The sequence below is a fragment of the Homo sapiens genome, chromosome Y (genome assembly GCF_000001405.40).
Source record: "Homo sapiens chromosome Y, GRCh38.p14 Primary Assembly".
Lineage (NCBI taxonomy): Eukaryota > Metazoa > Chordata > Mammalia > Primates > Hominidae > Homo > Homo sapiens.
The window spans coordinates 25,460,969-25,533,057 of NC_000024.10; the positions used below are offsets into that span (position 1 = coordinate 25,460,969).

At 45.0% G+C, this 72,089-nt stretch overlaps 7 pseudogenes across 1 annotated transcript; 5 read left to right on the plus strand and 2 right to left on the minus strand.

The window, feature by feature from the left end:
• Positions 3,101-3,706, plus strand: CHRFAM7AP1 (CHRFAM7A pseudogene 1; annotated as a pseudogene).
• CSPG4P4Y (CSPG4 pseudogene 4 Y-linked) lies at positions 17,296-22,663 on the plus strand (annotated as a pseudogene).
• CSPG4P1Y (CSPG4 pseudogene 1 Y-linked) lies at positions 21,940-25,737 on the plus strand (annotated as a pseudogene). The gene is made up of 2 exons (NR_001554.2): positions 21,940-22,662; positions 25,666-25,737. The product of NR_001554.2 is annotated as a CSPG4 pseudogene 1 Y-linked (transcript).
• Positions 25,560-26,259, plus strand: DNM1P48 (dynamin 1 pseudogene 48; annotated as a pseudogene).
• Positions 26,539-31,495, plus strand: DNM1P26 (dynamin 1 pseudogene 26; annotated as a pseudogene).
• On the minus strand, positions 31,706-34,631 carry GOLGA6L14P (golgin A6 family like 14, pseudogene; annotated as a pseudogene).
• On the minus strand, positions 36,508-39,265 carry GOLGA6L16P (golgin A6 family like 16, pseudogene; annotated as a pseudogene).

The window sequence follows — 72,089 nt, forward strand, 5'->3', positions numbered from 1 at the left end:
AGAAGAGGAAGACTCCATGGCAGGAAAGGGAAGTGAGCTCTCTAGGCGGAGCTCAGCTGGGCCAGCATGCACTGTGGTCCCCTTGGCTGAATAGCACAGGCGAACCCTAGAAGCAACAGGCCAAGGTGCATGAGCCTGCTGGCCAGCAGTAGTGCTTCAGCAGGGGCCAGGGTCCCTGCCTTCAGTCGCATGCTAGCAGCTATCATGGTACCTGGTAGGGAGGGAAGGGGGCTGTGTGTCCTTCCATGGCCTATGAAGTGTGTTGTGGGATGACCATGTGTATAGGACTCTCAGGCTTTTATCCTAGATCACCACTGAATTGCTGACAAATAGAGGATGTGGGACCCTGACTACCACCCCTAATCTGCAGTGGATTTGGCTCTCAGCACTCCCAGGCTGGGAGCTGGATCCCTGCCCTGGCAGCATGACTCAGACCACACGACAGGTACGGCATGCCCAGTATGATGTTCCCAGGTCTCTGGCCGCCTGAGTCCAGCCCCTCACACAACCCCCTCGAAGCTCCCAGCCCCTACACCATAAACCATGAGCTCTGTGCCCTCTCTGATGGTTCCATGTCTGCCAGGTTGGGCATGGAGCCCCCAGGCTCAGCCATGGAGACCTTGAGCAGTGGCACTGAGTCCCATGGCTCACAAGGAGGGAAGTGAGACAGCCAGCAGCACAAGGACAGAAAAAGGAAAGAGCAAGTCTGCAGCTCCAGAGGGAAGGGGCAGGCCTGGGGGTGGGGGACACACACGCACACGCCGGAGTGTGCACACACATGCTGTGAGGCCCCACGGCCCGCATGCACACGCTAACACACATGCCCACAAACAACACGCATACGTCGCCCTCCCCACCACCTCCCGGTGCCCAGCACCCTCACCGGCCGGCACGTGCTGCATGGATCTGGGGTGTGCAGCCACTCGGCACACTGAAGTACATGCGTGGGCAGAGTCACAACACAGATGCTCACCCGCACACAGAGGCATGTGCACCAGCTCCCTGCACACTCGTGCCTGGCGTGCTCAGAGGACCACCCATGCTGCTCAGGGAGACAGGGCTTGCTCACTAATGTCCGGCTGTCATTTCTCCACCTAAGAGCCTTCCATGGCTCCCTACTGCCTACAGCATTGAATCCCAACAAGTCATACTCTTTGGACTTTGAAGGTTCTCCACCCGGTGCCCCACCCTCCCCACAGAGCTCTTCCTCATTCTGTCTCTGTTCCCTGCTTTGGCCAGTGGCTATCCTCAATGTGACCCACACTACACTTCTGCCCACACTGCAGCTCTTTACCCAGTTACCCTCCAGTTCCTCACAACGTATGCCTATCTCAGTCATGCCCCGGACTGCATTGAAGCCAGGCTGCCTTGAAGAAACTCTCCCAGACTGCCCTTTTCCCCAAGGCAGGGTCATGATTTGCCAAAGGTTTCGTGTGTGTTAGCAAGACTGGAGTCGGAGCAGGCATCAAACTTTGCATCCCATATGTCACACCTCACCATAGACCTGGGTGCCAAATAGCCTGAAGAGTCTGAACTCATGTTGGCAGTTAGCAAAGTGCTCCTACGGCCACATCTGCAGTTAACATAGTATCCCTATGGCCACTGTCTCCCTTGATCCCCACAGCCATCCTAGGAGAAAGGCAGAACGTCATTTGCTAGAAGGGATGCTGAGGCTCTGGGAGGGAAAGGGACTTGCCTAAAGCCCCAGGGTGAAGCAGCATCTCTGGACTCTCATAGACAGCCTAGAGCTGCTAGCATTCCCTTAGGATCTGTGCCCTTGGGCCTGGATTAATTTTTTCCTCTGCAAAGAGCCATCTGTAGGGCTAGAGGCTGGCAAAGCCTGACTTATTACTGGATGCCAGTTCCTTTGCCTGACTTTCAGCGATTTCTACCTTACGCTCGGGTTTTATGTTGCTTGTCTCAACACTATCACTTCTCATTCCTCCACAAGTTGAATTGCTCACTCCAGCCACTTGAAGCATGCTGTTCTTAACACAGTTAGCTCTAGGCACATGGTTGGTGCTAAAAAGGAAAAAAAAAGAAGATCGTTATGTCAATTTCATTGATTAACAAAAGCGATGGCTCCACTGCAAAGCAAAGTTGATACTCCTGGGTTCAAGAGCCTTTTAGACAAATGGATCTGAGCTAAAACATGATCATGCACTCATATGCATCTGTCTCGGTCTGATGAGATAATCTGGATACTTGGTTGTTATCCTTCAGCATTTTCCTGCCTCATTAATGCATGTGTAGCCAGCACAATAATCATCATAGCTAATAATGGCTACAGCTGAGGGCTTTCCTGAACCAGGCAGTGGTTTTAAAAACTTTAACCCCTAAAGCTGAGGACTTTCCTAAGCTAGATAGTGGCTTTGAAAACTTTAAAGTTTTCACATAGACTGTCATTGAATAATTTCTGTTTTTCAGATCAAGAAACTGAGACTTACTATCACATTTGGGATTAAGCTAAACAAAAAAAAAAGAAAAGAAAAGAAACAGAGGCTGAACGCTGTTAAGTATTTCACAGCCAGCAGGAAATCAGAACTTGAACCCAGGCAGTCTAGCCCTGGGATCCTTTGCCCTTACCCATTATCCAGTGTTGGCTACACAAAACTAATGGGTACATATTTTCAACTATAGTGTAAGTGGGTGACATATTTTTCACTATATTTTATGTAGGTGACTTTCAGTTTGGGGGTATTCTACTTACACAATCTATTGAGCTGGATATTAACTGAGAGCAAACAGAAACTAATGAACTCTGAAAAACATAAAACATGAGCAACATGACATCACTGCAAGAGACAAAACAGCACATAGCCTTCTTGTGACTGTATTTTGCTGACAGTCCATGAGCAGATAGCCTGAACTCAGCAGTGCTGTTCCCTTGGGAAACACACACACACACACACACACACACACACACACACACACACGAGTTGGTGGTTTTCTGCCTCCACCCCCACCCCAACACACACACGGGTTGGTGGTTGTGCTGCCCGGAGCCTCCAGTCCGCGAGTGTGAAGAACGGACCAGATGGGTCCAACAGTGCTGGGTCAAGGCGAGGAGGGGGCAGCCGGAAGCGGGCGCATGCTCTGGACTCCTGCAGCCGCCGAAACGGGTGCGCAGGGGGCGCGCGGTTTGAGGGGTGAGGGGTGACGGGTGTGAGGGGCGAGAGGGACGGGAGCAGGCTGGGGGCAGCCCTTTCCCAGGCGGTAGCGGGGGCTGTGGTGCTGTTGCCCTTTTAAGCTGCGGCTTGACAGGAGCAGCGCCTCCTGTCGGTGGAGTCTGTTAGAAGGGGAGCAGCCGCCCAGGCCTCCACACAGCTCCCCGCAGAGGCCTTGGTGCCCCTTGCCATTTTCCAGCCCTACTGTGACTAGAGTTGAGGCAGCAGGGAGAGGCGGAGCTGGGAGAGCACCGCCGAGAGGTCCCGCGGGTGGTTGCGGCCGTCACAGCGGCTCCCGACGGGCTCACCTTCGCGCCCCACCTGCCAGAGGTGAGAATAAAATGTCCGTGTGAGGGTTCAAGGCCAAGCTGAAGTTGTTGGACTCTATCTTCCACAAGAACCAGGAGCCGCTGCCGCAGCTCATGCTCCACTGCAACATCACGTTGAGGCGCCCAGTGGCGGCCTCACGGGGCAGGGCGAGGGCGGAGAGGAGGCGCCCAGAGTCCCGGGACAAAGGGGAGCCTGCCCGGGAGAGGCCCCGGTTCCCCAGGCGGGGCGAGCGCGCCCCTTTCTCCCGCGACTGGCCCGCCCCGCTGCGTGAGGCTTGCGTGGGAGGAGGGGGAGGGCGCGTCTCTCTGGCTCCTTGCCACGGGGCTGGCTTGGGGGCTGCTGGCACCTCTCGCCCCAGTCGCTGCGCCCTGAGGTGGGAGCCCGCGTCGCCCGCAGCCCTTTTGGGGCCCATGATCGCCCTCAGTCAGCTAGCCTGCTCCCCTGGACCGCGACGGGGCGTGGCAGGGTGGCTCCCGCTGTTGTTTGAGCCCAGTGAGGGAAGGGGAAAGGCCTTTAAGATTTTCGTTTTTTTGGCCGGGTGCAGTGCTCATTCCTGTAATCCCAGCACTATGGGAGACTGAGGTAGCTGGATCTCCTGAGGTCAGGAGTTCTAGACCAGCCTGGCCAACATGGTAAAACCCTGTCTCTACTAAAAATACAAAAATTAGCCGGGCATGGTGGCAGGAGCTTCTTGAGATGGAGCCTCACTCTGTCGCCCAGGCTGGAGTGCAGTGGGGCGATCTCGGCATACTGCAGCCTCCATCTCTTGACAGTCCGTGGGTTCAAGCGATTCTCCTGCCTCAGCTTCCCGAGTAGCTGGGATTACGGGCGCCCGCCACCACGCCTGGCTAACTTTTGTGTTGTTTAGTAGAGACGGGGTTTCATCATGTTGGCCAGGCTGGTCTCGAACTCCTGACCTCAAATGACCCATCTCTGCCGCCCAGAGTTCTGGGATTACAGGCCTGAGCCACCGCGCCCGGATCCAAGGCCCTTAAGCTTAAATGCCTCGTTCTTCAGTCAGGTTTTCCTTGTTCCCGCATGTTCAGCCAATCGTGTTTAAGGAGAAACTAACAATGAAAACGGACTCGTTGATGGAGGAAAAGTTGGAATGCAGCCTCTGGTGCTGTTTGAGCGATCCCTCTATCCCGGGTCGCTGCTGTGTTCTGGAAAGGCGCATTGTACCCTGGATGCAGCAGGTAAGAGTCCTGTCCAGGTGCTCTGCCCGCTTTTCCTTTCAGGCTTCTGTATCAGCTGTTTTTCCCCTGTAGAATGTGCCCCTGACAGCCACCCGCTAACCCTACCCAATTTGTCTTTACGTGTCTGACCATCAAGGCTCTTCTGGGTCATATTTAATTCATGCTGATATTTCCCCTTCCTCCCCTCTTTAGTCCTCACTATTTTTGCTTTGGTTATGTTATGCTGTATTCTGTAAGGCTTTAAAAAAATTTTTATGGTGGCAGGGGAGAATGTTTTATAATTATGCTTTGTGCTTTTTATCTTCCACTCAATAAATGCTTAGTAAATATTTGTTTTATTGGATGTATGAGCCTATTCTACCTATATTGTGCTTGAAAAAAAATCTTAACTGCCTTGTAAGTTAACTGCTAAGAATTTGTCAAAAGTGCAGACATAACATCAAGAACTTGTCATGGATAGTACAAAAAGGTCTCTAAGGGCTTGATGGAAGCCTGTAAATTGACTTCCTATGAAAGAGAGTGTAAGAAGTGAAAATGTAAAGCATGACTGGAGAGCCAGAGTGATGAAGCCAGGGTCCCTTTCTCCAGATCCTTTGTAACAGTGTTATGTGATCTCTTCTAGAAGATCATTCTGAAAGATAATGCCAACTCAGAACCTAGGAAACCATCCAGTGGGTTTCTGCAGCTTAGGTGTTTCCAATCCTCATCAGCACGGTAGTTTTCTCTGCCTCAGTTTGCTTACAATGATGTTCTCAGTAGCTACAATTGCTTTCTGTCTTTGAATACTTAAGCATTTTTTTTTTAGATGACAGGGATATATGTGCATTTTTATTTTACCGAGTGTTAGAATTTTTACTCTGCTTTTGTGGGCTCTGGGTTAGCTACTTGGTTGTTGTAAAATGATTAGCAGGGAAAGCTCTGTGTGTGTGTGTGTGTGTGTGTGTGTGTTTTAAGTTTCTTTTGTTGTCAGAGGACTTCGAATTTTATTTTATATGGTAATTCTTTCAATTTACTTTATTCTCCACCCCACATTTATTGAACAGCAAAGTATGAAAGTAATGTGTCCCATAAGCAGCCTTCAGAAGAATTACAACTGCTTTATATCTGAAATTCTTTTTTTTATTTTTTATTTTGAGATGGAGTCTCACTCTATTACCCAAGCTGGAGTACAGTGGTGCAATCTTGGCTTACTGGAACCTCTGCTTCCCAGGTTCAAGCAATTCTCCTGCCTCAGCCTCCTGAGTAGCTGGGATTACAGGCACCTGCCACCGCACCTGGCTAATTTTTGTAGCTTTAGTAGAGACAGGTTTCACCATGTTGGCCAGGCTGGTCTTGAATTCCTGACCTCGTGATCTGCCTGCCTCAGCCTCCCAAAGTGCTGAGATTACAGGTGTGAGCTACTGCACCTGGCTGAACTTTCAAGAAGAAGTTTGTGCATCAGTTTTCAAAAAATTATGATATCAAAAGATAGCTGTGCCCTACATTTGGAAAGATACAAAAACTGAACATACTGGCAGGCAGTTTTGCTTGCTGGTGCTTGAGATAGAGGCACACATTGGTCTCGGTGGAATTATGGAGAAAAATAGATAAAGTTATTTCTAAATAAGACCAAAAAATCCTTTTCTTAAGCAGTGACAGGTAAAGAGGTTGTCTTGACTAACCTTCAATTGTGTTGCCCTTGCTTGAGACCGTTTTATGGTGGGGATGGTAGTGGTGATAAACTTGCTGGAAATTTGTCTGCTTATAGTAACCTTTGTGGTAGCTGTCACAGACAACTTCATCCTCACAGGCCTTGAAATTAGTATAAAACCAGCAGAATGGAGGAGAAACAAAGGACCTGAATAATTAGATGCTTAGATAATTGTTCTGTGTTTTCATAACTGGTGAAAAAGAGCAGTATTAGAAGCACTTACACATTCTATATAAGGAACACTGCCTGAATTTATATTGTGATTTTTGAGCACCATTAACTGTTTAAAAACAGGCATATTGTAGGTAATATTTTAAAGACAAACAGAAAATTTATCTTTTCAAGATGGATCTAAAACTTATCAAAATTACAAAATTTAAAACGTGATTGAAAAATATTAATGCATAGGTTTAAATATTGGTCATTTTAAATGTCTTTCAAAATAGATTGTCTCTTAAATATTAAACTGAACAAACTTTGAACATGTTGTAGAGTTTGTGCCGAAGGTTAAATTTCCTGGGGTGATGGATATTTTGTAATATGAACAACAAAACCTTCTTATTTTAAGAAATTTAGAAAACTTTTAGGCAAAACTAGAAAATACTACCTATGTAATTCTACCACTCAGCAGGTGCCACTGTCAGAAATTTGTATCTTTCCAGTCATCTGCTCTTTTCTCCTGTGCTTGTATATGTTTCCTCTCCCTTAAAAATCAGATATTTGTTTGTAATCTGCTTTTTCACTCAACAGTATTGTAGATCCATGTTATAATTTACTCCTCTACATTGCCTTCAGTTATTGTGTGCTTTCTGTTGGATGACTGTACCATGTAGTCAGTCATGTTTTCTGGTACTGAATGCATACGGGTATGTGTGTGTGTGCGTGCACTTGTGTGTGCGTATTTTTTTGTAACTTAACTAATGCTTTAGACATGAGTAGGTAGACCTAAATCCTTGAAACCTTCCACGTGGTGACTTTCAGTTCTCATTGCTGAATTTGTTTCCAGAGATGGAAGAAATTATATTGTATGGGAACTTTTTTTTCTTTTTTTTTTTTTTTTTTGAGATGAAGTCTTGTTCTTGTCGCCCAGGCTGGAGTGCAATGGCGTGATCTCACTGCAACCTCCACCTCCTAGGTTCAAGCAATTCTCCTGCCTCAGCCTCCCGAGTAGCTGAGATTACAGGTGCATGCCACCATGCCTGGCTAATTTTTGTATTTTTAGTAGAGACGGAGTTTCACCATGTTGGCCAGGCTGGTCTTGAACTCCTGACCTCAGGTGATTTGCCCACTTCAGCCTCCCAAAGTGTTGGGAATACAGGTGTGAGCCATTGTGCCCAGCCTTTTTTTCATCTCAGTACCAGCTTTTATTTATCAGATTGGTAAAAATGTTAGAAAGTGTGCAATGAAATGGGCATTCTTACAGTCATGGCAAAAAATATAATTATCTTTGACTTTCTAGAAAGTAGTTTGGATTTCGAGAAACTTGTTTGAATTCTCCCTGTTTAGGCAGGATGAATTCTCACTACCCCAAGGTGGCCAACCTTGTCCCTGTGATTCCATCTCTCCCAGAAAGAGAGGTCTAGTCTCAGGGAAAACCCAGATTTGTTTGGCTTAGCCCACCTGACAGCTAATCACTGGAAATGGGGTGGGCTGGTAGAATCCTTTGGTCAGGCTTTGTGTTGAAAGAGAGGTGGAAAGATGGGAGGGAGGTAGCAAAACTTGCCTCAGTGGAACTATGTAAGTTAATATAGAATGGCAAAGGGATGTTTCTTCCAAGGAAGAGATTCTAGGGAAGGAAGAAAGTGGAGGGGAAGGCAGCAGTTCTCCAAGTTTTTGGGTCAGTATTCCTTTACACTCTTAAAAATACATTGAGGGCCCAAGGAGCTTTGGTTTATGTAGGGTATATCTATTTGTATTTATCACTAGAAATTAAATCAGAAATATTTAAAATATTCTTTAAAAGCTCACCACATATTGTTATAAATGCTTTTATGAAAAGAAAATTTCTAAACCCAAAGTAGTACAGTCTTACATCTTTTGCAAATTTTTTTGATGTTTGATATGTCATTTGCATGATGTTTGACATGTCATTAGCAAATTGATATGTCAGTTTGCTTCTGCATTCAATTTATTGTGTGATATTTTCTTGAAAAAAATGTGAACAAAGGCCAATCTCATACAGATAACCATTTTAGATCATTGTGGATATATATATATTTTTTGAGATGAGGTCTTGTCCTGTTGCCCAGGCTGGAAGGTAGTCGTGTGATCACAGCTCACTGCAGCCTCAGTCTCCGGGGACTCAGGTGATCCTCCCACCTCAGCCTCCAGAGTAGCTGGGACTACAGGTGTGTACCACCACACTTGGCTAACTTTTTGTATTTTTTGTAGAGACAGGGTTTTGCCATGTTGCCTAGGCTTCTTTTTTGATACTCCATCAAATCTTCGTTTTTCTTGAACTTTGGATCTTCCACCCTTGCATGATATTACAACATCGTGCATTGGTTACTTATAAAATAGTGGTTCAATAAGATCTTCTACATATTGATACATTTGATTGTACAGTATCGAAATACATTCATCAATACCACCATCAATCTCATCAGAATACTTTCGGAAAGCAATGGTGGACATAGGTTTTCTAAAATTCTGATTTTTTCTTCAAAAGCTTGAATTTTATTAGTAATTTTGTTATTGAATTTTATTATAGCCTGTCTGTTGTTTTCCTTGAAATGACAGCATCTCATTTTTTGAGAAAATATCTTCCAGAAATGCAAGTTAAAACAACATTTTTTGTCAGTCAGCCTTTCAAGTAAAAATGGTATTCCATTAAAGTGGTTAATTAACTTCATGACTTAGTCACTCAAGTGTTTTTTTTCTCAGGCAGCCTGTAGGAATGCTCATGTATACTTCCCATTTCATCACTTGAAATATTAAAAAGATATACTCAAGGATTTAGATTTAGTAGAATATTCACTGCTTCATCATAGACATTCTTTTTTTTTAAATTTTTGAGATAGGGCCTTGTTCTGTCACCGAGGCTGGAGTGCAGTAGCATGATCACAGCTCACTGCAGCCTCAACTTTCTGGGTTCCGTCAATCCTCCTGCCTCAGCCTTCCAAGACGCTGGGACTACAGGCATGCAGCCACTGTGTTCAGCTAATTTTTGTATTTTTTGTAGAGATGAGGTTTCACCAGGTTGCCCATGCAGGTCTTGAACTCCCAGGCTCAAGTGATCCCCCTGCCTGGGCCTTCCAAAGTGCTGGAATTATAGACATGAGCCAAAATTCCCAACCTTATCATAGACATTCTTAAATGAAACTGACCTTTTGTTGCCCTTCCTTTTTATTTTTATTTCTGGAGACGGAGTTTTGCTCTGTTGCCCAGTCTGGAGTTACATAGGTGCAATTTCAGCTCAAGGCAACCTCTGCCTCCCAGGTTCAAGTGATTCTCCTGCCTCAGCCTCCTAAGTATTTGGGAATACAGGCATGCACCACCACACCGAGCTAATTTTTGTATTTTTAGTAGACATGCGGTTTCACCATGTTGGCCAAGCTGGTCTCAAACTCCTGACCTTAGGTGATCCGTCTACCTCAGCCTCCCAAAGCACTGGGATTACAGACGTAGGCCACCATGCCCCACCCGCCCTTCCTTTTTAAACCTTTCCTGTGCATAGTGAAGAATACCATGACTACTAGTAGTTTGGTGTTACTGCCTTTGTTTGTGCTAAAGTACCAACATTTTTACCCACCATTGTATTTGCACACTTACAGCAAATGTCACCATGTTAGTATTCCTGTCAAAATAGTTTGGACTTGGGGGTCTGAGGGCCGCACTTTGGGAACCATTGAAAAAGGTACTTAGACGTACTAGATATCATATCTTTTCATCTACAAGGTTTTTAAAAACTTGATTTCAGTTAATTTTTTTTTGTAATTTTTAAAATATGGTTTTGAGGGGTTTCAGTCCAGAGCAACAACACATATTTTATTTTGCTTATGCTGAAGTTTACTAGACAAATACTAACCTAACAGAATGAAGTCCTAAATCTAATTGCAATTTCCTTAGCCAAAAGAAAAAAAAAAAAAACAAAATTAAAAGCGTAAAAATAGTCCATATGGTGTATTCTCAGTGTATGCTGAAGAATTTATAGAAGAAAATGCAATACTCAGTAAGTGGTGTTCTTTAAGAATAGGATTGGCTGGGTGTGGTGGCTCATGCCTGTAATCCCAACACTTTGGGAGGCTGAGGTGGGCGGATCATCTGAGATTAGGGGTTCGAGACCAGCCTGACCAACATGGAGAAACCCCATCTCTACTAAAAATACAAAATTAGTGGGGCATGATGGCACATGCCTGTAATCCCAGCTACTCTGGAAGGCTGAGTCAGGAGAATTGCTTGAACCCGGGAGGTGGAGGTTGTGATGAGCTGAGATCGTGCCACTGCACTCCAGCCTGGGCAACAAGAGCGAAACTCGGTCTCAAAAAAAAAAAAAAAAAAAAAAAAAAAAAGAAAAAAAAGAATAGAAGTAATTCTGAAGAGTTTCTTTTAGCCTGTAAAGAGATTTGGAACACAGTAAGAGGGGAATGAGAAGAATGAGAATAGTAAAATAAACCATTATTGAAGAGATATACTGTTAATGATGTCCTCCACCAATACAACTTGTTTTTCTTTTTTTTTTTTTTGTTTTTTGAGATGGAGTCTTGCTCTATCGTCAGCCTGGAGTGCAGTGGACATCTCAGCCCACTGAAACCTCTGCCTCCCAGGTTCAAGTGATTCCTCTGCCTCAGCCTCCTGAGTAGCTGGGACTACAGGCACCCGCCAGTGCGCCCAGCTAATTTTTTTTGTATTTTTTTAGTAGAGATGGGGTTTCTCCGTGTTAGCCAGGACGGTCTCAATCTCCTGACCTCGTGATCCGCCCACCTCGGCCTCCCAAAGTGCTGAGATTAGAGGCGCGAGCCACCGTGCCCGGCCCATCTTGTTTTTCTTAAAAAGGAACCTTCAGTAAATATTTGGTTTCTGTGGCTTCAGCTTTAATTCAGATTACAGTTTTCAAAGCAGTGTTGCCTAAAGTTGTTTGTGCAAAATTGTTTTCTGTGACTTGAACCTAGTTATTCTGAAGCTAATATATAATAATAATGGTTTTTCCCCAATTTATAATAGAGAACAGTACAGAGTAACAGCGGGAATGTCTGTTAGTGGGTGAAAGCACATAATGCATAGTTCATTAGCTTTTTTAAAAAATCACATGTAATTGTGTTACAAAAATATATGTATAGTAATGGCATTTAGTTGGTATTACTTGGTTTGTGTGATAGAATAAAATATTAGAATTTTATGGTGTTTGAGTTAGTTATCTATTGCTCTGTAACAAATTTAGCAGCTTAAAATAACAAACATTATCTCAGTTTCTGTGGGTCAGGATTCTGTCTAGTTTACCTTGGGTTCACTGGCTTGGTCTCTCACCAGGCAGTGAAGATGCTGGTGGTGGCTGTGATCATCCCAAGGCAGGATAGGGAGAGAATCTGTCTCCAAGCTCAGGTTGGCAGGATTCATCTCAGAGGCTGCTGGACTGGGCCTCTGTTTCTAGATGGCTATTGGTCAGAGGCCTTTCACAATACCTTGTCATGTGGGCCTCTCCATAGGGCACCTCATCACATGGCAACTGGCTTCCATCAGAGGGAGCAATGGAAAGAGCAGGAGAAGGGTGACCAAGGCAGGCATCGTAGTCTCTTTGTAGCCTCACCTCAGAAGTGATGTTACTTTTGCTGTATTCTCTTTGTTAGAAGCGAGTCACTAGGTCCAGGGGTGGAATTTTACAAGGGTGTGAATGGCAGGAGGTGATGGTGATCAGGGCCATTTAGAGGCTGCCTACCATTCTTAAAGAAAATTGTTGACTTCTATGAGCTGTGGCAGCAGACAGTGCTATGCAAGGAGAATGGCTGTCTCAGAAGTCCAGCTCCTCACATGGGTTTTAATGTGTTGCCTTTTCCCCCATACATTTTGTTTCAATCCATGGTCATCTTGCCATTTAGTGGTGTGGTTTAATCGCATATTTGGGTTAGTCTGTATGTAAACATTTAACATAGGTGTCTCTGGTTTAAACAGGAATCCTATTCATCTTCTTCACCGATAAGGTCTGTGGACTCTGATGAGCCAAATCTGACATCAGTTCTGGAACGTCTAGAAGATACTAAGGACAACAGCAGTTCGGTGAGGAAAGAAACCAAGCTATTTTCTCTTTTTCTCATAAACATTATATTTAGAAATTAAATGTTAAGTGATAATATTATATAAAAACATGATTAAAAACTATAAACTTAGAGGAATTAAAGTCTGGGTATTTTAAGTCCTCCAAATCTTATTTACTACCTGGTTTCTCTTTATTATTTCCCACTTGTATAATCTTAGTTTAGATTAGCAATTAGGGATCTCTTTTTCCCTGAATTCTAACCATTAAGCCAAGCAAGCATTTTGGGTGGAGACCACTAGCCAAGGTGGGAAGTAGAAAAAAGACCAAGGTGGAAGTGAAGGGAGAGATGGGGAGAATGACACCAGAACTAGTGGGAGGGAATTGCCTTTTCTTTCAAGGGTCTGTAAGTCTGCAGTAAAAGTCAAAGGTATTCAAATAGGAAGTTTTGTTTTTGTGTTTAGTATATAAAGAGGCATAACTTTCCATTTTGCAAAAACTTTAGAAACCTTTTTTCTTGATTATAAAACTTATAAGCAACCGTTATTGAGAAGATTAGTAAAATATAAAAAAAATAATCTCACATAATTTCTCTACCTAATATAACCACTGTTGACATGATAGCTAGTTTCTATCAGTATGTATTGCTTCTTTGTTATCAAAGTACTTATACCCTTACAGATATGTTTAAATAGTTGAGGTCATATTCTATAAATATCTGTAAATAGCTGGGTGCTGTGGCTCACACCTGTAATCCCAGCACTTTGGGAGGCTGAGGCAGGCAGATCACAAGGTCAGGCGTTTGAGACCAGCCTGGCCAATATGGTGAAACCTCATCTCTACTAAAAATACAAAAATTAGACCGATGTGGTGGCAGGTGACTGTAGTCCCAGCTACTCGGCAGGCTGAGGCAGGAGAATTGCTTGAACCCAGGAGGCAGAGGTTTCAGTGAGTCGAGATTGTGCCACTGCACTCCAGCCTGGGCAACAGAGCAAGACTCCATCTAAATAAATAATTTATATATACACACACATACACACACCCTCATATATATATACACATATATGTGTGTGTATATAGACACACACACACACACACATACACCTACACATGGCCGATTGCCTCGCCTCTAGCACTGGGAATCAGTCACCGTGCTGTCCTTGTGGAGTCTTGTGGCCCAACAAGAGGAAGCTCTCCCCTGACATTGCCCCTCCAAAGTGCACCACTTCCAGTGAGCCTCCCTGTCATGCCCGGCCTGTGGACAGCCAGCCCCCGCCATCCCTCCCACCCCCCACCAAGCATGGGGGTGCTGTGTAGGCAGCTGTGTGGCCTGACAGTCTCTACCAGTCCTGCTGTCCCTTGGCTGAGAATCAAACCCATTTCTGGATGACAGGGAATGTGTCCTATGCTGGCTGTGTTCTCTGTGGAGCTCACGGGAGGGAGAAGACCAAGCCATTTCTAGGGTGCTGTCAGGACCAATGAAAAGGTCACACTCTTTCCAAGAGACACTTTTCCTGGAAAGCCTCTGGAGCTTAGCTGGCTCTTATCCTGTGATAAGCCAGAGGCTCTGCGGGGTGAGGGAGCATGAACCCTCTTCACCCCACCCAACGGGGACCTGTATAACTCTGCCAGTCTCTCACTTGGCCTTGCTGCTGTCCTCTGAGACTGCCTATTCCTCCCTCTCTGTGACTCTACACCACCATCACCTCCTCCAGGAAGTCCTCTGGATTGACTCCTAGCTTATTACATCTTTATTGTGCAGACCCTCTCCATTCAAAGCCCCTCTTCAACTGCCCCCCACCGCCCCACCACCTCCAAGACAGAGATTCTGGGTTCCTGCAACTGCAGCCCCTCAGAGAGTGTAAGAGGGTCAGAAAAAGGAGATTAGGAAATGAGGGAAGCAGCGCTGTCAGAGTTTCCAAAGCCCTGGCCAGCAAGGCATCAGAGGCCTCTGTTGGGGTGGGGGCCTCCCTGGCTATGCGCTCCAGCAGCACAAGGCAGCCTCTGTGAGCTTCTCCCGCTTAGCCCTACAGGAAGCAGGAGGGCCCAGCCTCAATGGACTGATTCAGACCCCAGCACTCCAGAAAATACCTCTGCTTCCTGCCACCATTCCACTCTGGCCAAACAGCCTCTACTCTCTTCTGCTGGGAGGGGGCCACAGGCAGGTGGTTCAGTGGTTAGGGCCAACCATCTGCTTCAGTTCCTGTCTGGCCCAGATCCCTGATGTTGACCATGCCTTAGTGGGTGTATGTATACCTTTAGTGCAAGGGTGGTGTGACGGTTAATACTGAGTGTCAACTTGATTCGGTTGAAGGCTGCAAAGTATTGATCTCCTGGGTGTGTCTGTGAGGGCGTTGTAAAAGGAGATTAACATTTGAGCCAGTGGGCTGGGGAAGGCAGACCCACCCTTAATACTGGTGGGCACCATCTTTCTAATCAGTTGCTAGTGAATATAAAGCAGGCAGAAAAACATGAAAAGGCAAGACTGGCCTAGCCTCCCAGCCTTCATCTTTCTCCCACGCTGGACGCTTGCTACCCTCTAGCATCGGACTCCACGTTCTTCAGTTTTGAGACTCAGATTGTCTCTCCTTGCACCTCAAACTTGCAGACAGCCTATTGTGGGACCTTGGGATTGTGTAAGTTAATACTTGATAAACTCCCCTTTATATATCTATATATCTATATTTATATCTATATCTGTCTATATCTCCTATTAGTTCTATCCCTCTAGGGAACCCTGACTAACACAGGTGGGTAGGCACAGGGAGATGTGCCCCCTTCCCTGTGGGTGCTGGGTAGGTAAATGTTTAGCAATGGGCTTTCTTGGGGAGAGGGAACCCTGATTTTCAGTATTTGCCTCTTTTCCTGGTATAAATATTCCCACTGTGGGCAGTATCACATGGCTCTCAAAATTCCTGAAAATTCAACAGTTGGCTCCTGGCCACTGCTGTGAGCCGTTCCAGCTGGTGACTGTGGTGGCTCCATCCTGCAGGGCCATGTGTCCCCACCCCTTGTGCTATGGCCTCCCTCACTTTAGTGTGCTGTGTTTTGCTCTTAGGAATCAATGTCTTTGCAGATAAGGCACCCCAGTAGGTCACCACCTGCAGTTCCCTGGTCTGTCTCTTGCTGGCACCAAGCTGTGCTGTGCCTGCTGAGACTGCTGGGCCACCCCCACACAGATGGTCTGTGGGGCTTGCTTGATTCCCTTAGCTTCCCAGCCAAGGTGCTGGTGTTGCCAGCAGTGCTGGCAGGAGGAGGGGATAACTAGAGGGGATTTAACTCAACCCGAGGGGCTCTTACGGGATCTTTCCTTGATATCCCTCCAGGTGGGGCTGGCTGCCCTTAGGGCATAGAGACCTCCAACTCCTCCAATGGCTGAAGCTACTTCCTCGAGCAGATGGCAGCTGGCTCAGGCTGGCTAGGGACCAGTGCATGTGAGGCCGGTGCTGGATCACCCCATCAAGGCCATCAGCCTGTGCTTGTTCTTGGGGTTTGAGGGAAACCCAACAGGGATGAATCACGGTTTTTAACCTGTGTTTGTCTGCCCCCCAGCCCTGGACAACTGCAGGCAAAGTCAAAGTTATATCTGGCTCTTGTCACCACAAAAGGCATAGACCAGAAATTATGGCAGTGGGTTGGAAGTCAGGGAGGCTAATTTGGGGAAACTGCCTGGAGGAAGCAGCAACTCAAAAGAGGAGGAGTCCCAGTGTGGGACAGAACGGGCCTTGCACAAGAACCACTAACCCCAGGCAAGCCCAGACATGGCCTTCTGCCTGGAGAGGCCATCTTTGGCCTGCCCAGCAGACCCTCAGCCCCTCCTAGGCCCTGTATTCAGCCTCAGACTGAGTGGTGGCCTGGGGAAGTTGGGAGCTCAGCTGTTCTCATCCCTGGTTCCTTGGCCAAGGTGGAAACAATGGGGCCGGATCTGACTGCTCAGTGGGGACTGTGAATAGCTCTCCAGCAGGAAGCAACAGCAGGGGTAATGGAGGAAGTGTGGGCCCACTTTGGTTTGACACTGCATATGGTCCCCATCTGGCCTCAGAGCCTTTACTCCTTGGCAAACTCAGGCCAATAAGCTCCAGCCCCCACCCTCAATGGCAGCTGGAAGAATGGCCTGAGGGAGAAGTGGGGATAGGTGGGCCACACTGACATCACCCCCAGATACCAGCCATGGCCCCAGCCAATGCATGGAGGCGAGGCATGGCACAGCAGTTGCTGCACAGGAGCCCAAGCACAAGGGCACTTAGGAGAAGGAATCTGAGCAGGGATCAATCTGGCCTGGGGGTGATTCTCCAGAAACTCCATTCCTCAGGGCTGTGACCACCAAGCCAGGTGATCAGGCCAGTGATGTTTCCCTTTCAGCCAGGTCGGGGAGCCAGACCTGGGAGGGAGACTCCTCTGGGGCCCAGGGGATGCAAGTCAGAACTGGCAGAGGCCTCTGGCTCCAGGAACCTCCAAGAAGGAGACCTGAGTTGCTGGGAATTTCTGGGTCTGACCTCCTGCAAAGTCAAGGTCTGGGCTGGACACAAGGTGAGGCTGTGCCTTCTGGTGCCAGGACCAAGGAAATGTGGGGATCTGGGCAGTGCTCAGAGACAGCAACATATAGCAGAACCATGAGGGTGCACCAGCACGGACCCCTTTCTGCAACCCACCCATCCCTCCCTGCAGCACCTCGCCTCCTCCAGGCAAGAATCTGAGCCTTGACCACAGCTCCCTCTCTCACACAGCTTCCTTCTTTGGTGAGAACCACCTGGAGGTGACTGTGGCCATGGCTCTGACTGACATAGACCTGCAACTGCAGTTCTCCACGTCCCAACCCGAAGCCCTCCTTCTCCTGGCAGCAGGCCCAGCTGACCACCTCCTGCTGCAGCTCTACTCTGGACACCTGCAGGTGAGTGAGGGTGAGATTCCTTGTCCAGCTTTGAGTGAACCCCAGCTGGCTGTGTGACCTTGTGTAAGTCACCTTTCTTGGGGTTTCAAGTTCTCTACTGTGGGATGGGCAGCAGCAGCTCAGAAATGGTAAATCCTTCATGAACTGGCTCTGCTCACCAGCTCCCTCCAACCATGTTTCCCACCACAAGCCCTCACTGGCCTTTGTGCTCTGACTGCACTGAACTGCTTTCAGTTCCTGGCCATCTTATGGTCACTTGCTGCCAGTCCTTTGGTCATCACACTCCTCCTGCCAGGTGTGTGCCCCACCCATTCCCTGCACCTGCCTAACTCTAGCCTCTCCTTGAAGTTTCAGTGTGGGCATCCCCTCCTCCTGGGCAAGGCCCCCTCCTGGGCCCCCATGACCCCTGTGCTTCCCGGTGGCACTGCACCAATTTCTCTGCAGCACCACTGTCTGTCCATGACAGTAACAGCACCAGTACTGCCTCAGCTTCATTTTTCCATTTCATCCTTCAAGACACCACAAGCTTTATTATCAAGGAGTCTTGTGGCTCCTTCTTGAGTCTTCCCCCATACCATAAAGAGTTTAAGAACCCAGGGTCTTAGTGCAAATTTGGGGCAAGCTGGGTGCAGTGGCTCATGCCTATAATCCCACCACTTTGGGAGACCAAGGTGGGAAGATCACTTGAGCCTAGGAGTTCAAGACTGGCCTGAGCCACACAATGAGACTCCATATCTATTTTAGAAAGAAAAAAAAAATTAACAAATTTGGGGCAGCCATCTCCTTCCGCACCCCAGTGGGAAGAGGACTAGGGCTTGGTCAGTCTGCTGCTGTCATTGCTGCTCACTGCCACAAGTGTCACTGTTGAACACCTATGTGGTGCAGTCTGGCACTGATGGCTGTTGAGCTCTGTGGGTACAGTGGTGCCACATCCCTACAGAGATGCACCATACCAGGATTCCAAGATCATGGTTCTTAGTGTTCTGGTTCTGCAGTTCCCGTACTCTGCCATCACCTATTCTAGCACCTGGGAGCACCACACCAGAGCCATTTCTTGTGTCAATGTCATGGTGACAGAACTATGTCCTTCATCTCTCCTTGAGATCTTCCTCCCCCACAGGACAGGGAGCTTTTTTTTCAGAACACAGAGCATCTGCCTGGGTTCCCTATCCCTGAACAGTTAGCCTGGCTTCCTTCAGTGACCTCAAGAAACTTTGCCAAACTTAGGGGGACTGATCAAGGGATTCTCAGTTACCCATTATTCCAGGGGTGAAATCTAGATTCCAAGACAATATTTCTGGTGCTTCTCTCTCAAGGAAAGAGGAGGAGAATTTAAAAATACAGGTTGGGTTTCTAGAAGAGCATCTTGCTATATGTCAGTTCATTGTGGGCAAGGACCACATCTGATTCACATCAGGGTCCCCAGAGCCCATCCAGGCCTGGCCCAGAGTTTCCTTTGGTGAGTGTTTGGAGGATGAATAAAGAGATGGCAGGAAGGCAAGAGGAGTGGCACCAGAGGCCCTTGTCCTAGGTTTTCTGCTCTGGGGACCCAACTGTGGGGAACCCACTGTGCTTTTATAAGGGAAATGATGGATTCAAAGTGCTGCCCCCCATCTCCCATTCCCTGTCTCTCCTCAGGTCAGGGTTGTCCTGGGCCAGGAGGAGCTGAGGCTGCAGATCCCAGCAGAAATGCTGCTGAGTGACTCCATCCCCTACACTACAGTTCTGACTGTCTCAGAGGGCTGGCCCACATTGTCAGTCAATGGGTTTCTGAATGCCTCCTCTGTAGTCCTGGGAGCCCCCCTAGAGGTCCCCTATGGGCTCTTTGTTGGGAACACTGGGAGCCTTGGCCTGCCCTACCTGAGGGGAACCAGCCATCCCCTGAGGGGTTGCCTCCATGCAGCCACTCTCAATGGCCACAGCCTCCTCCGGCCTCTGACCCCCGATATGCATGAGGGCTGTGCTGAAGAGTTTTCCACCAGTGACGATGTGGCCCTGGGCTTCTCTGGGCCCCACTCTCTGGCTGCCTTCCCTGCCTGGGGCACTCAGAACAAAGGAACCCTGGAGTTGGCACTCACCACACAGATCTGGCAGGCACCCTTGACCTTCCAGGCAGCGGGCTGGCATGGGGACTTCATCCATGTGGACATATTTGAGGGCCACCTGTGGTTCATGGTCGAGAAGGGCCAGGGTACTGTATTGCTCCTCAACAGTGTGCTTGTGGCTGACGTGCAGACCCTCAAGGTCAGCATCCACATCAACACTCACCAGCTAGAAATCTCCATGGACCAGTACCCCACACGTACTTTGAACCGAGGAGTCCTCAGCTGCCTGGAGCCATGTGACAGTCTCCTTCTTGGGGAGCTGGTTGCAGAGGCCTCTCATCCCCTCCAGGAACACCACTGAGGCCTGACACCAGGGGCCGCCAATGCCTCCCTGCTGGGCTGGCTGTATGGAAGACCTCAGTGTCAATGGCCAGAGGTGGGGGCTTCGGGAAGCCTTGCTGACACACAACATGGCGGCAGGCTGCAGACTGGAGGAGGTGGAGGAGTATGAGGACAATACCTATGGCCATTATGAAGCTTTCTCCACCCTGGCCCCCAGGGCTTGGCTGTCCATGGATCTAGCTGAGCCATGCATGCTTGAGCCAGGGCTGCCTCCTGTCTTTACCAATTTCACCCAGCTGCTGACTATCAGCCCAGTGGTGGTGACCGAGGGTGGCACAGCCGAGTGGTGGCATGTGCAGCCCATGCTGGCCCTGATGGAGGCTGAACTGCATAAATCCCAGGTGCTGTTCAGCGTGACCTGAGGGGCACACTACAGTGAACTCGAGCTGGACATCCTGGGTGCCCAGGCATGAGAAATGTTCACCCTCCTGGACATGGTGAACTGCAAGGCCTGCTTCATCCATGATGGCCCTGGTGCTGGAGGTGTTGGTGATGGCTTGGGTGCCCATGCCTTCATGCCTGCGGAGGGGCCAAACTGACCTCCTGCCCATCCAGGTCAACCCTGTCAATGACCCACCCCGTATCATCTTCCCATGTGGCAGCCTTATGGTGATCCTGGAACACACACAGAAGCCTCTGGGGCCTGAGGTTTTCCAGGCCTATGACCTGGACTCTGCCTGTGAGGGCCTCACCTTCCAGCTCCTTGGCACCTCCTCTGGCCTCCCTGTGGAGCACTGAGACCAGGCTGGGGAGCCGGTGACCCAGTTCTCCTGCTGGGAGTTGGAGGCCGACAGCCTAGTCTATGTCCACTGCAGTGGCCCTGCATAGGACTTGACGTTCCGGGTCAGCAATGGACTGCAGGCCAGCCCCCCGTCCATGCTGAAGGTGGTGGCCATCCAGCCGGCCATACAGATCCACTGCAGCACAGGGCTGCATCTGGCCCAGGACTCTGCCATGCCCATCTTGCCTACCAACCTGTCGGTGGAGACCAGCACCGTGGGGCAGGATGTGACTGTGTTGTTCTGTGTCACCAGAGGCCTGCAGTTCAGGGAGGTGCAGAAGCAGGGGGCTGGTGGGGTGGAGGGTGCTGAGTGGTGGGCCACACAGTCATTCCACCAGCAGGATGTGGAGCAGGGCCACATGAGGTACCTGAGCACTAACCCACAGCACTATGCCGAGGACACCGTGAAGAACCTGGATCTGCAGGTGCAGGTGAGCTGGGAAATCCTGAGCAATCTGTCCTTCCTAGTGACCATCCAGAGAGCCACTGTGTGGATGCTGCAGCTGCGGCCACTGCACACTCAACACCCAGCAGAGGCCCTCACCACAGCCCACCTGGAGGCCACCCTGGAAGAGGCAGGCCCAAGCCCCCCAACCTTCCACTCTGAGGTGGTTCAGGCTCCCAGGAAAGGCAACCTTCAACTACAGGGCACGACACTGTCAGATGGTCAGGGCTTCACCCAGGATGATGTACAGGCTGGAGAGGTGACCTATAGGGCCATGGCACATGCCTCAGTGGCAGTGGAGGACACCTTCTGTTTCCATGTCACAGCTCCACTATATTTCTCCCCACTCTGTACTTTCTCCATCCATACTGGCGGTGACCCAGACATGCCTGTCCTCACCAATGTCCTCTTGGTGCCCGAGGGTGGTGGGTGTGTCCTCTCTGCTGACCAGCTCTTCGTCAAGAGCCTCAACAGTGCCAGGTACCTCTATGAGGCCATGTAGTGGCCCCGCCATGGGAGGTTGACTTGGTGTGGGGCACAGGACAAGACCACTATGGTGACTTCCTTCACCAATGGAGATCTGTTGCATGGCCAGCCGGTCTAGCAGCATGATGACTCCAAGATCACGGAAGATGATATGCCATTTGCTGCTGCCACCAGGACCAGAGCAGTGGTGATGTGGCCTGGGAGGAGGTACGGGGTGTCTTCTGAGTGGCCATCCAGACTGTGAATGACCACGCCCCTGTGCAGAGCATCAGCTGCGTCTTCCATGTGGCCTGGGGTAGGTGGCAGCTGCTGACTCCACACAACATGGCCTTCAGCAATGCTGATTCAGGCTTTGTGGATGCCCAGCTGGTGCTGACCCACAAGGACCTCCTGTCTGGCAGTATCATGGCCACGGATGAGCCCATGCAGCCCATCTTCTGCTTCATCCAGGAGGGGCCTCAGGAAGAGGCGAGTCCTGTTCACGCACTCAGGCTGACCATGGCTGGATCCTGCTGCATGTGTCCGACAGGCAGCACCAGGCCATCTTGGTGCTGGAGGTGCAGGCCTTGGAGCCTTACCTCTATGTGGCCAATGGCTCCGGCCTCAAGGTCCCTCAAGGAGACCAGGGTACCATCAATATGGCCGAGCTCCACCTGGGCACCAACCTCGACATCCGCAGTGGGGATGAGGTCCACTACCACATCACAGACAGCCCTTGCTGGGGACAGTTGCTCCAGGCCACTCAGCCAGCACAGCCTTCGCCCAGAAGGACCTGCTGGTTGGGGCCGTTCTCTTTGGCCACAATGGCAGCCTCAGCTCCCGCAACACCCTGGCCTTCTCAATGGATGTGGGGCCTTCTCAATGGATGTGGGGCCTTCTCAATGGATGTGGGGCCAGTGCACACAGACAGTGCACACGGTGCACTCTACAAGTGACCATTGCCCTAGAGGGCCCACTAGCCCCACTGAAGCTGGCCTGGCACAAGAAGATCTACATCTTCCTGGGAGAGGCAGCTGAGATCAGAAGGGACCAGCTGGAGGTGAGGAGCTGGGGGTGGTGAGTGGGGGTGTGGACCAGGTAGAGGGCCTTCCTCCCAGCCTCCCTGCCGGGAACACATGTGACTTGGGCTGTGCCTGTGGTGGTCCCAGGTTGCGTGTGTGCACGTGCCTCAGATGTGCTCCCATATATGTTGTGTTCCCAAGAGTTTCTGGGGAGCTTGCTGTACACCCATCCTCCGGGGAGTTGTGTGTGCCTCTAGAGGTGGTGCCCACTCATGTCCATGGCATGGCTGAGCATGCAGATTCCTGGACCCCACCCAGCCCTACAGAATCTCTGAAGTGGAGCCCGAGAATCTGCATTGCAGTCAGTTCCCTGGGAAGGCATCACGGGTCCTGAACTTTTGGGATTGCTGGCCGTGGAGACAGGCCACTGCCCCTCAGACCCCTGTGTACCCTGCTTTTTTCTCAGAGCCCAGACCAGGACTAGGAGGGTCTGTCAAGGGCTTCTGCTCATCCAGGAACCCCACAGAACCCCACAGACCAGCCACAGGCCTTCCAGAGATCTCACTGACATGCCCTGTGACCTCAGGCCAGTCCTTGCCCACTCTCAGCCTTACTCTCCCACACTGCTCATTTCGGAGACCCTTCTGGTCTGCATCTGAGCGTGGGGCCCACGGTGAGCCAGCAGATCTGGCATCAGGAAGGTCTCATGGGAGGAGGCAGTGTTTGGGCTGGGCTCTGAAGAGCACAGGCCATCTGGAGCAGGGAATGGGGAGTGGTATTCCAGGCAAAAGGAACATTCCTGGCAAAGGCACAGAACAGGAATGTGAGTTTGGGGGCAGTTCACAGGGGAGGACCTGGTGAACTTCACTCAGGGAGAGGTAAGGGCCCCACTCTGCAGTCACCACTCAGATGCGCCCAGCCTCAGGTGGCCACTGTGCTATGGACATCATGTGGACATGGGCACCAGCTCCAGCATCACTGTCAGCAGACACTCCCGGGCCTGCCATGGTCCAGGGCCCTGGTGTCCTGCCCTCCAGGAGTCATCAGGCTGGTGGGGCAAGTTCATGTTCCCAGAAGGAGGGAGAAGGATGCAGGAAGTTGGGGATACAGGTCCCTAGAGCAGGGCTGGGGTCTTGGGGTGTGGCTTCCAGAAGGAAGCTACAGCTGGACCCAAGGGTCTAGAGAGGGAGCACCATGTAGGGGCACTAGTGGCACCCCAGTAGCTGGTGAGGGGCAGTGCTTGGTGGGGGATGGAGTCAGAGGTGAAGCAGCTGCTGGGGCCTGTGGGCAGAGGTGTGAGCCTGGGGCTCAGATCAGGTGCCAGCCAGAGGCAGAGTGGATCCTAGGAGCAGATGAGCTGATGAAAGGCAGCTGAGTCAGCCAAAAGGGGGAAGCCACTGTTCATCTGTCCTGGTGGCTTCAGGGAAGAACTAGAGCTCTCAGCCATGGGTAGTGGCAGACTCTGTGTGGTAATTGTGCCATGGGGACCAGCCCAGTCATTGTTTAAATGAACACCTCTCCCCAAAGGCAGAACGGGAGTTGTTCCATAGCAGGGCAGAGCAGGGCAGACTCTTTGTGGGCCGTCCTGGGCAGGCAGCACACCTGATGCTCCCACCAGGAGACTGCGTGAGCATCTGGACCCAGCACATGATCACAGTGAGTTCTGGGTAGGGAGTGGTCTTGTGGGGCGCAGAGCTGACTCTGTCATTCAGGAGCCACGGCACGCAGCACTGCCTCAAGTACCTCCAGAGGGGTCCCACTGCCAGCCCTTGAAAATGGCAGAGCCCACACCTAGCCCCCTTTTCAAGCTCCCTTGCTTGGGCAAGGACCTCCTGAGCCTGGCAGTCTCCCTCCTGAGAGGTGCAGATGGTACTCAGCAAGTGCAAAGCCAAGGTTTCTTGGGCCTCTCACATCAGTACCTCCCAGACCTGGGTTCTTTATTTCCCCAGAGCTCCACTCCTGCTATGGCACCCTCCCCACAATGAGATATTCATCAGGCTGGTGTCTACAGCTGCTGCATACCCTCAGTTGCTGGGATCCTTTGTCAAGAATGCCCAGGAATGAGGAGGGCATGGGACCAGACCATCAGCAACCCTCTTGCACTCTATAGTCCCACGTTACTCAGAGCTTCCCCATGCCCCAGCAAGATGGACTAGATTGAATGGTCACCAGGGGTCCAGGCTGGCAGTGCCACCCAGGAAAGCCGGGAAGAGGCTACATGGGCTACCTGGCCCACTCAGGGAGGAGGAGGGCAGGACTGGGTATTGTCTTGACAGCAGCCCTGTCCCACAACACTGAACTGGGCTGGGAAGGGGTCAGGTGTCCTTTTTCAGGTAAGAAAACTGAAGCTCCTGGAGGGCAGGTAACTGTATTCAGAGCACATGGCGAGTAAGAGGCAAAACTTCTGCTGGCAAGTCCAGGATTTCTGTCACCAGAGGACACTGCTTGCTCCCCAGAGCTCAGGACCCTGTGTTTTGTCTCACTCCCACTCCTGGAGGCCGAGACGGGAGGATCACTTGAGCCCAGGAGTTCGAGACCAGCCTGGGCAACATAGTGAGACCTTGTCTCCACACAAAAATTTTACAAATAGCTGGGCTTGGTGGTGGCACGTGCCTGTAGTCCTAGCTACGTGAGAGGCTGATGTTGGAGGATTGCTTTGAGCCCAGGAGGTGGAGGCTGCAGTGAGCAGTGATCACTGTACTCCATCCTGGTGACAGAGCGAGACCCTATCACTGCCCCCTGCCCTGCCAAAAAGAAAACTGAGTAGACAGGTGTCTTCTTGGCATGATAGGTCCTAAGTCCCCTCCCAGATCTGTGACATTGGACAGGTGTCTTTTCCTCTCGACCTCAGTGTCCCCATCTGAGTGAGAAAAGGCGGTGGGGAGGGGGATCTTCCAGTTGAAGCGGTATAGAAGCCCGTGTAAAAAGCCATACTCCAAGGGGCTCCAAGTCCAGCACACAGTCCCAGCAGGGCCCAGCAAGGCAGCCAGGGTGGCACAGGCAGCAGGTCCCAACCTTCTTCCCTGTTTGTCCACTCTCAGACCACGGAGTTCATCATCTCGGAGCCGCTGGCCAATCTGTACTCATGTGGGGACCAGAACACACTGATGGAGGAGTTGGCAAAGCAGGCACAGCAGCGCGACAAGATGCTGTGCATGCACCACGCGCTGAAGGAGGCAAATGACATCAACAGGTGACATCAACAGGACCACCGTCAGCATGCCCATGCCCCCGCCTGTGGATGACACCTGGCTGCAGGTGCAGAGTGTCCCTGAGGAACACAGGTACCAGGGACTGGCCCCCATAGCCCCAAAGTCCCCCATCCGGGCCACACAGAGGAGTGCCCAGGGCTTAGTGGCACGCTCCCTCATGGGGTGGTTCCCACCTGGAGTAAGGGGTGGAGCTGGGATGTTCTCACCACTGGGGGCGGGGCTTAAGCTCCGGCGACTGTCTCTGGGGGTGGCCGGGGCTGGGGCGGGGCCTCAGGGGGGCAGAGCCGCCCATCTCTCCCCTCCCTGTGCCTTGCAGGTCACCCAAGTCCAGCCCCAGGATGCCCAGACCCTGCCATGTCCCTAGCCCGGCCTGGGTGGCGGGCCCAGCTCTTGGGCTTCCTCTTGCCAGGTCCACCCTTGGGGAAGCGTGCCCTGTACCCTCCAGGCTAGAGGCTTCCCCTGATCCCTTCGGCCCCTACCCCACCAGGTGCACTCATGCCCCACCCGGGGTCTCCAGGTGAGTAGGGGCTGAATGCGACCAAAGAGGCTGCCGGATGGGCGTGGCCGGGATGGAAATGGGACTGGATTCCAGAGCATCAGACCTGGCCGCCTCCATCCAAGGCACTGGGACCATGGGTGCCAGAGCCACGTGTGGCCAAGGGCTGGCGGAGCCTGCCCCCCAGGGAGCACTGACTCCTGGAAGTGGTCGTTTTTGAGGGGGCTGTGGGGCTTGTCCCACCTGCCCCCTTCTGTCCAGTACGTGCATGGCACTTCCATCTTGGTGGGTTTTCACTCTTGGCGGCTGCCACACTTTGCATTTCTCTTCCTTTCTTCTTCTCACTGTCCTCCATCCTCCATTCTGTCCAACTCCTATCCCAGCCCCTGGGGAGCCTACCTCAGGTCTGAGAGTCTGGGTGTGTGGATTTCCTTCAGCTACCCGGATGTCCCCACTTCCAAGTCCTGACTCCTTTGAGCCATCTCAGGGGGTGTCCAGCCACTGGACCACAGGAGTAGAGGCCAGGCTGTGACTGTGTGACCAGCAAGGTGTGTGATGTGTGCAGGTGCAAGCACACGACTGTGAGAGTGTAAGAATGGCACCCAGGCCTCAGCTAGGACAGAAGCAGCTGGGGAAGGAGCCTGGGGGCCACAGGCAATCTGATTTTTTCTCCACACCTGGACCACTCACCCTCTATCCCTAACCCTGTCTAAACTAATGGGGTAGTGGTAGCTGCAAGGGCAGGGATGAGAGTGGCTGAAGACTACTTCACTCCCAAAGATTTCTAAGGAAAATGGTTCTACCGCATCCTTTGGCTTGGCCTGGTTGACCCATGACCCTCTTTCAAGAACATTCACTCTGATTTCCAGTGTGCCCTGTTTCTACTGGCCACGTTCTCTAAGGAAGAACAATAGCATCTGTTTTTGTTTCCAAATGGCTGGACAGTGGGGCTGTAGGTCCAGCGCCCATATACAAAAATGAAGCAGGGATTGGGGCTTGCCCTATGACGTGCTGATGACCAAATTAGATGGGTAGAGGGAAGCAGCATAGTATTGGGCAAGATCACTGGACTGGGAGTCCAGAGATGCTGCTTCACCCTGGGGCTTTAAGCAAGTCCCTTTCCCTCCCAGAGCCTCAGCATCCCTTCTATGAAATGATGACGTTCTGCTTTTCTCCTAGGATGGCTGTGGGGATCAAGGGAGACAGTGGCCATAGGGATACTATGTTAACTGCAGATGTGGCCATAGGAGCACTTTGCTAACTGCCAACATGAGTTCAGACTCTTCAGGCTATTTGGCACCCAGGTCTATGGTGAGGTGTGACATATGGGATGCAAAGTTTGATGCCTGCTCCGACTCCAGTCTTGCTAACACACACGAAACCTTTGGCAAATCATGACCCTGCCTTGGGGAAAAGGGCAGTCTGGGAGAGTTTCTTCAAGGCAGCCTGGCTTCAATGCAGTCCGGGGCATGACTGAGATAGGCATACGTTGTGAGGAACTGGAGGGTAACTGGGTAAAGAGCTGCAGTGTGGGCAGAAGTGTAGTGTGGGTCACATTGAGGATAGCCACTGGCCAAAGCAGGGAACAGAGACAGAATGAGGAAGAGCTCTGTGGGGAGGGTGGGGCACCGGGTGGAGAACCTTCAAAGTCCAAAGAGTATGACTTTTTGGGATTCAATGCTGTAGGCAGTAGGGAGCCATGGAAGGCTCTTAGGTGGAGAAATGACAGCCGGACATTAGTGAGCAAGCCCTGTCTCCCTGAGCAGCATGGGTGGTCCTCTGAGCACGCCAGGCACGAGTGTGCAGGGAGCTGGTGCACATGCCTCTGTGTGCGGGTGAGCATCTGTGTTGTGACTCTGCCCACGCATGTACTTCAGTGTGCCGAGTGGCTGCACGCCCCAGATCCATGCAGCACGTGCCGGCCGGTGAGGGTGCTGGGCACCGGGAGGTGGTGGGGAGGGCGACGTATGCGTGTTGTTTGTGGGCATGTGTGTTAGCGTGTGCATGCGGGCCGTGGGGCCTCACAGCATGTGTGTGCACACTCCGGTGTGTGCGTGTGTGTCCCCCACCCCCAGGCCTGCCCCTTCCTTCTGGAGCTGCAGACTTGCTCCTTCCTTTTTCTGTCCTTGTGCTGCTGGCTGTCTCACTTCCCTCCTTGTGAGCCATGGGACTCAGTGCCACTTCTCAAGGTCTCCATGGCTGAGCCTGGGGGCTCCATGCCCAACCTGGCAGACATGGAACCATCAGAGAGGGCACAGAGCTCATGGTTTATGGTGTAGGGGCTGGGAGCTTCGAGGGGGTTGTGTGAGGGGCTGGACTCAGGCGGCCAGAGACCTGGGAACATCATACTGGGCACGCCGTACCTTTCGTGTGGTCTGAGTCATGCTGCCAGGGCAGGGATCCAGCTCCCAGCCTGGGAGTGCTGAGAGCCAAATCCACTGCAGATTAGGGGTGGTAGTCAGGGTCCCACATCCTCTATCTGTCAGCAATCCAGTGGTGATCTAGGATAAAAGCCTGAGAGTCCTATACACATGGTCATCCCACAACACACTTCATAGGCCATGGAAGGACACACAGCCCCCTTCCCTCCCTCCCAGGTACCATGATAGCTGCTAGCATGTGACTGAAGGCAGGGTCCCTGGCCCCTGCTGAAGCACTACTGCTGGCCAGCAGGCTCATGCACCTTGGCCTGTTGCTTCTAGGGTTCGCCAGTGCTATTCAGCCAAGGGGACCCCAGTGCATGCTGGCCCAGCTGAGCTCCACCTAGAGAGCTCACTTCCCTTTCCTGCAACGGAGTCTCCCTCCTCTGCTTTTCCCAGCAGGAAGGGCCCAGCCACACCTATGTAACCTGCAGCCCCCCGCTGACCAGTTGAGGCTCCCATTAGACTTAGAAGTCTATGGCCAATGGCATCCAACTACCTGCACTCCCTGCCTTCCCCAGGTTCCCTCAGAGGACCCTGGGCTTTCTGATGGCTCAGAGGGGCCTCTGGCATTCACTCCAGCCAGCCGTCCCTTATAGATCCACCATTTTGGTTCAGTGTTCCTTCTCTATCAGGCTTGGTGGCTGTTGGATGGGGCTCTCCAAGCAAGAGGTGGCCCTGGGCCAGTGGGTTGGAAGACATGGGGACCACAGAAGAGGGAAGCCCGAGGGGGCTGGCATTGGTCTGAACTGTGGGTGGATGGGTGGATTGCCTGGGTGCCATGAGAGACGCCAGCGTGTGTGGGGTGGGGAGGGCCGCCGCAGTCCCCAGGCACTACCTATGAAGCTCTGGCTTCTCCCTCCATCTTCCTCCCCTTTCCTTTCTAGCCCCTCTTTTCCAGGAACCTTGCCATGCCCACAGCTACGCCCTCCCCTCCCCGGCCCTCCCACAGCTTCTGCAGCGCACCCATACTCTGCACTCGCCTCACCAGCTCTGACTTTTCTCTAACCCGTTTTCTCTCTGCTTTCTCTCCAACTACCAGCTGATCGGGTCAGGCAAGTCCATCCCATCCTGAGAGCCCCAGGCCCCACTTCGACCTCTAAACAGATTCCTCCTCTTCTCAGAGACCTCCCTTTCCAAGCCTGCCTGGGTGGGTGTCCTGTGACTTGACAGTGGCTCCCCCAGCCCCAAAGCCAGCCCCCTTCATCTGTGACTTAGTCTGTTGTAGTGGTGAGCTGACACATCCAGGTGTGACCATTGCTGAAAACTTGTGCCCCCTCTGTGGTATGCCCCTGCCCAGTTCTATAAATAGCTATAAATTCTCTCTCTCTCACACACACACACACACACACACACACACACACATATATACATATATATACGTGGCCAACTGCCTCAGCTCTAGCACTGGGAATCAGTCCCCGTGCTGTGCTTGCGGAGTCTTGTGGACCAGCAAGAGGAAGCTGTCTCCTGACATCGCCCCTCCAACGTGCACCACCTCCATTGAGCTTCCGGGACATGCGTGGCCTGCGGACAGCTAGCCCCCGCCATCCCTCCCACCCTTCTGGCCAAGCATGGCGGTGCTGTGCAGGCAGCTGTGTGGCCTGACAGCCTCTACCAGTCCTGCTGTCCCTTGGCTGAGAAACCCATTTCTGGATGACAGAGAATGTGTCCTCTGCTGGCTGTGTTCTCTATGGACCTCAGGGGACGGAAAAAGCCAAGCCATTTTTAAGGTGTTGTTGGGAGCAGTGAAAAGGTCACACCCTTTTCAAGGGACACTTTTCCTGGAAAGTCCCTGGAGCTTAGCTGGATCTCACCCTGTGAAGCCAGCTCTGGCCACTAGGGGACAGGGCCCTGAACTCAGCCTGGAGGGAACCTGCGGGGCAGCCGGCACTCTGGAGGGACAGACAGGCCACCTGGTGCAGACAGGAGAGGGAGGCAGGGGGACAGAACGGAAGACACTTAGGGTGGATGGAAGTCAGTGCCCTTGGGCGCAGGTATCTGCCTTCCCTGCCACAGCTACATCAGGCTTCTCAACCAGTTGGCTGTCAGGGCCAGACTGTACTCCGTAGGTGACATGGCAGTCCCCATGAAATCCACCAGGTGTCACCAGGCAGCATACAGGTAACAGGCCTGGAAGGTCCCCAACAGCCCAGCTGGACATTCTGAGACACTCTGGGGCTCCTCATTCAGTGGGACAAACTGCAGGACCCAGTGAGGGAAACAGGAACATACCAGGCCGAGCAGTATGGCTAAATCCATTTATTCCAAAATCAAAAGCAAAAAAAAAAAAAAAAAAAACCGAGTACCATCACCAGGGAGCCATGACCCCATCCCCGCCTCCTTCCTTGCTCCTATGCTAGCAATAAATAAGTTTCCCAGCCGTGAACAATTATAAGAACCTCTTCCTCATATGCCAGCTGCAACCTCCGGTAGGTACGATACAGAATGTTACACAGATACAGTATGTACACGGGGGAAGGGGGGCCACCCCCAGCAGCCTGTGCCCTCACCTCATCTACAGTTATCTCCACTGTCCCGCCTCAGCTGCCTCTCTGAGTAAGAAGATGGGAGCCCCCCTGAGGGAAAAGTTGCTTTGGTGAGAGTAAGGAGGCCATCAGACCTCCTCCAAACAAACCAACTCCACCAACCTCTGGCTCTTACATAACAAACATCATCATCCAGAAATGTAAGGACTCAGGCTTGGTCAAGGTGGTAAAGGGTCTCTTTGTCTCCCTCCATTAGACAGGGGTCTTGTCTTGCTACCCTAATGGTAAAGGAGTGACAGGGAAGGGGTTGTAGGGACATGGTAGGGGTGAAGAATCCAGACCCACTTCTCCAGGCGTATGCTGACAGGGGCCTTCTTTTATTTATTTTTATTTTTATCCCATGATGTTTTTTTAAGTCCTGTAACTTCTTTTTCAGGATGTTTTGAAAAAAAATTTCATAAAACTTTTTTTACTTTTTTTCCACAATTTTTTTGCCACAACTTGTCCACAGTATTTTTTATCCCGTAACTTTTTCATCCCACAACTTTTTTAAATTCCTGTCACTTTTTTAGTTTGTGTTCTTTTAATAAACACACTTACATAGTTACAATTTTGTAAGAATAAAAACCGATTATCTCATGCCAAGCATACCCAGAATTTGCAGAGTCTCAATACCCAATACTATAGTTTTCAAGACACACAAAATTTTTAGGCAAAACAGCACCTTGAAACAATTTAATAATGTATTACATTATAGTAGCATCACAAAAGCAGTCAATAATGCCACTTTAGACAAAAATCAGTATTTCCATTATGCATTCTGTGTATAAGAATTCATAAATCAGTAAAAGTCATTCTAAGAAAACTTGGCAAATACAGCTTTGGACTGGAATTGGCATTTCTTTGTCTACTTTCCTTCCCCTACATTCTTTGTTTTAAACAACAGTATTCATATTTTAAAATGTTTTAAATTATTTTAAGACATTAATATAGCAGTTACATTTTTGAATAGTTATTTGAAAGTGACTGTAAGATAAAGTTTTAGAGAATCTATTATGGATAGGGTTGGCTTACATTTTCACATTTTCTAAAAATCAGCTTTGGTTTTAGAACTGATTGTTTTTCATTTCCGGAAAACCTACCAGGTTTAATCAATTACTTTAAAAATAATTATCATATTTTGCAGTCTTTAAATAGGTGTTTTGATTCTTTACTCCCTGAAGAAATTCAAATTTATTCAGTTGAAGTCACATTTTTAAATTCTATGTTCCTGCTGAACTCTAACCTTCTAATGTTGCCTTCTAAGCAAATTAAAAGCTGCCTTATACTGAATGAGGTAGAGAACAAATACTTGGCTGAATGAGGTACTGCAAAAGACTGCATGCACTTTGAAGAAAGACTTGAGTTATTGTCATAGGATTTCCATTCTCTTTAGCTTTTTCTTAAACATATGACAAAATACCTACACAAAGAGTGGTATTTGAATTAATATAGTATATTTATATTTCAGACTGACATTCAGCTTAAATATGCCAGTATGTGATTTAATCCAGAGGTACCTGATGAACACATTATTGTCAGATTGGTTACAGTTGCTAAATGCTATCTGAAGGTCATTCCTAGTCATTTATGTGTCAGGGTAAAAGTGAAGTGATTTGAACTATAAAAATACCTTTGAAATAATTTATCAATGTATTAGATAAGCTCAGTTTCAGAATGATAAACAAAAACTGTTAGACCAAATAACATGGCTAATTAACAGTGGTATGATTTCTAGCCCGAGGGTTTAAAATGGAGTTAAAGTAAGTGTCTTTAAACTGAACTCAAAGAATGCAAAAGCAGCAAGTTCAGAAAAGGCAAGAACAGGACCTTTAGTCCATTTTAAGCCATAAATATTACAAAAAATATGCCTCTAACTGAAACTGAGAGGTATAAAAACATATTTCACTCTTCATAAAGAACTTTGTGAGGAAATATAACTGATTGTATAGACACTTTCCTCATGACACTTTGACATTCACAAACAGTAGATTGTGCTGCAGTTTGTAAACATTTTAAGTTGCATAAACTGCTCCTTGATTTTCAAATGTAGTATAATACTGTCTACTAAAATTCCTTTTTGTTTCAACTAAGTACTCTCGCTATATTAGTTTATAACAATGTTTGTTATTATTTTTAAAGTGTTCTCCATTCAAGGAAAATAAGTAAATTCCTATGTCAGACGGTTGAACACTAGCTATTAGCCAGAGAGGTCTAGATGGTAAAATCCATCTTCTAGCCTCAAATAAGCTATATGAACATAGAGGAATGCCAGGTGTCACACAGCTTTCCTTCACTCAAATTCATTCTTGACTAGAGCCTGTATGCCTGTTCCAGGGACATTTAAACTCTTAAAGGATTTCTTCTGATCTTTACTAAATACAATAAGGAGAATGCCAACCAGTGCCCTTTTGTGTACTGGGACATGTAGTCATGTGATTAAAACAGGGAACATGAACTCTGACTTTAAAATGTTTGTAGATATAAATGCTCTCAGCTAGAAAAGTTTTTCCACATCCACAGTCATGATGGGAGCCTTTCATTCCTCAGAAATAATCCCTTTTCATGTCGTCAAAAAAGAGTACAACTGCCACAGCTCATGAGGCAGTATCTTCATGAGCCCAGAGCACATACAAATCCTAAGGGAACTACCATAGTACAGTGCTCATTCTTGGCACCGGAACAAATGAAACATATTCTATCCTGCACACACCTACCAGAGCAGGCCACTTTCCTCTTTTGGGAGATTTAAAAACCTCCCCAAAATGTTATTACTCCCATCCCCAATACACAGAAAAAGGGGGAAAAGCTGTTTCCAGTGCTTCACCTTTAAACAACTGTAAATGTCAGTACTCACAGTGGCATATTACAAAGTAATAGACCGTGCACTTGAGGGCAGACCACATATTGAGCTAATGAAGAGCTCACTGTGATTAGGATTTGATCAAACATAACAGCAGAACATAAGGAAATTTTATCTGAATTCCGTAATGAATATACATGCTGTACTAACATTTAAAAAGCATGGCAGCCTATCCCAAACCAGCAAGAAAAGTTGTATGCACATAGTGGGTCTTTGGGTGTTTGAACTCCCACCACATAAGGGCAAACTTGATATGCATGCTAACATCCTATAATTATCAAATTTTAAAAAATGCTAAAGGATGCCAGAGTGAACATGAGTGAAAGACCCACTCTCATTTAACTTTTTACAAATAAATTTAAACTATAAATTAGAAACACAAATAAATTTAAACTATAAATTAGAAACACAAATAAATTTAAACTATAAATTAGAAACACAAATAAACATAAGTGGCTCTAACTTTCAAATGAAGTAAATGAATTGTGTGGGAGACTAACCCCTTAACTTTTTTTTTTTTTTAATTTCTTGACCAGCTCTTAGATGATGGTGATGTTTATCTCCCTGTTCTCGGCAGCCCAAAAAGAATGGCATGCAGCATCTCCTGCTCCTCCTGCAGCCTCTCCTGTACCAACAGCTTCTCCACCCAAGCCTGGGTGCTCCTGGGGAGTCCTGCATTAGAGGAAGGAGCTGCTGGATCTGCTGTGCAGTGGGGTTGTCATGGAGAGAACCCTCCCTGTCCTCTCCTGGTGCAGCCTCCACGCTACCAGTGAGGCTCACCTCACTAAGATCTTCAGAGAGAGGGAGGGGGGTGGGAATCTGAGCACAGTGCCAGCCTCCCCTGCTCCTGCCTGCCCACCCCACCTGAGGGCTCTACTCACCACACTGCTTGTCCGCACACCCAAGCTCCTGTGGGATCAGGGCTCCTAGAGCGGTACACAGGTACTGGTCTTGCTGCTGCCGCAGACTTGGAGCCTCTTGGCTCTTCAGCTTCACCTGCCGGAAGACCCTGGGCATGAGGGCATGTGGTGGCTGGCTTCCAGATTCCTGGCCCATTAATAGGGTAGCAAGGGCACCGTGGGGCTCTGTGGCCTGCCCAGGCCGTGGACCCTTGCTCCAGCCCTAAGAGACTGCCTCCCTTGCCTGGAACCCCATGCCTCCTTCCCCAGCCTCAAATCTCACATCCTTTTTCCCAGCATTTAAACTGTAGACCAAAGACTGATGGAAAAGCAGGGGGAGCCAACCACCATCTGCTAAGTGTGCTACATGCCTAATGTTTCCACGTATTATCTCATTTAATCCTCAGCACCTCTGCAAGGAAAAGGCTAACTTCGTTTTGAAGTTAAAGAAACAGAGACTTAGAGATGCAAAGTAGTTGAATTATGACCAGTGGAACCAAGGCCAGAATCCAGTTTGAATCTAAGGAGTCTTGTTTTTCTGTTTTGTTTTGTTTTGTTTTGTTTTGAGACAGTGTCACTCTGTGTCCCAGGCTGGAGTGCAGTGGTGTGATCTCAGCTCACTGCAACCTTCACCTCCTGGGCTCAAGTGATTCTCGTGTCTCAGCCTCCCGAGTAGCTGGGATTACAGGCATGCGCCACCAGGCCCGGCTAATTATTTTTTTAAAAAAAGTTTTAGTAGAGATGAGGTTTCACCATGTTGGCCACGCTGGTCTCAAACTCCTGACCTCAAGTGATTGTCCTGCCTCAGCCTCCCAAAGTGCTGGGATTACAGGCGTGAGCCACCACACCCAACATAAGGAGCCTCTTATACCACTGCCTCTTCCTCTGTGATTGGGGGGCTCCATGCCTCTAGCTGGGATGATGATGTCCAGACCTGGGAGGAGCCCAGGGCTACCCACCTCTAAAAGTCAGAGGGCCGGAAGCAGAAACAGTCATAGGACTGCACTGGAGGGTGCTGGGGTCACCTGCCCTCAGGCTGCAGCTGCCTCTGGCCTGGCACATCCCCTCCCCAGAGGCTGGTGCCTGCCTCTCACATCTTCTTGGAGGGGTCGGAGATTACCGTCTCTTTCAGCTCACCCGGCTTCTTCAGCTCCTTTACTTGTTCCTCCAACTGCATTGCGCTCTTGTTCTCATTGTTCTGGACAGAGAGAAACAATCAGTGGCCACCCACTAAAACTGGAGACCCCAGAACTTAGTGTCTGCCTCCCATGGCACCAGGAAGGGTGGAGGCAGTTTAGAAAAATCATACCCTGTCTCCCACAGCCATCAGAGCAGGGCTCCGTCTCACAGGTGCCTTTAGAAGTACCACTTCATGTGAAGGCTACAATGCCCCATTTTACAGGTGGGGAAACAAGGGCCTTGAGGGCTAGGGAAGAGGGCAGCCTCCCCAGGTGGGGCAACGCACCAGCTCCTTGAAGCCGCTGTGTGACTCCGCCCTCTGCTCATAGAGGGCTTCCCAACCCAGCTCCAGCATCCTCTCCAGCACCCACATCCTCTCCAGCTCCCACAGAGTCTCCTGCTGCCACAGTCTCTCATCCTGCTCCCAAAGCCTCTCCTGTTCCAGCAGCTCCTCCACCTTGTCCAGCAGCCTCTCCCTCTCCAGCAGCCTCTCCTGCTCCTCTTGCCACCTCTCCTGTTCTAACAGCTTCGCCACCTCTTCCAGCAGCCTCTCCTACCCTGGCAGCTTTTCCTGTTCACACAGCCTCTCCTCCTATTCACATAGCCTCTCCTCCTGTTCACATAGCCTCTCCTTCTGTTCATGTAGCCTCTCCTCCTGTTCACGTAGCCTCTCCTCCTGTTCACGTAGCCTCTCCTTCTGTCTCCTGTTCAGGAGACTCAACATCTGATTGTTTTCCACCTCAGCCTGGAGCTGTCTTCCCACACTCTCCAGCTCCTTCCTTAGGTGGTTGGTCTCATCTTGTAGCTGCTCCACCTCAGAGGGCCCTGCTGGGGGCTCTGGGGCCAGGGGTTCAGCTGAGAAAGGAAGCAGACAATAAGGGCCTCTGGACTCTCAAAAAAAAAAAACAAAAAAAAAACCTCCCTTTGTTGGACAGCTCCTCCTCTCAGGCTTCCCAAACTTGGCCTCACTGCTAATGACTCCTCACACCCGGATGACAGCTAATCTTCCAAGTCACTTTCACATAGAGAGCACTGTGGGTGGCTGACAATGGGCATTCCTCCCTCTTTACTGATGCGGACACTGAGGCTCATGGAGATGACAAGACTTGCTGTCTCCTGGCACAGACCTCTTTCCCTCTGCCTCAAAGCCCTTCCATCCACCCACCTCCCTGGGGCATTCTAAGTCACCCCCACAGCCCTCTGATGCCAGTCCTCCTCCCAGGTCATGCCAGCCCCATCTTACCCATCTGGTTTTGGTAAACCCAAGCTTCTGTACTCGATGTATCTCATGCTTCTTCTCCTCCTTCGATGTGCGAACGTGCCCAAAGCACAGGGAGGAGAGGGCCCTGGAGAGAGGGGCTGCTGAACCTGTAGAGACAGAGTTTGAGAAAGTCCCACCTCCCTTCTGCCAGCTTGTGATTTAGAAAGGTGCATTCATTCAACACTTACTGAGCATGTACAGGCCAGGAACAGATCTTCATAGCAGAGATATAAGAGAGCAAAGAACAGACAGGAGCCCTTGGCCCTGAGGTTTCCATTCTAAGGGCCTTTAAATCTCTTTCAGAGCTAACAGTGACCTTTGATACTCTCTACCTCCTCCAGAAACACGAGCCTAAGGAGGAGAGATGGCTTGTCCAGACTCAAAAAGCAAATTAGGGACTGAGGCAGGGCAGAAATATGGGCCCCTGACAACCAGTCAGGCTAGTGCTTCCCTGAGAGGTGACAAACCCAGGGCATGTGTGGCAACAACTAGAGCAGGGGTGTCTGGAGAAGAGAGAGTCAGCAAAGAGGGCAGTGGAGAAGAGCCACGCTGCATGTTCTGTGCTCTGGGGTCCCTCCAGGTGAGGCCTGGGTGCCCCAGCTCCCCACTGGTCCTGGCATCAGGGGCCCCTAGCCCCTTTCTTCAGGGCCCCAAGAGGAAACTGGAGTCCAGGATTGACCAGCTGGAATCAGGGGACCCCACTGGACTCTTACCAGTGAATTGATGTTTTCACTGAGTTGACTGATTATTGCGGAGCTTGAATCCAGGGCTACTGCTAGTTCTTGGTACTGGCTCTGAGGTGCATGCAGAGAGGAGGAGTTGGAGGAAGATTGTGGGGAGGGGTAGAGAAAACAATCATTAGGGCTGGTGGGGGCGTGTAGGCTGTCTCAGCTGGCAGAGGGGCAACAAGCCCCTGCTGTGGGAGGAGGTTGGAGGGCTGGCCTGCAGGGTCACTGCACCTCAGCCCAGGGCCTCTTACCTCCAGATCCTCCAGGGTAGCAGATGATGCAGGGCCCTCCCTGTAGATACCTGCTGCTGACTGCAAGAGATGAGAGTGCATATGGAGATGTTCTGTCCCCCCTCACTGTCTAAGCCCTCTGACTTCCTTTCTTCCCCCATCAACTGGCAAAAGCTTCTTTTCTGCCTATCTTGGACCCTTTGTCCCATAACTCCTTTGTGCCAACTTCTGTCATGGTTCTTATCTCCCCACCATCCCACCGTGGGGCCCTTTCAGTGACTCCTAAAGGGACAGCCTGATGGCAAGTGGCTCTTCTCATTAGCCTGGCTTCCTCTTGAGACTGAGGATGAGGAAAATCAAACAGCAATGACCATTTTCTGGGTGTCCTGGGTGTTTTCAGCAGGCCATATACTAAGGATTCACATAAAAGCAACAATAATAAATCTGATTTAAATTTAACAAATGGAAGTCAAAAAATACCACCTCTATTATACAGATGTGAAAAGAGAGGCCCAAAGACCTCAAGCAACTTACCCTAAATCATATGCTAATCAATCCCTAATCAATCCTTAGCAGATGGAGAGGCAGGATTCAAACCCAGAATTCTTAACCAGTACCCAACAGTCCATCCACAATCTTAAAAATTACCCTCTACTGCCCCTTGGGCCCCCTGTCCCCAGGAGCCTGGCCCGCCAAGACTCACATCCCCAGGTGAGTGGTAACCACCAGAAGTGGCTGTGTCAGGGCTACTGCCATTGATTTTCTTTTTCCTGTTAGCTCCTTCTGGAATGCCAGGGCTCTTCCTCTGCCAATATTCTTTTAACTGTGGGAAAAAAAGAGCAGTAACACTCATGAGAATGATCAGCCCCTACAGCCACATCCTCCTTTACAGTTTTGACAAAATACTCTTATATACCATCTGGTTTAATGCCACCAACAATTGGACAAGGTGTTGTCACAGTCATTTAGTGATTGAGAGGGATTGATATCATGGATAGAAAAAAAAATGTCAAAACTGGAACTGAAACTCAGTCCTCTGACTCCAAGCTCTGGAGTTTTCCATGAATCAGCAGCTGCCAGGGACCAAAACAAGGGGTAGAGGTAGAAAAGTAAACATTAAGCAGGCAGGAACTGTAGGCCGTGTGGTTTAGAGTCATACATCCTCACAGGTCTGCTAGCGTGAAAAAGCACACCAGTACCTCCCACACTTTCATATCAATGTGTCTTCATGGCAGAAGGCAGCTTTTCTGTTAAATCTGGGAATTTATCAGAAAGAGGACAACCCAAGCCTCATTTCAGAGAGAAGTCTGGTATACACTTGGAAACCTATGTGTCTGTCATCCCTAAGTACATTAATGTTTTTTCTCAAGAGAATCAAGGGAAAATGATGCTTCAGAAAGATGTCCCACATTTATCCTGTGGCACTCAAAGTACCCTAGGTTGAGATGATATGAGGAAGATTCAAGCTGTCAAGTTCAGTTTCCCAAGATCTATTCCACAGAAGATGAGCAAATCTCACTTCAGAGACCACTGACTGAAGGTCAGTCTGGTCCCAGAACCATGGAGAACTCAGAAAATATGTTAAAGTCTCTCTGGAAGGTATAAGCCTGGGAGAAAACCAAACCAAACCCATTCTCCCATTGCTGCCCAGAGATACTGTCAATGTTTTGAGCTCACAGGAAGTGTAAGCTTTTCACACTGTGAATTAGACATTGTTCACGGTGTAAAGCAGCCTGAAACTTCTTGCTCATAAGTCCCATAGTCCCCACTCCCCTTCCAGCTGGAAATTTGTGCTGCAACCAGAGGAACCAGAAATGGGGTGAGAAAACTTAGGGGACTGGGTTGTAAAATCAAAGGCCGGTCTTGCAGCAGTAATGACAGTTCCTCGTGGGACTGTGACATCACTACATTCCACTCCTCCCAGGGGAGGGGACCACATCGGCTTGATGCCCAAGTTGCCGCTCCATGATGGGGGAGGGAAACACAGGGTTTTGACCCAGGTCCTCGGAGATGCCAGTCCAAGAAGCCCAGGGAGGTCGAGCTTGGGGCAGCAAGAGGGGAGGGCCGAGTCTGCAGTAGGGAGCCCCGGGAGTCAAAAAAGTCACCCAGGTATGACTGGCCAGGGCGGGGCCCGGGGCTGGGGGACCCAGCTCCTGGGAGACACAAGCCCAAAGAGCCCAGGGAGGTTGGGCTTGGGGTGGCAGGAGGTGAGGTCCGAGTATGGAGCAGGGAGCCCCAGGAGTCACCCTCCCAAAGTCACCCTGTGGTGACTGGCAAGGGCAAGGACTGAGTGGCTTGCTGAAGGGGTGGGGCTGACTGACAAGACTTTGGTTGGGGGAGCCCAGAGGCGCTGGTGTTGGGGGGCCTAGTCTGGTATGCCTCAGGAGTGGTATGGACTCTGCCACCGGTCTTGTCATCGGAGGGGATCTGTGGCTGGGTTGGGGGCCATGACCTGGTGCGTTTTACCTTTTTCTTGGCTGCAGCCAATTTCCCCTGTTGTGTGTTTTCTGACATCGTGGGGTGGGGAGGGAGGCGGGGTTGGGGCCACATCAGCAAAATCCCAGTGAGCACTGCTGAATGCCTCCAGTCACCTACAAGGCAGCTGTGCGACTGAACCACAGGTGGTGTAACCAGGGCACCAATGTAACACAGAATAGGGGCTTGGCCTTAATGCTCCAAGCCCATTGGTCAGTGAGAAAGATGAAAGGGAAAGGAGGCGTGTCCAGGCAGCAGCATGTCCAGAGGGACCTGTGGCATCATAAGGAAAGCTGGCCATGCAACTGCTGTCCCCGCCCACTAAGAGAGAGGGGAGGGGCCGCCCAATCTGGGAGAGGGGAGGGGCTGGCTTTTGCTTTAAAAGCTTTAAAACTGTAAAAAATAAACTTTAAAAAATATATGTGTGTATACTTTATATATGTGTGTCTGTGTGTATCTATGTGTTCCTCCAGAGCTGTCTTCATTATCCAGCTTCTATGCAAAGTCTATGATTTTGGCCTATATTTTTCATCTTCAAATGGAACACAAGAATTACCAGTATTACCTTAACTGAAATATAGATCCTATATAAATGGAAAATCCATAGAATTCTTGATGATTAATGAAGCCAACTATAGTATCCGACATTCCAATAACAGAAAATAATCACAATGATTTCTCTTTTTTGGAAAAATGTTTGTCTTATTCTCCTACATTATTGTTAAGATTTCTTTTAAAAACAAGAAACATGTCTAATATCTTTAAAAACACAAAGCTTTTGGGCCGGGTGTGGTGGCTCACCCCTGTAATGCCATCACTTTGGGAGGCCGAGGTGGGTGGATCGCCTGAGGTCAGGAGTTCAAGACCAGCCTGGCCAACATGAAGAAACCCTATCTCTACTAAAAATACAAAAACTAGCCAGGTGTGGTGGTGGGTGCCTGTAATCCCAGCTATTTGGGAGGCTGAGGCAGGAGAATCACTTGAACCCAGGAGATGGAGGTTGCAGTGAGCCAAGCTCACGCCACTGCACTCCAGCCTGGGCGACAGAGCAAAACTCCATCTCAAAATAAATAAAATAAAATAAAATAAGATACAAAATAAGTAGGAACACAAAACTTCCAATTTAATAAGCACTTAAAGCTCTTTACTGGTTTAAAACAAATACAAGGCCCATTTTTCTAGAATCACCTGGCCTCTCTAAGCCTTGCAAATGAAACTGAATTTCTCACTTGATACCTGGCTATGACTTGCAATCATGAAAACCAAGAATTGTGTTATGTCACTGTGTATTGCTTGTTACCTGAAATCCACACTAGGCTGGGATCAAGGGTTGAATCTTTCATGATTTTCTCCATAACCTGTGTGCTTCTTATCCCAGACCAAACTAAGCTTTTTTCTAGAGTTCTACAATTTACACTTAATAGACAAGAGTGGTTCTCAAAATGTAGTCTATGGACTAGCAGCACCAGCAGCACCTGAGACCTTTTTATAAGTGCAAATTCTCAGGCCCCACCCTGGACCTGGTGAATCAGAAACTCTGGAGTAGGGTTCAGCAATCTGTGCTGCAGTAATCCCTCCAGGTGTTCAAGAACCTCTGGCATACAGCAGTTAGTAAAATGTGTTTACTTCTGTAGGTCCAAAGCCAGGGTTGCCATATGGTCTGCCTTGTTATGAAACAATGACATGCAATTAAAAGACAAGAATCTCCTTCCTACTCGCACCCTCCATCCAATGTGTTTTATTTTTATGAGTTCCATAAGAAAAACAAGTGGCAATCAGAGATTTAGTCTAAAAAGTATGTTTACAAGTGTCCGTTCTCATCCAGCCTGATCGCCTACAAAACCATTTACATCCTCTTACATCTCAAGTTTTAAAAAAGTATCTTCACAATGTAAGACTCAAGCACACTAGCAGTTCTATAATAAAACACCAAGTAGATCAGAATGTCCAACCTTACTAGAGAAGAAAAGTGCAATCATTGGCCATATTTTCAAATTGCATTCAACAGGAAATTTAAGTTTTGAATTTTTTTCACCTTCATACTTCCAAAGTAATAGAATTAAAGCAGAATATGCCATTCTTTCAAATACTCTAGCCAGGCAAAGTTTTACTGTATTATTTCTTGCTTTCAATGGATATAAAGCAGATTCCTGGTAGGCACATTCTGTGTACCTTCAAAGATGCAGAACTAAACAGTTCCATCTGTTCAATATTAAACCAAAAGTCCTGTAGACCGCGGATGGTGAGTGTAATACTTCAGCACTAGCCCAAAGCCTCAAATATGAAAACATACCAAGAACACCACTACCAAACAAAACTAAACTCTCTGTCAGGAGCAGTAGCTGACACCTGTAATCCCAGCACTTTGGCAAGCTGAGGTGGGAGGATTACTTGAAGTCAGGAGTTCAAGACTAGCCTGGGCAGCATAGAGAATTCACATCTCCACAAAAATTTTTAAACATTAGCTGGGTGTGGTGGCACACAGCTGTAGTCCTAGCTACTTGGCAGGCTGAGGTGGGAAAATTGCTTGAGGCGAGGAGTTCAAGGCTGCAGTAGCTATGATTATGGCACTGCACTCCAGTCTGGGTGACAGAGCGAGACTTAGATAATTACATTTTCTCCTGCTCCTGTTTACACTAAAATCACGAAGTTAAAAGGCTTTCAAATTTGGCAGGATAAAAATTAAGTGAAATGTGACTTTGGAGCTTGGCTAATGAAAGAAAGAAAGAAAGAAAGGAAAGAAGGAGGGAGGGAGGGAACAAAGAGAAAGAAAGGAAAGGAAGAAAGAGAGAGAGGGAAAGAAGAAAGAAAAAGAGAGAGAAAGAAAAAGAGAAAAAGAAAGAGGAAAGAAAGAGAGGGAGGGAGGGAAAAGAAAAGAACGTAAGAATGGAAAGCAAGAAAGAAAAGGAAAGCAAGGAAGGAAGAAGAAGAAGAAAGAACGAAACAAGGAAAAGAAAGAAAAAGAGAAAGAAAGAAAGGGAAAGGAAAGGAAAAAGAAAAGAAGAAAAAATGAAATGACAAATTACTTACTGGGAGAAAGTTTTTGTAACCTCAATGACAGATAAAATGCTTGCATCCTTAGTCTATAAAGAAATCTTTAAAATTACTGAGAAAAAAAACAAATGATTTTCAACTGAAATGGTTAATGGAGAAACTGGCATGTCTCACAAGAATAAAAATGGCCAATGGCATATACAAAGATTCAAAAGCACAAGAAATCAAAGAAATGTCATGAAAACAATGAGATTTTCTGTATAAAGGCAGGAAAGATGACAAATGGAAAGGGGAACCTGGAGCTCTGTCCTTGTTGGTGGGAGTGTAACCTGAGTCACTTTTCCTGGAGAATGATTTGAAAGTTTCTATTAAAAACCCTAAAAATTATTTTCCTCCAGAAATTCTACTTCTATGAATTTAGTCCAAAAATGTTTGCTCAAGCCCATTAAAATGTATGTATAAGAAAATTCACCGGCCGGGCGCGGTGGCTCACACCTGTAATCCCAGCACTTTGGGAGGCCGAGGCGGGCGGATCACGAGGTCAGGAGATCGAGACCATCCCGGCTAACACGGTGAAACCCCGTCTCTACTAAAAATACAAAAAATTAGCCGGGCGTAGTGGCGGGCGCCTGTAGTCCCAGCTACTTGGGAGGCTGAGGCAGGAGAATGGCATGAACCCGGGAGGCGGAGCTTGCAGTGAGCCGAGATCCCGCCACTGCACTCCAGCCTGGGCGACAGAGCGAGACTCCGTCTCAAAAAAAAAAAAAAAAAAAAAAAAAAAGAAAGAAAATTCACCTCTGGGGTGGCAGTGATTAACTTAATATACATGCAGCTATTAAAAATGATGGTGCCAGGATACATTTACTGCCACAGAAATATGCCCAAAATATAGTAAGTGACAAAAGACTACATATTACGATTCTACTTTTTAAAAGGTTTATGTGCATAAAAACATATAAAAAGCAACAAGCCACAATGTTTTGAGTGGCAAATTAAAGATTTTTCTTAATATTTGTCATCCAAATTATTACAAAAAGAATGATTTCCTTTATAATGAGGGAGAATTGTGATTTTCATTTATTTATATTTAAATCTCTTTTCTTTTTCTGATTTTTTTTTCTCCTGTATGTATCCCATGTAGGCTAGAATCCCTGCCTCTTGAGGTAAATCAGCCCATTTTCGGGAAGTGCGCTACAGAAAGCTGCCCTAGCTTCCTTTTAAGAGATGTGGAGACATTTTTTATTTCAAATTGTTTTATCATTCTCAGATTATTTTGTTTAATATATGAAATTGAGGAAAAGACAAAGGAAAGGCTGACTCCCTACCCTCCTGGGGCTACTCTTCCAATTTTTGCTGCTATTGTTTATATTAATATTCACTAGGTACTAAAAAATGGGCAGCCCCTTAGATCATTTGTTCTTATCTCTTTCTCATAATCCTACTTCATTCCTTCATTCACTTATTTTTAAAAGGGTCATGTGTACAAACACATGGTTCAGAAAATTTTTAAATATAACTACCTATAAAAGTATGTGGCCAAATCCCATTCACAGTCTTATTCTCCTTCTACAGCCAAACACTTTTAATTGGTTTCTTATATATCATTTCAGAATTTATCTTTGCAAATACACACGTATATTCTTATTCTACTCTTCTCTCTCAACACAAAAAGTAGCATACCATACATACTATACCATTCCTTGTTCCTCTTAAAACACACACAATATATGTGAGTTCTTCTACATGAGTACAGAGGTCTTTGTCATTCTTCTTTACAACCGCACAGTATTCATCGTTTGGATGTACCACAGTTTACTTAACCAGTTCCCTGTTGGTGGACACTGAAGTCATCCCTATCATACTATTACAAACAATAATGCCAAGCATAACCACCCACACACTAAGTTCATTTCTGAATCTGCCTTTGATGAAGCCTCTATTTGAATCACCACAAAGTCACAAGGCTGAAAAGTTAGCCAATTTTTTAGTTTTCATTATGTGCAGCAGTATGTAGCAAAAGACTCCCTTGGGCAAAGCAAATGTGCTCTTTGGGGATTTACTGCATAACAATAAATGGATTAACACCAAGGAGAAATATTTCTATTTAACCATGCATACGTATGTATATAATGCATGCATATGCATAGATAGTATACAATAAATCCATCAAAGCATTAAGCATTGTCTCAGTATGGTGGATCTATGGAGTGCTTTGTAGACAGCCCTCCTTGCCTATCAATTCTTCCTAGTTTCAAAACAGTGAATATGTACTATTTTTGCAATATAAAATTTCAACAAATGTTAACTCAAGCCAGATACATTCCTTCAGTCTGTCCTATATTTGTATGGTGCTCCAGAGTGCTCAAATATCATGTCATTTAAAAAATTTATTTATTTTTTTTTCAAATATAGAAACAGGCAGGGCTTTGCTCTGTTGACCAGGCTGGTCTTGAACTCCTAGATCCTCCTAGATCCTCCCACTTCCACCTCCCAAAGTGCCGCTATTACAAGTGGGAGCCATCCGGCCCGGCTGGCTTCATTTGAGAAATATTTCCCCAGAACTCCATATATTATGAATAATTCCTTTCTTCTTGTTTAGATACCATCTTAGTCATATCTCTATTACCTCACTTGTCACATGATAATCAGTTGCTCACCCATCCATCTTCCTTGATTGCTCGAGAAGAGTCTGATTTTCAGCACCTTGAACAGTGTGCAATACATACATGCTTCATACGCAGAGAAGGAAATGATATCACTACAGTGTAATTATTCCCAGAATTCAATGCCCGTATTTGTAGATTGTTCCAGATACTCTGCCAACAACCTGAGAATGTTACGTGTTTTCCCTAAAACTTCCATCCATTACTGAGTGTCTACGGTCATAGTTAACTCAGTTGCGATGTGACCTCTGGCCAAGCCCATTCATAGTTTGTATTTAAGGTGATTTTTAATCTGAATTTTTGATTTTGATAGTTTCCTTTTTGTTTTTTTAATCTAGCAGTGTTTGGTAAACTTCTACATCTCTATATCCCTATGTCTTTGCACCTACTGGTCTCTGCTTGGAATAATAGCTCAAGGTTTTATTCACCTGGAAAAAATTTCTACTTACCCTTAAAGAATCAGCTTAAATAAGCTGGGCATGGTGGCTCATGCCTGTAATCCCAGCACTTTGGGAGGCCAAGGTGGGTGGATCACCTCAGATCAGTAGTTTGAGACTAGCCTGGCCAACATGGTGAAACCTCATCTTTACTAAAAATACAAAAAATAGCTGGGTGTGGTGGTGGATGCCTGTAATCCCAGCTACTCAGGAGACTGAGGCAGAAGAATCACTTGCAACTGGCAAGCAGAGGTTGCAGTGAGCTGAGATCACGCCATTGCACTCCATCTTGGGTGAGAGAGCAAGACTTCATCTCAAAAACAAAAACAAAATCAGCTTAAATGATACTGTCTCTGAGAAGCCTTTATATCTTCCTATTCTTTCAGTAACAGTTGAAAATTCCTCAACTCTTAAAACATTTGTGCCTCTATTATTATGTATCAGGCACGGAACTGAGTGTCTAGGATAGAAAGATGAAACTGTAGACCCTGCCCTCATGGAGTTCATGGTCTAGTATGGAAAACAGCCATATGAACAAATAACCACACTGTAGGTCTTCAGAGCTCAAACCCTATCCTAAATACTGCTAAATTAATATTCTGTGAGGTTTTGAAATTACTAGGGCCAGAGACAATATCGCTGTTTGGATGACTTTCCATCCAAGTTAATATTCCGCCATCATCATCAAAGGTGATATGTGTGTACCTCTTCCTTGCAACCCACCAGGGCCTAACACATCATATACCCACTTTTGAAATTAGGAAACAGCCTCAGAAGTCCAAGAGCTTGACCAAAGTAACTCAGCTGTTAGGTAGCAGAACCAGGTCGGTATGATTCTTCTTCAATATCCTCCAAGTTATATGGGCAAGTGGCCTCAAAATCAACAAAAGACAAGTAGAGGTTGATATGCATCAATGGAGAGAGGCTCAAAAGGAAGAGTTTATACACAAGAATAGAACAGAAATGTTCTAGAAGTATGTCTGGGGATGTGAAGTAGGAGGGGGCACACCAGGTTTCACCTTGGTCAAGTGAATCTATAATTCCAACCTGGGCCTCACCCCTGAGCTCCAGACTTAGCTATCTGTTTTTCTCACTCTAATATAAAATCCATAGGGCAGGACTTAATCTCTAGGTTGTTCATCACAAATTAAAGCAGAGTCTGGTTTATAGTAAGTACTTAATAAATAAATAAACAAACTATCAAAGAAGCTAAAGAAACATTCTACACTCTTGGGGGAAGGGATTACCATGAAATGCCATCTGTCCTTTTTCTTCTTTTCAGTATTTGGGGTGTTCTTCATTGAAAAAGATTAGCTTCTTCAATTAGCTCCCTTCTCTTCCAGATAGGAAGAGAGAGGGAGAGGGAGAGAGAGAGGAATAGAGAGAAGTTTCATATTTTAACTATGGTTCAATTCTAAGCATTCTAAAATTGTATTGAGTTTTTTAAACCACGAATTACAAGGGTGTTTAATTTCCAAATTCATGTAGCTTTTTTTTAATCTCTTCATTATTGCCTTCTAACCTTAATTGCTTCATATTTAAATTATAAATTATATGGTGTGGATGGTACCAATTGTTTTTTAAATCTTCTGACTTGCTTTATGAATTAATATATAATTAATGTTTCACCCACAGTCCACATATGCTTGAGAAGAATATACAATATCTAATTATTGGGTACAAAGGTCTATATTTGTCCATTACACCATGTCCATTCACTGGTTATTCAAATCTACATATGGGCATTCCGTGTAACTTACTTATGGTAAGCAGGGTATGGTGAAATCTCCAAATATGCTGGCAGACTTGTCAATTTCTACCTGTGGTTTTATCAGTTTTTCTCCTGCATTTTGAGGCTATTTTGACAGGTACATAAAATATGAAAATTGCTACATCCTCCTAATTAACAGTCAGCATCAAGTTTCTTAATAACGCTTTCTGTTCCAAAATCCTTTTTTGATATTGAAGCTCCATCACTTGTTTTTGGTTAATGTATACTGCCATATCTTTATCACTCTCTCTCCTTTATAAAAACTTTCAATCTTCTCATATCCTTATATTTTAAATATGATGGATTAAAACAGCTGGATATTCTTTTATTAGTTCCACCTAACTGGTAACTTTAGTCCATTTACATTTGTTGTGACTGATTTATGTGGACTTCCTTCTATCACCTTTAGAATTTCTATTTCTCTCACTTTCTAATATAATTTTAATATTCCCTCCTGGGATTCCACTAAGACATATTTTAGACCTCATTCTGATCTCCCTCCCCCTACAACCCCACCAACTTCTGCCCTATCATCTATCCTCATGTCTTTCTGTGTAACATACTGACTCACTTTTGGGAGATAATTGTCTAACCAATTAATTCTTTCTTCTGATGTCTAATCCATCCACTGAGGTTTTTATTTCAACAATTACATTTTTTATTTCTTTATTTCATTTTATTCTGAGACGGAGTCTCACTCTGTCACCCAGGCTGGACTGCAGTGGCATGCACGTGCAGCCCTTGTCTCCTGAGCTCAAGTGATCCTCCTCAGCCTCCTGACTAGCTAGGACTATAGACATGTGCCCCATACCCAGCTACTTTTTTTTTTTTTTTTTTTTTTTGGTGGTGTTGGGGTATTTTTTACAGAAACGAGTTCTCACCATGTTGCCCAGGCTTGTCTCCCCAACTCCTGGGCTCATACCATCCTCCCACCTCAGCCTCCCAAACAGTGCTGGGATTACAGGTGTGAGCCACCAGATCCAGCTATATATTTTATTTCTGTAAGTTCTAGTTCATCCATTTTCTTTTCAGGTCCTCCTCATCATTCCTGGTGGTCTTTCTGTTGCTCAATTTAATGAGTCCTTCTTTTATATTAGGTTTCACATGTAACTATTTTCTCACAATTCTAATATTTGAAGTCTGTGTTCTGTATCTGATAATTCCAAAACCTAGTCTTTGGGAAACATATTCATTGTTTCTAGCAATTCTCAAATATGTTGTGTTGAGACTACTTGAATGCTGTGATTTGACTGAATTCATATTTGCCTGCTTTTAATCTTTGGGAATCCTACAGGCTTAAGTTAGAGATGTTTTCCTATAAAAAGTATCTGTGTCTGCTTCTGATGAGAGCTGTGGGTACAACTAACATGAGAGCACTTTACCACCATGCATAATCCTGACATTCTCTTGGATTATCTTGGAGCATCTCAGCATTACACAAGGTTCTCAAATCTGGCTCCCCACCATTGCTCATTTATATACAGAAGACTAGACTGCTTAGTATAGGTGGTGACTCACTTCTTGCTACCCTGGAAAAAACAAAACGGATCTCTCATCTGAATGTGATCACAGACTAGGAAATTCTGAAGGTGAATAACTAGAGGCTGTGGGCAGCAGGGAAAGACAGGTGTCTTTCCTGACCATAGAAATAGGTCAGAAGCTGCCCTAAAGGCTGTGTGCTACAGCATTTCACTATTTAGCTCAACTACCATTCCCTCCATAAGTGTGAGTGGAAGTTTCTTGGAGCACCATATTGCCTTTAAACGAAACCAAATTTTTGCTCAAAAGTCATGGTCATGGAAAACAAAACAAAACAAAACAAAAAACCCTCTGGCTTTGGAAGGCTTTCTCAGTAATGTCCTGGAATTAAGGTTACAGGCTGCATTTCATGTTAACTGAACAGAAAACCAGCCTCCAACATCCTTCTGCCCCATGGCTTGCTCTCAGCTCCTCTTGGTTGGGCCTAGGGCAGTCAGACTGTCTGGTTCCAATCCTTGTTCTGCCACCTGTGACCTTGGACAAGTTACCTACTTCCAGTTGCCTCATCCATAAAATGCAGATATTATTAATACCCTCTTTTAAAGAGGTATTCAATCCTTATTAAGAGGATTGAAAGAGCTAATAAAAAGACTTGGTAAGCATAGGCACAGAGGGAAAGAAAAAAAGTAAAAATAAATAAATAAAAAGACTAGTGTCTAGCACATAAAAGTTCATCAGGAATTAATTCTATAACATGAACTCAATTTTGCAAAACTTCAAAGTACATATAACTTTTACTAGGGTATACATAACAATAATAAATTTACAACTGTAGACATGTTTCTCTACAGTAAATAAAGACTAAACAATCAGATACTAAATCATTAAGTGATTATCAGTTAGTAAATTTAATTTTCTTAAACTTCTATATTTTCTATAGATCATCTTTGTAAGAGAAAAAAACCAAATGAAAATGAAATGAATTCTCTCAAAAAGAATTAAGACAGGAAGAAGACTCACAAAGTAACACAAAATATATCTTATGGTTTATGTAAAATTCTTAATAAAAGTACCTTCTTTGCTCCAAGCTGCACTCTGGCTTTGCCTTTGTCTCAGGTGTGTTTTATTTGTATGATGGCTAATTCTATCGAGTAGGCACTGCTTCAGCTCTACAGGAAGAACAAAACATCTTTAGAACACAGCAGCGTTCCTGGTTCCCACTTGAGAAGGCCTAACCAAATGGCATATAACTTAACAGTAGCAGACCAGTGTTAAAAAGTCTGGAGTCAAAGGGAAAAGGTAAAATTGGAACGTTTCCAGAATCTCACAAAAAAACAACAAACCAATGTTCTAAGTGCCCAACATGAACAAATTAGAACCTTAAATAAAGGTCACTGTTAATGCCTATCCTAGCATAAATTCAGCACCAAGTACAATGTTATTTTACTGGTTTGCCTTTTTCATTCTTTTTTTTTTTTTTTTTTTTTTTTTTTTTTGAGATGGAGTCTCGCTCTGTCACCCAGGCTGGAGTGCGGTGGCACCATCTCAGCTCACTGCAAGCTCTGCCTCCCAGGTTCACACCATTCTCCTGCCTCAGCCTCCCGAGTACCTGGGACTAAAGTCACCCGCCATCACGCCCGGCTATTTTTTTTGTATTTTTTAGTAGAGACGGGGTTTCACCGTGTTAGCCAGGATAGTCTCAATCTCCTGACCTCGTGATCCACCTGCCTCAGCCTCCCAAACTGCTGGGATACCTTTTTCATTCTTGAAAGTAGAAGCTATGAAAAAAAAAAAAACACTAAAATGTCTTTAAGAGAACAGTCTACTTACGATCTAACTTACATAATCAAAACACTCAATTGAGGGTGAAAATTGAGTATAATAATAAAATAATCACCAATTTTGTGAGAGGTTCCATACATAATGCTCCTCCACCCAATACATACCTTAAAAAGAAAAAAGGAAACATACAAAATTATCTTGAGAAGTATTCCTGCTTAAACAATTTCCATGTGGCATTATTAAGAAAGTATGCACACAGTAAAGACAAGAAGAGAACACGTAAGCATGAACATACTTGTTAGGCATATAGGACTATAAGTAATTTAAAAATTCTAATGGTATTACTCTTATGTAATTGCTCTGAAATTCTAGTCAATTGTTTGAAATGGCAATCAGAACAGAATACTTTGAAATTTTTATGATGTCAAAAACTAAAAACGTGGCCCTAAATATTCCAAAGAATCAGAGCAGAAGAACCCATTTCCTTAAATGGCATTTGAGTGTTCTTTACAATGGAAACTTTCTCTCTCAACCTGTGATGGCCAGGAGTTTTTCCTCTGACAATAGCACTGATCTTACCCTATTCAAAATATGAACATCTGCAAGGTTTCATGGTTAAAATTGTTCTTATCCATTCTGTTGTGAGAATCGAATGGTTCACACCATGCGGCTCCTCTCTGGGACTCCTCAAGTCCTTTCTAGGTCTGAAGACTGTTCTCTGAACCAAAGACAACTTCTGGGGATGTACCAAATCTCCCATTAGAAAATTATTTAGATCAAGATGTTTTAACCTTTTAATTCTTTCTCAAACAAAATAATTTCATTTCTCCTTTAATGTTATTTTAAATTTCAAAATACACAGATAGCATACCTAAAGTAAAATCAAGGGAATGATAGTTTTAGAACAAAAACTGTGGTAATTTTGAAAACACAAAAGCTAAGACCACTGATTAGATCTATGTGGACACCAAGTCCACCACAAATGGTTCTGTCCTCCGGGGCTCTGCCCACACCTTTCCCTTGCTTGAGATTCCTTCTGCTTCCTACCCTTCCAAATGCTGTATTTCCCCCCAGAAGACTTGCCAAGACCACTCTAGCCTGCGCATCTTCTGTTCCAGCTAACCAAAGGCATCCTTGCATTGACTAAACCAAATTATTTTGCAGAGAAGGCATCTAAAAACTTCTACTGTAGACCATTCACCTTAATAATTGTTATCATGACATTATTCAATAATAAAATGAGGGAAAGAAGTCCTCTTTAACTCCCTTGCCCTAGAGAATCCAAGCAAGTGGCTTTCCCACTTGCTTTGCTCAAACCCTGGGAGCTTTCAAAGTGAAAGTTTAATGGAAGGAAAAGAAAATCTAAAAGAAAAACTCTCCGAAAAATTAAACTCAGGTAAAGAATCATGGGATTACAAATTTTTATTCTTTGTGTATCTGATTTCTGAAACATTTGAAATCTCTCTCTCACTCCTTAAATCTGCCACTGGGCTAAGAGAGTATTGTATATAATGTGCACTCATTGATTTAACAGAATTAGAACATCCAGGCACTCACTCAGATTTTGGTTCCACAACTGCTCAAAGTCTAGTCATTTAGTTAATGAGTTAACACCACACTTGATCTTCAAATTTTGGAGATGCTGATGGTAGACAGGAACTTGTTTTGGGAAAAGGAAGTATATGGTAGACATTGTCACCCATTATCCAACCAACACCACCTTTCCTTTAAAGTACCCCACTCTTCCTTTAAGGTTGCAGAGTCTCAGAAAGTAGGAAGAAAGGAAGTTTTTGCATTTTCAGGTCAAAAGACAGTACATTTGTACAACTGCATAATACCTATGCAAATGTTTGTTGAAATCTAAACAGAAGACAGAAGTAGTTCTAGTACCTTCACTACATAAGTAAGATAAGTAAACTTTTCTTTAATATACACTTTCAGCAGCACTGACACATAAAAGTGGTCAACTCTACTACTGTATTAAATGGCATTCATTTCATCAATATGTGTTCCAAATTCTTACTGCTCTTTGTCTCCAAAGGGTTCCTACTGAATATTGAGACAGTTCAAGAATACTAGGGAAAAAAATTCTAATAATTGAAGTAACGGTCATCTAAGGATAATATGCCACATATACAGACATAGTAATATTTTCAACTTAAAAAAATTCAGTTATCAAAGCTGTACAGCAAACACTATCCTAAGCTTTGCCTCTTCAGGCATTTGCTTTATAATCACTTCAAAGAAAAGTCAGTCACAAAATGCCACATTTTGTATGATTCTATTTATATGAAATGTCCAGGATAGGCAAATCTACAGAGACAGAAATTAGATCAGAGATTGCCAGGATGAACGGCGGGGGAGACAAGCACACAGAGCGACTGCTAATGGGTATGGGGTTTCTTTTTGGGGAGAAGAAAAGGTTCTGAAATTAGCTAATGGTAATGGCTGCATAACTCTGAATATACTAAAAACCACTGAACTGTACACTTCAAAGGGTGAGGCTTATCATATAAAAGCTGTACCACAATAGTTTGAAAAATGTTTGGGTATGTCAAGAAATAAACAATAGGATCATAGCTCAAAGATATGGGATATAAAATATATGGAACAAAACTGCTCAATAATCTATCTAGAATCACACAATGCTTAAGCTTTACCCTGACTAAAATTGCAAGCTTGGTGTTTTATTGGTATTTCACATTTTTTACTTCTTCCTAAGTCAGCCAATAATTCCTCCTCCTTACTTAATATTTGACTATGAAGACCAAGCCATTTTGATTCTGCCTCCAATGGGCTTTCACATTTCATTCCTCCTTCCACTCCCATGACTACCACACCAATGTAAGTTCTCCTCACTTCACTCTAAGACAACAGCATGGCCCTCAACTACCGTCACACTCTTCTAGGCTCTGTGAGCACAATGTGTCTCATATTCTCTTCTACTGTCACCAGATTTATTCGAAAACAGTTTCTTTACTCTTACTCCCATTTCTCAACCAGTTACATAGAAAGATGAATATCCAGGGGTAATAGTTTACTTACCTGAAAAAAAAAATCTGTCACCAATCCACAGAACTGTTTGAGTACAAAATATTACATCCGCAATATTTCCTACAACTCTTCTACATGAATCCTACCCTCCTTGTGTTATAGCTCAAATTGGTTTCGTATACTCTGAATTCCTCGTTCTCTTTCCTAGATACCTGATTTTGTTTACTCTTCACCTACGTAAATAATTTTCCTGCAACCTCCCCCAGCTGACCAAACCCCAGTCACATTTCACTGCCCAGCTGAGATCCCACCTACTTCATGAAGAGCAACTCTTTGCAGCTTTAAACCTCAGATAAATTAAGTCCATGCTTAGCTTTTCTTTTTCTTTTTTGTTCAGATGCAGTTTATCTTTGTCACCCAGGCTGGAGCGCAGTGGCACGATCTCAGCTCACTGCAGACTCTGCCTCCCGAGTTCAAGCAATTCTCCTGACTCAGTCTTCTGAGTAGCTGGGATTACCAGTATGCACCACCACATCTGGCAATTTTTTTGTATTTTTGGTAGAGATGGGGCTTCACCATCTTGGCCAGGCTGGTCTCGAACTCCAGACCTCAAGTGATCCACCCGCCTCAGCTTCCCAAAGTGCTGGGATTATGGGTGTGTGCCACCGTGCCTGGCCCATGGTTAGCCTATGATAATCAATGTGGAACTTACAGCTCTTAGTACTTTTAATCTCCTTTTATATAGCTGGCATTTCATATAATGAAAAACACTTTACTAGGACTCAGAAGATTTATTTAGGTAAGTCACAAGCTGACTTATTATTCAAATTATTCATCCAAATAATGAGGACCATAACACACTGTGGCAAAAAAGAATCAATGAAGAAACTATGTAACATATTTTAAAACTGAAAATGGCATGATTCATAACCTCATGTATTCGTCTCGATTCTAGGTGGTATACTAAGATCATAAACTTACATTCTTGGGATTCTTACAACCAAATGTTGAAAAGCTATACTGGTCTATTTTATAATCACATTTTAAAATGTTTTCATACATTTATCCTGAATTTGCAGATTTTTATGCAAATCTTTTCTTTGATCATTTTTTTTTTCTCAAATAAGATTCTGAACAAAAAATGACCTGTTTTCCTTTCCCTATGCTTATGGGGATATTGAGTCAACATACACAATTTTATAAACCAGCACATAAAACTAAAGCACAATACTTATGTCCTTTCTCCCCAATCAGGAAGGGCTTCATTACAAAGACATTTTGAAATTCAACTATGACAAACAAAAGAACTATGGCTTGGTGGCTAGTTATAGGCCGCTGTAGTGAGCAAGAGACACAAAGTTTAAACATTTACTATTTTTCAGTCTTCTGTTTATTTTGTATACATAAGTATTTGGCTGGGTTACCTAACACTGAACTTCCAAAATTGACCATTAGGTTGTATGCCAAGAGAAGTACTTTTTATAGCAATTTTACTGCCAAAACCAAAACAGCCTAGAGAAGATTTAAAGTTAACAAAATAGTACACAATTCTAAACAACTCTGCTTCACACCCAACCTGGGACTTCCACTCCCCGTAATAGTATATTTGTGATCAACTTTGTAACAAGCTGACAAAGGGAGACCTCTGACATCTGCTCATGAAGGAATCACTTCAGTATGTCCTGCTCTGCAGCAGAAAATGCATGGGGATCACTCAGAACTTCAGATTTCTCACAGAGCAGCATTTCCCAGAGTAAGCCAGAAGACACCATCCTCTGAGATGTTGTCAGGAACACTAATAAACAAATTTGGGAAAAATAGAAAATGGCATTAAGGCTCCAAGAAGTCCTTTGGTAAAAGACATTTTGAAGCTGGCTTCCCCAAAACCTTGCAATCCCCACAAAACAAATATCTATTACCATACCACTATATTAGCACTCACAGAACATTTGGGGAGATTTGGCAAAGATTAGGCTGCAGGCGTCAGGTAAGTAAACTCTTAAAACACAATATTGAAAAAAATAGAAATTTAAAAATTTAAACAGAAAAGCAAAAGATAAGTAAATAAATAAAAAATTTTAACAGACAACATTGGGCTGGGCAAAGTGGCTCAGACCCATAATCCTAATACTTTTTCAGTCTCAGCAGGGTGGATCACTTTAACCTGGGAGTTCGAGACCAACATGAGCAACATGGTGAAACCCTGTCTCTATCAAAAATACAAAAATTAGCTTGGTATGCTGGCATACACCTGTAGTCCCAGCTTCTTAGGAAACTGAGGTGGCAGGATGGCTTGAGCCGGGGAGGCAGAGGTTGCAGTCAGCTGTGATTGCACCACTCACTCCAGCCTGGGGCAACAGAGAAAGACCCCGTCTCAATAAAATTAAGTAATTAAATAATAAAATCAATATTCCTTTACTGTGTGGGGAAACTCAAAATGAGCTCAGCACATCCACATGTAATACTAAGGTTTTTTTTTTAAACCCACACTTCTTGTTTCTCTGAACTTTTACACATGGATATCATGTCCAGACAACTATTCCGTAGTATCAGCACCACAGTTAATATGTATTCTGATTATTCAGAATGATTCTTAACAGGATCTTAGCCCCCAAAACACATACATAAGTATGTAAAGCAAATACAACTAAAAATAACTAGCAACAAAGCTCTTCTGGAGAAAGTTCTGAAGTCTGAAGTAGTCACTCATATTTTTACCCTAAATGCAACTATTACTATCTCAACCATAGAAATGATCAAAGTAAGGGCTGGAGATATTTAGATTTTAATCACCATAAGGTGGATTATGTCAAGTAATGGAATTAGTCAGCTGAGTGTTTGAAAATCCTCAGGTTACTTTCAATTGCTCATACTTTAAGGGTCTACAGAACATTTCATAACTAACCTAGCAAACTGTGACTTTTCCCCACTTCTGTAAGACTTTCAATCACAAAAAAGAAGCAATACAAATTTCAGTAAAACTACATGACAATTACCATTTGATTCTACTACACTGCAACTATCACCTCTAGAAGTAATCAGCCAACTCCATAGGTCCATGAGATTTCCCATGATTATTCCTAGAAGTACTAATTAGGATCACAGGTATGTGGGGACCACTCTGTAATCATAACATTCTCTAAACCTTCAATCATAATTTACATTTGAAAAACCTTTGGTTTTTATGATTAAAAAGTATGTATGAATATATATATATATGTATGTATGTGTAAATATGTGCATGTGTGTGTGTATATATATGTGTATATATGCATATATATAACACTAAAATCTCTACCTGTCAACAACATAATGCTTTATAACCAGTGGTTCCAGATGTAGGCCCCAGAACAACAGTATCAGTTTCACCTGGGAACTTCTTAAAAACGTAAATGCTCAGGCAACACCACAGACCTACTGAATCAGAAACCCTGGGACTAGCTCTCCAAATGATTCTGGTGCATACTATATTAAAAAAAAAATGTAACCCAGGCACAGCAGCTCATGCCTGTCATCCCAGCAACTTGGGAGGGCAAGGTGGGAGGATCACTTGAGCCCAGGAGTTCAAGAACAGCCAGAGCAACATAGTGAGACCTCATCTCTACAAAAAATTTTTTTAAACTAAAAAAAAAAAAAAAAAGCATTTAAAGTAAACACTTAATCACTTAAACTTATGATCCTGAGAGAACAGGTAACACCACTCAAACAAATGGAGGATCAAATGGAAAGTTATCCTAAAAAGCAAATAAGCAAGCTTAATTAATTTTAAGAACATTGTTAATACTATATACTATTTAGAAGATTTTAAAATAATCTATAAAAGAATATGTACATTTATTATCAGATAATGGGTGAGAGTCATAAAGGTAAAATTAGTACAGAAAAAATGAAATGAAAACCAAAGCAAATAAAAATGAAGTTAAAATCAGGCCCAAACAGAACAGTGTTGTGGTAAACTTATGTAACATATGAAGGGGCTTCACTTCAATAGAACTATATAAAGGAACCATTGCAATAATGATAGACTAGGTAACTTAGATCAATCCTCTCACTGAGAACTAGAAAGGTGGACAAAATGTAATGATTACAGGGCTGAGAAAAGGGAATACCAGAGAACAGGGTCTTCTTTTTTACCCTTTGGGTTTTCTTGCAATGACAGCAGAGAAGAAGAGGTTAACAAGCTGAGCTAGAACTCACAGCCTCACAGAGCTCACAGGGAGATAAACATTGGAGCTCAGCATCCACTGAGGAGAGGCCCTGTTAAGTCTCCCACTCCTTAGGTTGGGAACCTGAAGAACAAACTGCAAATTGCCCCGACAGGGAATGATGGCCAGATTTAATCATCTCAATCCCTGATTGTTAATTTCCAAGCCCCTGGCAGGGGAAATGTAAATCCTCTCTGGAGAAGAATATCATCCAAGGCTTCAAATTAGCTCTACAATTTTTCCATATATAATGTCTATCACTAAAAATAGAAAGCCACATGAGACTTAAAGATGACACAACAGAAAACAAGAGAAGCAAACAACAGACACAAAACCACAAGGGATCAAGATAACAGAGTTAGCAGACACAGTTCAATATAACTGCTGAACATGAGCAAGGAAAGATGGGACAAGACTAAAAACCTGGCAGAGAAATGCAAATTATAAAATGAACCATATGAAATTCTGCAATTTAGAACTACCAAAACTGAAATTAATAACGTAATGGATAAGCTTAACCACAGCAGTAACCTAGCAGAAGACAGATTCAGTAAACTGCAAAAAGTTCAGAAAGACAAAAAGGTGGAAAATTGAGAAAATAAAAGACAACATATTGAAAAGTTTATCACATACGTAGAGCACTGGAAGAAAAACAAGAATGGGACAGAAGCAAGAGCTGAAGATATGGTTGTGGAGAATTTCCCAAAACTGATCAAAGACTTCACAAGATTTAACCACCATAAACACTTCAAGAGAAACAATGGAAGCTGGCATAAGAGAATGATATCTGCGAAGTGCTGAAAGAAGGAAACTGCCCATCTAGAGAATTACGCTCAATGAAGATACTCTTCAATGATGAAATAAAAAGCAAGGATTTTTTCTATCTGCAGACTCACACTAAAGGAAATATTAAAGGATATTTTCAGACAGGAGAAAGAGGTTCCTCTGCATCAAAACCTGGGGACTCTATTCCATAAGCTCTGTACCCTGGAACTCAGGAATCAAGATTTTACAGAAATAAAAAGAGTTCTTCAGGGAGGGGAAAATAAAGGTTGAGGGTGACTGGTAAAATTAAGTTTGAGTTACCTTAGTATATTTTAACTCAGAATGAGACTCTCAGGATCTACAAGGATCTCATGAAATTATCTGATTTCCCATTTGACATCTCAGCCTTCTAAGTTATTCTTAAAGATGAAGAACATTCTAGTTTTCAAAGACTACATCACCAGATGGGTCTAAATAGTTACAAGTCACTTCCTTACATTGAGTTGAAAATCACCTCTTTGTAATTTGACTTATTAGTTCTAGTTTTATGCCCTGTCTTCACCAAAAATGAATAAAAACTAATGCTTCCATATACATACTCCTTCAAATAGTTTAAGACAATCTATCATGAACCAGAACCCCCAAGTTTTCCTCTCCAAATCCACAATTTCACCAGCTATCCTAGGACATGGAAAAGAATCTCTTCCCAATCCTGGCTATTATTCTCTAAATGAACCTAACCTTATCTAAGTAGATCTTTCTTAAAGTGCTACCTCAGAATTCAATTCAGTAATTCTGATGTTGCCTGTAACATCGGAAAATGACTTCCTTAAAAGTACAGTAAGTTGGATTTACCAAGTTGCTGACCAGGGCACATTTCCTCCTGCAGTCACTCCCATCTTTGTGTTATACTGTATCTCAAGTTCAATTTTGCTTATTATTCATGACTCTCAGGTTGTCACTGTGGACATCAGAGGCCATAAACCTATTGTTCTGGCTCTTTCCTGTAAATCTTTCTGAGTCATACCTGCTAATCTCCAAAGTCTGTGAATCCCGATACTAATAACTTGGCAATTCAGTTTAAGGTCCTCTTCAGAAGGACAGTTAGCTCAAAGCAATCACATTCTTCCCAGGCCTCTTAAGAAATACTCCAACCCCAGAAAAGGCCCTTCTGTCTGGTATCAGGAGCCATGGGCCACAAACACAAATCCAATAGCATTTCAGCCATTTACCTCCCAAATCATCCCCTCCCTGAAGTTCTAACTAGAGCAGGAAAAAATAATGAAAACACCACCTGCAGTCACAAATCCTCCAATTTCCTGGCCAAGATTTCATATTCCCTTCAAGATACCTCCCAAAGAGGACATGACAAGGGAGGGGCACAGAGGGTGCTACAGGTACTGATAAGGTTCTATTTCTTTTTTCTTTTTATTTTTTGAGATGGAGTTTCACTCTTCTCACCCAGGCTGGAGTGCAATGGTGCAATCTTGGCTCACTTCAACCTCTGCCTCCTAGGTTCAAGTGATTCTCTCACCTCAGCCTCCCAAGTAGCTGGGATTACAGGCACCTGCCACCATGCCTGGCTGATTTTTGTATTTTTGGTAGAGATGGGGCTTCGCCATGCGGGCTGGTCTGGTCTCAAACTCCTGTCCTCAGGTGATCCACCTGCCTCGGCCTCCCAAAGAGCTGGGATTACAGGCATGAGCCACCACGCCCAGCCAAAGGTTCTATTTCTGAAGTTTGGTGTTGCGCATATGTTCATATGATTTAATGTTTTTTTAAAAAAATGGTATCTTCCTGTTTTGTGTGTGTGTGTGTTTTTTGTTGTAGGCCTGTGTGCTTCATTCATTCACCCATATGAATCCATAAAGAAGTAGCCATTAGCAACTTCAGTCAATATATACTGGATTCATGCTTCAGGAAGACAACTCAGTTGACAACCACAACAGTTTCTATGATAACAAAACTGAGAGAAAATACTAACATTAGGGTCATTTCAAGACAGTTCAATCATAAGATATATCCCCAAGCAAAAATACGCACATGTAAAAGCTAAGTAAGAAGCTTTTAGAAAACTACTACCATCCTTAAAGTACAACAAAGTATTCTTTTACGTCTGTGTGCTTCATCAAAATACTTCATATAGCCATAGATTTTAAAACATTACATCTTATCTAGATTCCATATTAGACCATTAACATTTTTTCTAGATTCCATTCTTATTCTTTTGTAACCTTTTAGTATCTTAAAAGTACTTTATTAAATATAACACATTCAGAAAAGTACATAAAATATACCTTAAGGTAGACCTTAACAAGTTATTCTAAATTATTTGCTCATGTAACCACCAACCTAGTCCAGAAATATATTACAGCCAGTATCCAAGAAGCCCACAGATGTACCTTTCAGTTCACACCTCCCTACCTCCCACCTAGATGGACTCCTTACCCTACCCTGTGTGTAATCGCCTCTTTTTTCTTGATAGTTTTACTGCCCAAGTATGAATCCATAAAGAAGTGTTCCTCAGTTTTCTTTTATGTTCTATGGCTGTTTGGAGGGCAGCAGACCATTATAATAGGTCAGATTTTCTTTCACTCTAAGGACCAATTTTCACTCCACTGCAGGCGATATTGCCTGCGCTAAGAATGTATGCCCTAACCAACATTAGTTTTGCCTATTTTTGAACTCTATATAGAGGAAATTGTACAAAATAGGTTTTGGGGATCTGGTCTCTTTTGCTTAACATAGCGTTCAGGATTCACTCATCTTGTCCCACATGACTGTAAGCCATTTTATGAATACCACAATTCTCCATTTTATTGGAATGAACATTTGGGTTATTTTCTGTTTGGGGTTATTATAAATGATGCTGCTCTGAACATTCCTGTGTCTCCTGGCACATATGTACTCATTTCTTGTGTGGTATATATCAATGAGATTCCTGAACCATAGGGTATGAGTATCTTCCACTTTACGAAACTGTTTTCCAAAACACTTGTACAAATATATACCCCCATTCATAGGATATAGAGTCTCATAAAAATTTTCTTACCTTAAAACATAAGCAAAATGTCTCCTATCTCTTCTTCTTCTTTTAAGATCTGAAGATCACTGTGTAAAGGACTATCAGGGTCAACCTTCAGAATTCCAAAACAAAAAACAATTCAAACAAAAAGATTATTATTATTATTTGTATTAATTTTACTAACTCAAAAATGAACCAATCTGAAAGCTAAAATACAGCACCTAGGGTAATTTCCAGAAAGAGGAGACCTTAAGCTGCTTTATATCCCCAGGAAAACTAGAGGCCACTATAGCTTCCAGCTCCTTTAGAATAAATGTCCCAAAGAGATTATAATAGCCTAAATCTAATCTAATAAGGGGGTTCAGAGTTTGCAGTCATTCTAAAGGAAAACAGTCGCATGTATATAATTTTCTCAAGAATTCAAAAAAAGTTTAATATGCTTTCCTAAACTTGTATTACTAGCCAAGTTGTTCAAGGAGAAAAATTTGCCATGGACAGAGCTGTCAAAAAAGTTAAATCACCAAAAAATTGGTATTTTTCTACAACTGTCCTACATACACATATATAAATATGTATCCCACCTCCCACTCTCCTTTTTTGTTTGTTTGTTTTATGACACAGGGTGTCTCACTCTGTCACCCAGGCTGGAATATAATGGTGCAATCACGGCTCATTGCAGCCTTGACTTTTCCAAGCTCAAAAGATCTTCCTGCCTCAGTCTCCTACCACCCCTAGTAGCTGGGACTGTAAGTGTACTCCACCTATATATTTTAAAAGTAATAACATAACTACCTCCACAATAAGAGTTGATTATGCTGCTTTCAAAACCTGGGGAAAAAATCATAAAATCAACTTGGCAATCATTATCTGTATATTGAAATGTATTATTTGTATTAAATTATCAAGCAATATTGCTCAAGCTTTTTGCCAGAAGATAAAAATCACGCAAATATTCACTCTATCAGGAAGATGGCAAAATAAAATTCCAATGGACCTATAAAAACAATTTCTTTAATTCCAAAATACAAGCAAACTAATCCTATCTTACTCCCTACATCTTTTGGAACTTGATTACATTTGAGTTTCACAAAATAAAGCTAGTAAACATTTCCATTTCTGTCCAGTTTTAAGAAACAACATTTATAATCTGACAACAGAAAAGAACAAAAGAATGATAAGAAGAACAGGGATTTAGAGATCCTTACCTGTCTTATAACTCTGTGATCTGTATAAGTCCCTGAAATCTTTCTTAAGTCTATCTGAAGCTTGCACTGACCCAGACACTGCAGCCTGAAACACAAAAGCTGCTGTTTACCAGGGTCTACTGAGCCAAATAATTTAAAGATTTAAGGTATTTCAACCTGCTCTAAAAGATTACAGTAGCCAGGCATGGTGGCTCACACCTGTAATCCCAGCACTTTGGGAGGCTGAGGGGGGGTGGATCACTTGAGGCCAAGAGTTTGAAACCAGCCTTGCCATCAGGATGAAACCCCATCTCCACTAAAAAAATACAAAAGTTGGCCGGGCATGGTTGCATGTGCCTGTAGTCCCAGCTACTCGAGAAGCTGAGGCAAGATAATTACTTGAACCTGGGAGGTGGAGATAGTAGTGAGTTGAGATGGTGCCACTGCACTCTGGCCTGGGCCACAGAGTGAGACTCCATCTCAAAAGAAAAAGAAAAGAAAAGAAAAGAAAAAGATTACAACAAAAATGGATCACCACTCAACAATTTAAGAAGTAAAAGGAAAAAGTCCAATTAAATGAAGCATTATGAAATTTCAAGGGAATATAAAACTAGACACAAGTCTGGTTCATTTCCATTTTCCTATCACCTAAAAAACTCTAGCCAACATGTTCATACCACCATGGACTCCACGATAGCATAGAATTCAGTATGAGTCTATTTCAAACCCCAGCAATTTTTGAGAATACTCAAGATGACAAAATATTAAGTAAAATAGGCTTCCATTCATAAGACTGCAAGCAAGAATATCACACAGATGGTCTAGTTCACACATGAAGACACTGAGAACCATGTGTGCCTACATGCAACTGGTTTCAGTTTTTCAGTGCAGGGACTTCTCTAAAGATGAAAACACATTGATATCTTATCCTAAGACTAAATAGAAATGGAACTACTTTTTGGTCATGTGCAACTAAAGCTTTTAAAGACTGCACTAGAATTTGAAGGGGAAAAAAATCAAGTTTATAAAAATATTACCTCCTAGCTATATAACCCTGAACTAATTTCATATCTATAAAATGTGAGTTTTTCCTATCTCTAAAGTATAAACAGCACCTATTTCACACAGTGGCTATGATGACTAAATGAAAAGATCTATAAAGTATTAAGTATGAAGTATTTAGCATAGTATCAGTCATACAAAATTATTCAATAATTTTTACTTGTTTTGAAGATAACTCAAACTGGACTTGATCACAAGACACAGAAAGTACAATAACATTAATTAAAATGCTACAATCTTAGTTTTTTAAATAATCAAAATATGGGGATTAACTAAATTTATTTGCTGTATGAAAAATTACCAATTAAATTAATATACAAATAAGATTGAAGGAGGGAGAGTTACCTATCTGATTGCAACACTTGACATCTGCTTGCTTAACAATTCATTCCCTGTTTTGGAGAACCTGTGCCCAAGACAAAGTAACTGGTCCTCGGATATTGTGGAGTTGGTAAATAGCTCTAATACAAGGCAGGAAGCAGTAAGTGTTCAGACAATCATTTGATGTTTCCCTACTCTGTCTAAGCATTTTATGAGTAACATGCATCATTTTAATTTATTTTTCATAGCAACCATCCAAAAGATATGTACTGTCTATCCATATTTTAGAGTTGCACAAAGTGAAACCACAAAAGGTGTGTCTGTCACCAAACTCAGTGTTCCTTTCCCATCCTGCCACTTCACATAAAAGAGATGTTAAGTCAAAAGAGAAACCCTACTTTTGGTTTGGTCAGAGCAGGATGGATCAAAGTCAGCTTCATGAAGGAGAAATAATTTGAGTTGTGTTTTGTAGGAGAGAATGAACTTGAATATACAGATGCCACAGAAGGAAGGTAAGCAGAGAACACAGCATAGACAAGCTGGAAAGGGGCATATACAGGGATCAGCAGGTGGTTCCAGGATGTGAAGAGCAGATCAACAGGGTAAAAAGTGGCTATTCATGGATGAGAAAGATAACCTTGGGCAACAAAGCATATGAGTGTGGCTAGGCATGGTGGCTCATGTCTGTAATCCCAGCACTTGGGCAGGCCAAGGTAGTAGGACTGCTTGAACTCAGGTGTTCAAGACCAGAATGGTCAACATAGTGAGGCCTCATCTCTACTAAAAATAAAAAAAAAATTAGCCTTGTGTGGTGGGACATGACCATAGTCTCAGACACTTGGGAGGCTGAGGTAGGAGGACCACTGGAGCCTGGGAGATAAAGGCTACAGTGAACTATGATTGTGCCACTGCACTCTAGCCCAGGTGACAGAGCAAGACCCTATCTCAAAACCAATAAACATATGACTGAATCTACCACTAAGGCAGGAATGGAGGAGGAGAGCAGCTAAGATCAGCATGTTCATGAATTGCCTGGTATTAACTATAATTACTTAACCAAAAAGTCCAGATATTTATACACACATTTAAATGGCCTTGCCTTTCAGTCTTCCTAATTTTCTCTAATATTGCCCAATTTTCTTTTTCAGTTCCTTCATCTTCCAACTTCTTCTCACTAGTAGGCTCTTCTTTCATCTCATAGTGATCTAAGTCTTCTATATCCTGCAAAAAGAAGAAAAATATTAGCCAATTCAACCCACTTTCCTTCAGCAGTTTCTTATGCCAAAACTTAAATTATTCTTGACTCGGTGGGGGACAAGAAACAGAATATATCTATCCTATGGGGAGAGAGAAAAAGCCCCCACATTCCATTCAAGAGGCTCCCACCTTTTATATCCTGTAATTTATTTAAAAGCTAGACTCTGGGGAAAGCAGATTTAAAAGCTTTACAAAGTCACACCTATTATGAAATAAGCCATCATTTATTTATTTACTTCTTTAATTTATTTTATTTTTTTTTGTACGATAGAGTCTCACTCTGTCATTCAGGCAGGAGTATAGTGGGGCAATCTCTGCTCACTGCAACCTCTGCCTCCCAGGTTCAAGTGATTCTCATGCCTCAGTCTCCTGAGTAGCTGGGATTACAGACGTACACTGCCACGCCCAGCTAATTTCTTTGTATGTTTAATAGAGACAGGGTTTCAACATGTTGGCCAGGCTGGTCTCAAACTTATGACATCAAGTGATCTGCCCACCTCAGCCTCCCAAAGTGCTGGGATTACTGGCATCAGACACCACGCCCAGCCAAGCCATCTTTTAAATCTCTTCTCAAGAGGAACCTTTGAAACAGTTTAGCAGCAGGTGTCAAGAACCTTAAGTGTTCATAGTTTGTTCCAGATACTCGACCTCTAGAACTGTATTACAAGAAACTAGTCTAAGATGTAAACACAAATTTAGGCATAAGGATACCTATTTCAACCTTGCAACCACAAAAACAAACACAAAATCTGCATGTGCAAAAATAGCAAAACAGTTAATTCAATTCCATGAACTATTAAGAAGCCACTGAAATATCAACACAGCATAATTTCTCCTGTATCGAAAAACTTTGAAATGAAAAATGGATTACACAAAGGAATAGAAAGAATTTCAATTATGCTGAAATAAGCACAGAAAAAGACGAGAAGAACTTATATTGAAATCTTAATTTCAATTAATTTTAGTTGTTATCTCTGGAGACATTTGGTGCTTTACCCTAATTTCCAAGTTTATGGTTTTATGTAGTAAGCACCTATTGATGCTAATGACTTAAAAATAAGTTAGAAAAAGAATTTGATGTCAGGTGCTCAGGAGGCTGAAATAGAAGCATTGTTTGGGCCCGGGAGTTTGAGGCTGCAGTAAGCTATGATCATGCCACTGCACTCCACCCTGGGTGACAGCAACCCTATCTCAAAAACTAATAATAATTTCAAAAGAATTTGAATAATACCCCGCAGAACAACATCTTTATTCACATCATTCTGCTCCCTCCCTTCCCATACTATCTGTTCTTACATATATACAAACATATGCAGAATTGTTTAAATCCTAACTTTTTTCAATTACCTTATATTTCTACTTCAATTGCCAAAATCTCTAAAGGGGTAGTTTATGTTTATCTCGATTTTTTTTCCCAAGCCAGCTAATTCACCGATTTCTAGACCAGACTACTGAATACCTTCACTCAAACTCTGCCCATGAGTCTGTACTTCATGGAGCTCCCTTCTCCCTGTGTGCACTTTTCAGCCCTGATCTTCTACCCACATTTGTTTTCCCCACAATGCTCACAAATGCCTTTGGCCTGTATTTCCACCTGTACCTTCAACCTCAGTCATGTTCCCATCCACAAAACTTCTCCACCTAAGTATTAATCAGCACATCCCAAACAGAATTCAACATATCTTTCTAAAACAATATTCTCAGCACATGATTCCCTGCTTAAGGCCTTCTTATCAACAAACATACCAAATAGAAACATGCCTGTCTCAAATTCAAGACTTCTATCCATCTGTCTTTTCTGGACAATCTTGCTTTCCATGACTTCAACACATCAACTTTCCTTCTCAAAAGAAAAGCATCCAGTGCACCCAAACACACCATGTCCAAAGTTGCTCTGGGCCTGTTCCCACATTATTTTAGGAGCCTAGAATATCTGCTTTTCACCTGTCCTAATCTGACAACTCCGAAGTCCAGTCTCCTACCTTTCTAGATTTCCCTCAAAGTTGCGGTGCCTTGTTTTTTATCTTGTGAAGGGAAAATGAAAGTGTTCATGAACTTTAGTACAATGGCTGCCTGACCTATGGAAAAGGTTTAATGTTTTCATGCAGTTTATTCCATCTAAGCTAAACTGCATAAAAACATTAAAACAGACTTTCATTCTAATTGGACAATTTTAAGAAGTATTTTACTCCCAGACTCATAAAACAAGCCTACAGCCAGGCACAGTGGCACACACCTGTAATCCCAGCACTTTGGGAGGCTGAGGTGGTGGATCACTTGAGGTCAGGAGTTCAAGACCAGCCTGGGCAACAAAGTGAGACTCAAACGCTAAAATAAAAAATAAAAATAAAATAAAATAAAATAAAATAAAATAAAAAAATTAGCTGGACGTGGGGCACCGGCCTGTAGTCCCAGCTACTCAGGAGGATCGCTTGAACCCAGGAGTTCAAGGTTACAGTGAGCCATGCCAGCGCTACTGCACTCCAGCCTGGGTGACAGTGAAACCCTGTCTCAAAAAACAAACAAAAGGAAGACTACAACACTACTTTTTTAGTTCTGAAGCACTCTAAAGTACATTTTAGATTAATAATTTCCAAACCAAGAAAATGAAAGCCTAAATTAATTATAAGACCTCAAACAGAAAAAAATCTTTTAAAACAATCGATACCATGGAATTTACATACATTCTATTTGGTCAATGCAGAGACATAGATCTTTGTTCTGAAGTTCAAATTTAAATGTAAGGCTTCAGAGCCAGAAAACATCTAAAATTATACCCATGACTGACAACTGGCCTAGGCTCAATGTCTTTGGAATTTGCTCTACTAAATTTGCTACTGTTTCAATGTATTCCCTCCAAAATTCAACTGTTGCCAATGTGATGATATTAAGAGGTAGGACTTTTAATAGATGATTAGGCCAAGAGGGCTCCTTTCTCCTTCATGGGATTAAGGCCCTTATGAATGAGGCTTCACACATTGGACCAGCTTGCTCTCCTGCCCTTCTGCCTGCTACCATGTGAGGATAAAACAAGAAGGTCCTGAGACACCAAATGTTGATATTTTCATCTTGGATTTCCCAGACTCCAGAACTGTCAGAAAATAAACGACTGCTCTTCATAAATTACTCACTCTCTGTTATTCTGTCACAATACTATGAAACAGACTAAGACAAATTTGTTTGAATGATTTTTCAGCAAGAGACAGTTTCACTACTTCTGGCAGGTAGTCTCTAAAATATTCTGAAATTCTCCTTTTATGCAAACATAAAATTTTTTAAACTCAGTAGTGTCTCTTCCAAAAAATAACCAAATACAGGTTAAGTACTGATTAGTATTAAATATAATTTTAGTGTTAAAACTTAAGAGCTTTTGTTTTCCAGAAAATAAAATCCAAGAATTCAGATAAAAAAAATTTGCACAAAGGCATATCATGAGTTAGAGGTAAAGCCAGAATTTATAAATTACATTCCATTCCAAATAAGATGTGCTTTCAATTATTCCATATTAATAGTTATTTATAAAGGAGATTAGAGAATTACTCAAATGACCAAAAGAGAAGATATTTATGATATGTATATATATATATTTTTTTTTTTTTTTTTTTGAGACAGAGTCTTGCTCGTCACTCAGGCAGGAGTGCAGTGGCACGACCTTGGCTCACTGCAACCTCCACCTCCCAGATTCAAGCAATTCTCCTGCCTCAGCCACCTGAGTAGCTGAGATTACATGTGCCTACCACCACGCCCGGCTAATTTTTGTACTTTTAGTAGAGACAGAATTTCACCATGTTGGCCAGGCTGGTCTCAAACTCCTGTCCTCAGGTGATCCACCTGCCATGGCCTCCCATAGTGCTTGCTCTGATTTTTAGAGTTTCCAGTTTTTCTGCTCTGTTTTTTCCCAATCTTTGTGGTTTTATCTACCTTTGGTCTTTGATGACGGTGACATACAGATGGGGTTTTGGTGTGGATGTCCTTTCTGTTTGTTAGTTTTCCTTCTAACAGTCAGGACCCTCAGCTGCAGGTCTGTTGGAGTTTGCTGGAGGTCCACTCCAGACCCTGTTTCCCTGGGTATCAGCGGCGGAGCCTGCAGAACAGCAGATATTGGTGAACAGCAAATGTTGCTGGCTGATTGTTCCTCTGGAAGTTTTGCCTCAGAGGAGTACCCAGCCATGTGAGGTGTCAGTCTGCAGCTACTGGGGGGTGCCTCCCAGTTAGGCTATGTGGGGTTCAGGGACCCACTTGAAGAGGCAGTCTGTCTGTTCTGAGATTTCAAGCTGCGTGCTGGGAGAACCACTATTTTCTTCAAAGCTGTCAGACAGAGATATTTAAGTCTGCATAGGTTTCTGCTGCCTTTTGTTTGGCTATGCCCTGCCCCCACAGGCAGAGTCTACAGAGGCAGGCAGGCCTCCTTGAGCTGCAGTGGGCTCCACCCAGCTCGAACTTCCCAGCCACTTTGTTTACCTACTCAAGCCGCAGCAATGATGGGCTCCCCTCCCCCAGCCTCACTGTCGCCTTGCAGTTTGATCTCAGACTGCTGTGCTAGCAAAGAGTGAGGCTCCGTGGGTGTAGGCCTTCCAAACTAGGTGTGTGATATAATCTCCTGGTGTCCCATTTCCTAAGACCGTTGGAAAAGCACAGTACTAGTGTGGGAGTGACCTGATTTTCCAGGTGCCATCTGCCAGCCCTTGCTTTGAATAGGAAAGGGAATTCCCGGACCCCTTGTGCTCCCTGGGTGAGGTGATGCCTCGCTGTGCTTTGGCTCATGCTCAGTGCACTGCACCCACTGTCCTGCACCCACTGTCTGACACGCCCCAGTGAGATGAATCCAGTACCTCAGTTGGAAATGCAGAAATCCCCTGTCTTCTGTGTGGCTCATGGTGGGAGCTGTAGACTGGAGCTGTTCCTATTCAGCCATCTTGGCTCCACCCCCGTTCTCTAACTTTTGACAGAAAAGTGTTTGGAATCAGAGTTTTTATCTAATTTTTCAGATCCTACACTGCCACCTAGTAAGATAGGATTTTTCTCTGTGTAGAGCCTTGTCAGCCCTTTGCCCAAAACGTCTAGTTTCTAACTTTCTCTTCCTCCCATGTCCCGCTAATAATTATAAGACTCTATGTCCCATCTGTAAGCAGAAAATCTCCACTTTCAACAGTCAAAAAGAAGCTGCCCTTGAGAGACAAATTCCAACCTCATTGCTGAAGTTTTTATAAAAGAAGGAAAAGAATGGAATCTCTT